Source organism: Nicotiana tomentosiformis, chromosome 1 (genome assembly GCF_000390325.3).
Source record: "Nicotiana tomentosiformis chromosome 1, ASM39032v3, whole genome shotgun sequence".
NCBI classification, from domain to species: Eukaryota; Viridiplantae; Streptophyta; class Magnoliopsida; order Solanales; family Solanaceae; genus Nicotiana; species Nicotiana tomentosiformis.
This window is the reverse complement of record NC_090812.1, coordinates 52,986,649-53,058,006: the sequence shown is the minus strand read 5'-3', so window position 1 is coordinate 53,058,006 and position 71,358 is coordinate 52,986,649. Positions and strand designations below refer to the sequence as shown.

The window sequence follows — 71,358 nt, the reverse complement described above, 5'->3', positions numbered from 1 at the left end:
GGAGGCTATCAAAGTAGAGGGTGTTCCTTCGCGATGTTAACAGGGGATACCAACGAGAAACAACCGAAGATCATTGTTAAACTTGCCAAATAGTTACAAACAGAGCTGCAGAACAAAATGCTTATTGAAGTTAGATACTACTAACTGTATACTATTATATTGCTCCCTCGGATCGATGATGAGTTGAAATATTCTTCACTTAGGGATTAAATTAAAGAACATCTAATCTAATCAAAACATATGACCAAGTTCACAGTCGTATGATCATATGAGACTCACCCTTGATCAACTCCTAAGAGATAAGTGGTGAAAAGGCCAACGTTAACAGAAGCCCCAAAGGAACAGGCACTTGTCATCAAGAATAACATCCTCTTCTTCTGCATTCATAGGTAGAAGACTCTTGATATTAATTAAAGGCTAAGGAGAAACTTCAAAATAATAGGAGTAATTATTTATATGTAAATCTAGTCATGGCCGTCGTACATACCACGCCCTGCGGCGGTGTGAGTAAAAAACAGAGTATACTTGCAGCACAAGTAAGGATTGTGAACAAGCCCCCTACTTCCCAGATCAAATGCAACAAGGATCCAACAGTAGCGCTCAATGAGATAGACCTATTATTATCATCAAAATTAAGCTGATCAGGATTCTAATAAGTATGTAAGTTTCATTAAACTATTCGAATTCTAACACTTTGATATTTATTTTCTTCCATTTACATAATACTGTGCAAGTTAAATTAACACTATATCTCATCAGTCAAATTCAATCTGTTCATTCATAGATGACCGAGAGCGAATCAAAGACTTCAACGGCTTACGTACAAGAAGCAATTCAACAACTAATATCAAAAGAATCAAAGATTATGTACCTTTCTCAAGCAATTGTAAGCTTGATTGGGATATTGAGCAGGATTATGTTCAAAATCTCATTGTCTCAAAAAGTAATTGTTAAAAGCATTCTTGCAATCAGTGAATGTGATCATTTTTTCAGAGAAAAAAAATGAGGAAGTAGCTGTGTAGAAATGAGGAGGGAACGTTTAATTTGTTGTAACTGCCATTTTAAACGTATATAATAATAAGAGAAAGTCTTGGGTAAGGGCATTTCAGTAATTGTAACTTATTTGGGATTAAAACGCATTACGCGTGTTCTGAAGTTGCCCCGGAGAAATTTTATTTTGTTTCTAATATGCCACGTCATTGTTGTATGAGGCCCCTCAATATATGACAGTTGGACTACTGGGGCCCACCGTCACCACCTTTTTGAAACACCCTCTCTACATCCTCTCCTCCCTCCCTCTCTCTTACTCGCTCAGAAAGCAGAAAACTTAAACTTTCGCCTCCAAACTAGCAGTTGCAGGGTACAACAGTGATGGTTTTATATCAGATTTCCCCCCCTGTTTAATAGAGTATAAGATTTGAAAATTCTGTCCACAAAATTGATATCGTTTAATTGTTTTCAAAAAGAATAAAAAGCTAGAAGCTGGGATATCGTCTATGAATAACAGGAAAAAGATTGATTATAACTCCAAACAGATTTCACACCCCTTATTCAACGATTAGTTCGTCGTATTGTTGCTTCATCTTCAATTTTTCCGACGATTTCTCCGGCGATTGCAAAAACCCTAAAAGAGTAATCTACAGACCTAGAAGCCGAACATTTACAAATAGTGGAATAAAATTTTTTAAATGGATTTGAAAAAGAGAAGAAATAAAGAGGTAAAACAGGAGTAAGATTTACATAAAGCTCCACAAACCAGCACATGAGCTAAAGGGCGGCGAAGAAAAGAGATAACGAATCAAAATGGTGGTGACAGTGGCCTCACTAGTCCAAATGTCATATATTAAGGGGCCTCATACAACTATGACGTGGCAGTGTTAGACACAAAGTAAAATTTCTCAAAATTCATATATTCCAGCGAGTTCGACAATTTTTCTCATTCTCCCACTCCATTTGTCATTCGGTTTTGGGTATCAATTCCCCACATTTCTCCCTTTTTGGTTTCTAAAGTTCTAGCCTAGAGCCTTGTTTCATTTGTTAGTTCTGATAAGTTTTCGCCTACTCTTTTCTTTATTGCACTGATTTTTGCCCATCGCTTCTGGATTCTCTTTGAAGGTTTGTCTATTTTTGCTTTTCATGTCAATAATTCTATCTGATTTGCATATGCATCTATGAAAATAGATACCTGATAATTGTATACTCCCGGTCTTTGATGCCGTTCATTTCTTATTATCTCTCTCCTTTCTTCCGCTCCGGCTTCTTTCTTCTGGTGAGTTAATTGTTCCTTTATGTACTGCCATGTTTTCTCACTTTGTCTTTAATCTATATGCTTTTTCTGCTTTTAATTTCTGTAATTTCTTCTTTTTAATTTTGTTATTTATTGATTGTTAACTGCTTTTCCTTTTGGATTTCCTTGTGATTTTTTATTTCCTGACTACTAAGAGGCAGAAAAGAGAAAGTACTTTTGGTTTGTTGAGATCACTTTTACATATGCCTCGCTCTCGTAAGCCCCGAAACACGGGCGTAAGCACATAGGTATTTGATTTTTAATATTTTATAAAATAATATAATTATAATAAATATTTATAAACAGGTAAAATTGCATAAAAATAAAAAAAATATATATATATAGTGTTCAATCCCTACAAAAAATTAGTCAAAACAATCTATTATACGCTACTTAGAAGCACAAGTAACTTGAGTCGAAAAGAATAAAGTTTTCTACATGGAGGAACAAAAAGGATGACTTACCTAAACTTTGAACTTGCTGCTATGAAGGAGAATGAAGTTCTCTTTGTAGTTGTAAAAAAATTGAATATTCATTGCCTTTGGGAGATATTAGTAGACTAGCGGATAAGATAAAGAATTGGGAAAAACCATAAATTAGGGCTTCAATCAATAAAAAAGATCTTAACTTTTAAATTTAATATAATTCAGTTGCTTTTTAAAACTTTTGAGTAATTACCAAGTTAACTTTATTAGTATTATATGAAGGACTTCAATAATTTTTGTTTTAATTTGAACAAGTCTTTGGGGCTTACGCCTCACTAAAAAAATGCGCCTCAAACGCCCGGGCGTACGCCCCGAATTGCTGGGAGTATGTCTCTTGAGACTTTCGTCCCAAATCATCGCCTCTTGACACTTTCGCCTCACACTTATGCCCCGAATTGCTGGGCGTGCGCCTCGCCCCAGGGCTCGTCCCTAAAACGCCTTTTAAACACTGGTTGAGATTTGAAAGAAGAATTTGAGAAAATCACTCGATTTTAAAAGATTTGATTATATGTAATCTCCGCCTAAATTTTCTTTGAATCTATAGATTTTGTTGGATATTTTATTTGCATGCCAGTAAGTTTATCCAATTAATACACTGATGCACCGAGGTGTTTGATAATATGCCTCAAATAACTGAATTGTTTTTCCTTTTCTCTCGTATCGGGTGTTCTACTAAAAACTCATTTATCATTCAGCAATTTGAAGGCTGTTTCTCCACTGTAAATTGAGCCAACAATCCAGAAAGTGCTTTTCAGTTGTGAATTGAGTTGTCGTTGGCTGCTATAAACTGAGTCTTTTTGTTTGCTTGTGTTCACTCTCAATGTCTTCTTTTCGTAGGGATTATTATGAAACTTCGTAAGGTAGTGACATTATGTCATTTTCTATATGGATAGGATAAAGCCAACGAGCCTTTGGAGGGACTGAGAAAACTTTTACCGTACTCAAGGAATATTTATGTTTCCTTGAAAAGGTACATTTTACTCATAAGAGGCGCAGGTTCTCCTTTATCTTTCTATATCCTTATAGCTTAATGGTCCATCTCTGTCATAACCTTTGTTTTACTGTTGATGCTGCTAACAATTAGGAAGTTATATGCAACTAAATCTTTCTTGCAGGGAAACATAAGCACTTATTGGTGGAAGCGATCTGCAGCAATTTTTTCAGTTAAAAGTTTCTTATGATATCTATTCTTCTTAGTACATAACCTTGGTAGAATCTTTTTTTAGTGTTGTGACTTGTGACCCTGTCAAGGTCGAGGGTACTTAAATATAGAAACCAAACTGATTTAATTTCTCGCTTTATCGTGCTATTACTTACTGCTGAAATTTTGCTATAGGCATCTGCTCAGTTGAAAAAAAAATTGTGCGAGATATTGTTGTCCGTTTGCCTACAATTAACTAGGCATTTTGTAGTTATCATGACTCATAAGCATTTTGTAGTTATCATGACTCATAAGCATACATGGGACTAATCAATTTGAATCTTTTGATGTTCAAAATCTGAAGATATCTTAAGTCTTAAAGATTTATGGAGAAATATAATTTGAAGATACTATAATCAAAAGCATTGCATCTGAAACTGTTTCAGAATCTTTGCTATCCTGGTAATTGAGTAGTGAGATGAAAGCTTATTAAGGAGATTGAGACTTAGGAATACATCCTGAGCATTGCGCCCGATATCTCCTTTGAGAGGATTAGAAAGATCTTGAAATGACAATACTTAATTCCTTGAGTTGCTTTCAAGAAGATATTTAGCTACCTTAGTTTTCAAACTGAACGGGAAATAGACCTTCATTCGTAGGTTTCCTTTAAATACAATAATTTTCAAAAATATTTAAACTAATCTGCTGGCTACTTGGAACTGGTTGATCTCCTCTTGCATTATGCTCAAGGCATATGCGTTTTAATTTTGTTGCTTTCAAAGTTATAAGTACTTCTGAAAATTTTTATATTGATTTTTAGAAAACTATTTTCTTGACAATCTTGGGCGTTTAGCTATTTTTGATATGGAAACGTAATAAAATCGCTCGGTCTAATGCCAACTAAGTTCCAAAATTTGTTAAAACCATCTGTCACTGTTATTTAGAATTTAGAGAATTTGAATCTTTATGCAGATGAGATATTTCTGACACTTGTGAATTAGTGGAGTTGAAGATGGTTTTATTTTGTGAATTGGTTAATATTGGTAAAATATTTGGAGTTGAAGATGGTTTTATTTTGTGAATTGGTTAATATTGGTAAAATATTAGAACTATGTATTGTTTTCTAGACCTGGATAACTGAGAGCTGCTATTTGTTTTCAGGCCAGCTTACTCTTCCCTTCAATAATTGATATTATTTAATTCTTTCACTACCTACACAAGGTTTAACTGTGTTCTACAGAGGCATGGTGAGTTTCATTTTACGAAGTTTTTTATGTTTCCTTTTTAATATTATTTTTTGACAAAATATGTTTTCATCACATGCTTCTTTCTTTTCCCCTGCTTTCTACGTAATATAATATTACGTTTGTTTCTATTTCTTCAAGATCATTGTTGTTGTTATTTATGCTATAATTTGTGTTGTCCTCCCTAAATTCTTGAGTTCCTTACGTCTGTCCATAGTATCGAAATACAAGTTAATTGTAGTCCTACTAAGGAAAGAAAAAATGTAGGAGATGTAATAGGAATTACTATGAACTCGACTTATCCTTTGATAATATATGCTGACCAGTTGCATATTCATTGTTTGGGAAGTAGTTAAATGTGTTTCCATGGTTTCATGCTTAACTTAGATATTCAAGATTCATGAATGTTTTTACTATATTTGTGTCGTTTGACAGGAAAATATCTATGAAAAGATTGTAACTTCAAGAAAGAGACCTTACTGTTAAGGCTAAAGCCCTTCTTTCATAATTTAATGAAACAGCCTAAGGTGAGGATCCAAGACTTATGGTACAGAAATACCTTTAGATTTTAGAGAGACAAAAATGTTTCGATCTTGATGATCATATCTATCAGCAAATATCAGAGAGGTAGTATTTCTACTATATATAAGTGAATAAGGTGTACGAACACAACTTCAAAAAGTTGTACAAAAAACACCCTAAATTGTACGATAACTTGGGCCAAACACTACTGTAACATGGCTCTTTCATGCTGACACATGTTAACAAGTGAGACATCTGGCTTGGAACGCTATTGGAACTTGCGATGATACCCATTTTCTCTTCGTTTCTCTCATTCTTATTTCTCACTCTGTCATTCTTATTTCTTGTCATTCTTATTTCTCACTCTGTCATTCTTCTCTCTTTTCTCCTCTTTCTCATTATCATTTCTGTAATTTTCTGTTTGTGGGTCTCAAATTTCATTGCCTTTTTCCTCTGGTGTTCATCTTAGCTCTTCAATTTCTTCTGCTCCTCTCTCGGAGAAGCTTACTGTGCAGTCTAAAATTTCTGCTGCCTTTGATTTTTTCCAATTTTCCACAAATTTGGCCAGCATTATAGAAATTTTTGTGGCTTTGGTTCTTTTGTGAACCGTCTGCACATGCATATGAAGTTGAGCAAGAGAGGAAGTAAGTTGAGCAAGAGAGGAAGTAAGTCTCCATCTTGAACGACTCCTTTCTCTTTGTCTTATAAATCTTATGCATTTGTTTTGGTTACTCCTACTTTTGGCTTTGAATTCTGAATGAGGAATTCACCCTCAGGAAGAGAAAATAGTATAATACTTAATAAAAAGGGAAGAACTTTGATGCATCAAAGATGTTTGGCGATAGTATTGAGTAATTCTGTTCCTTTTTCCGTAGGTGTTCTATGGTGTAAAGATCTATCATCCAACAACCCCAATAGTAGATTACTTACTTCTACTGGACAGAACTACTGAATAATATAATATGCATTATATTTGAAAAAGGATTGAAAAAGGTAATTTGTTTTTTCGTCGGGCAATAAATATGTACAGACTCTTACATTTACTGTAAGTTTGTGCTACTCTCTTTCTAAGCTTCCACTTTGCACTTTGGATTTCTCATTCTTCTTATTTGTTAGGAAGAAACATGCAATGTTTTCATTTCATTTGGACAATTTTTTATTTGATTGAAATTGAAAGAAGTTGTCTTGGCTAGCTTCTTTTCATATGTTTGGTGGTGAAAATAATAAGTGCAAAAGGTTGCACAGTACTCTACTGTGAGCTATAAGGGCATTGTTGAGAAAATAATATTCTTTCAATTAATTTATTGCAACAGTTTTCCAGTAAGAAAATGAATCAGAAATTACCCCCATCCATGAACTATGACCGCACATTTTTTTCCCAGCTTCAATGCGCTTCCATTTACTTAGTTAAACAATACCTTTCTACAAATATTTAAGAAACTTAAACAGAGTAACTTGAGCTCTGCCGCCAACACCCCATAATTGAACCTAATAAATACAATCCCGCAGTCGAAACAAGGTAAATACTACTTTAAGCTGATACTGCCAAATCCAAACAAGTTTCTCCCTTCTTTCATATGTTGATTTTTGTAGTATTTTATAAGATATGAAAATTGATCCAGGAGTCCCATGTCACATCTTATGATGATTCGGTACATTAGACGTCTTATAATTTTTTTGCATTTGGAGTATTGTACTCGCAAAGAAACTGAATACAACTTGGAAATATTTTTTGGTGTATGTGCTTTTTGGAATGAAAACAATCAGAGATGTTTCGACGGGGAGTTCTATGGTTGTATGTTCTTGATGTTCAAGTAGTTTATCATGTTTTTGCTTTAAACTACACTTTGTACTTGATGAGTATATATGGTAGAATTCATTCATCTTATGAAAGGATATTGTGAAGGGGGTGGACTGTTTCTTTATAAGACTACTTAGGATTCCTGTTCTTTTTTTAAAACTTTAAATGCTACTTCATTACTTATGATTCCCTCTTTTTCCCACTCTAATTTTGCTACTTCTTTACTACAGGTGAATGCCGTGAAGATTCGAATACTTTATTTTTTATACAAATCAGCCCTTCTTATAAAGACTAATGTAGAACTCTTAGGAACTTAACAAAAAGAATTAGTGAGAGAAATTGAGATTTCGACTTCGCCGGTCTGCCTTGTTCCATCAAGGTAATCACATCGTATGAATTGACTGCGCTTATCTGTACTACAAAGTTTCATCTCCGGTCTTGATTTGGTAGGCTTTTGTATTTTAGAGAAAAAAATTATTTGACTTTATCCTATTTAGAATTTACAGAGTTGCTTGAAGAAAACTTTTGGATTTTTTTTTACATATTGCAGAACCTCTGAATCTAGTTTTGAACATTGAAGCTCTACAATGCACTTATTTCCAAGAGTGAATGGGAAAATTGGATTTGCTGTGCCGATTTTGTAATGCATAAGTTGTTCGACTTCTTCAGTAGTATATATTTTGCTTTATATAATGCATTGGTATATTGCCATGGTTTTGGCTATTTTAATGTGAACATGTTTGACTGGTGATATACTAGACTGGTGGTAGTTCTTACGGTAGGGAAATGTCACCGGAAAATAACGATAATAATACTGCAATAATATTATTTGTAAGCAGATACACGAATTGGCTTGAGTCGTGATGGGCACTGTCCTAAGAAACTATTTCAGCAATGTGAAATATTTTTTCGGGATTAAACAAGCCCATCTCTATTTATTTAGAGGATACAGGAATTAGCAAAATTAAATAATACCAGCAAGTTTGGAATGAGGAAATAATTACAGGTTATAAAAGAAATTGGAACACACAAAAGGCTACGCGTAATTGAAAAAGAGAAGACTTGTACTGATGATTACTAATTATTAGCAATCATGAGAGAACAAAATATTTGTTGGTGTATTCAGATGGCATAGGAAGTGGGTATTTATAGTTGTAAGAATTGTGTAAAAAAATGACAAGTGTTCATCTATTTGTCAAAAACTTTCCATGCAAAGAGACAAGTATTATGTCTCCTATGCCACTTGGTACTTGCTTATGCCACTTACCCAAAACCAAGAGAAAGGATGCCACATGCTGTTGGAATAGACCAAAGATACTTGGCTATTTAAATTTTGAAAATACTCCCACAATTCTCACATATTTTCAAAATTTATAGGATAAGAATAAAGGAATGGAAGAATTGACTTGCTGGATTTGCATGGTCCAAAATGTAATAGGTTTGGTGTCTTCTAGACTATGAACCAAACTTAGACTAATAAAATTCAACTCACAGAATTACTAGTGAAATATAATATTTCTATGAACCAATAATTTTTATTGTAAGTCAGAGATTTTATCAATCATATTTTGACCTCCGGTAATTTTGCTGTTCAACGCGGTTTTGCGCCTAATAGGCCATGCGCGTGCCTAGTTATTCATGAGAGCTCTAGAGACTAGGCCAAAATCTCATAGGAGCGGCCCACTCCACTCTCATATAGGTGAATTCATCAAGTATATGCTGCTTTTAAATACACCATCCATAAGGACTATGAATTTCATTAAGAGTTATAACTCAGCCTCTCAATTAGTGGCAGTCAAGCACTCTTTTAGTGCTTCAGTGCCAATATCGACTTGTTATTACCCATATGAACCTATTTCATGGGATCTCCAATCACATAGGTTGGGTTACTATCTCTATTGATAACATGTCGGCCTTAACCCCATCTCTTTTGAGGTTTGAAGAATTAATTTTCTTCCCACAAGTTTAGTCAGAGGATCGGCCAAATTTATCTCTGACTTCACTAGTCAATGGAAATTGTTCCATCTCTCAACAGCTGTTTTATGACATCATGTCTCAATTTCATGTGTCTACTTTTACAATTATAAGAGTTATTCTTTGCAATAGCTATTGTCGCTTGGCAATCAAGGTGTATAGACACATGAGGCAATACGTCATTTATTAACGGGATATTAGCTAAGAAGTTTCTTAGCCACTCAGCCTCAGAACCAGCTAACTCCAGAGCTACAAACTCTGATTCCATAGTAGATATAGCAATGATCGTCTGTTTAGCTAATTTTCACGATATTGCACCACCACTATGATGACCCAAAAGGCCATCTTTAAATTTAATAATTAATTATGTGTTCTAAGGCCTCGAAAAGTACTATTTATCATTCCTCGACTTGTGTGCGTAGTCCGTATAATTTTTCAGAAAATTTTTATGTGAAAAATTGATTAAAATGTGAAATATAGCCTTAAAACTTAATTAAGTTGACTTTGATCAATATTTTAAGCAAACGGACCCGGATCAGTATTTGACAGTTCCGGTAGGTCTGTCTTGTGATTTGGGACTTGAGAGTATGCCGGAATCTAATTTGGAGATCCCTAACTCAAGTTATGGCCATTTAACGGAAACTAGAAATTTAAAGGCTAAAGATTTCCAAAGTTTGACCACGAATTTGACTTTTTGATATCGGTGCCGGAATCCGATTCTGAAAATTGAAATAGTTTCGTTATATCATTTATGACTTGTGTGCCAAATTTGAAGTCATTCTGGATTCATTTAACATGTTTCGTATCACGACCCAAAACAATGGGAGACGACGGGCACTTGGTACCTTACTCAACCGAGTACCAACGCAACGTATCTTTCGTATCATACTATCGTAGGTAAATGAGTCGTAGAGGCTTTCGCGAGATAAGTAGAATAAAACATGAGGAAATACTCAATATAGGATGACCCAACTTGATATACCGACTTATACATATGACGTACTGGCCTATAAGGCCTTACCAGTATCCGTATACATGGCATCTGTCTACAAGCCTCTAAGAGTAGATAAATGTTATAAAGGTTGGGACAGGGCCCCGCCATACCAATCAGTATATGTCCTAATCATACCGACCACATAAGCAACTCTGGAGCAAATGGAGCGCACCAACACTTTCCGCTGAGCTGATAGCCTACTTGGAGGATTCTCGACCTGTCTATCAGGACCTGCGAGCATGAAGCACAGCGTCCCCAGGCAAAAGGGACGTCAGTACGAATAATGTACCGAGTATGTAAGGCACATAAATAAGTACATAACAGACCTAGAAGAAATATAGAGTAAATGACTCAACCTGTAAGTCTGGATAACTCTGTAAATCATAAAATACTCATAGTGTCATGCATATGCGTATGAATGTCATGTCATGCATAGGTACATATTTTATAACATCATCAGGCCTCTGAGGGCATCCCATCATATCATCTCGGCCACTGTGGGCAAAATCATCAACGTATACCAGCTGATCAGGTGGTGGTGCGTATATAACGCCTTAACCTTTTTCCATATCCCATATACATATAATATACACGTATATAACGCCTTCTGGTCATGGGTCAATGTATATGTATAAATGCATGAAATGCATAAGAAATACGTTAATAAGATTTTTCAAATATCATAAAATTAATATTCCTTTCGGACAAACTTTATCAAATACATATTTTTCTGGGACCCATGAATAGAGGATATAATAATAATTCACATGGAGAATCAAAACTATAGACACCCCTAGTATTTCTATGAATAGAGTCATTTATGAAAGTTGCGTATTTTGCTCGTTTTGTTTGTATCATTTGGATCATGCCAAAAGAAAGAAGGGATAGCCTTAACATATCTGGATTAGGGAAAAGTCCGTATGATGTTCTTGGAAAAGGTTGCACCGTACTCCTTTAGAACCGCAAAATTTTACGTTGCTATGATTGCAATAATTCTCGCTGGATTTTTTGTGTGTAGGAATTTGAAGAATCACGTTGCTAGTGTAAGGTTTAGAATCTGATTTGAAATACATATGAGAATGAAATTTGTTGAAAACTTGCTAAGTGTAGCGTCTGTTTGAAATGCTTAAATTAGGAAAAATGTTATAAGATCTCTTACTTTGTTTCTGTAAGTCCAATGAAGCCAAATACTAAATGACTTACACGTACTCACTTATGATGCCACCTTTCAATTAAGAAATCATTATCAGATTACTACTTGAATATCTAATGTCCTAAGAAGCCAAAATTCCCATTTCTTTATTTAATGAGTATGACTCATGCTCTTTAAGTCTTTCCACATAATCATAGTGACTTATGAGTCACAATCCTTAGATAGGTTTGCTGCCACGTTATGGAGTTCAAACTTTATCCAAAATTATTATTAATCAATCATTAATCCTTTCCTTAATTAATTGGGTAATATCTCATTACCCAATAATTAACCAATTATCTACATAATTAAAAATTATCTCAAATTACTTAAAATACTACTTACTTTTAACACACTTTATACACCTTACTATCATGGCCATGTGGTACCTTGTATGGTACTAGTCCATAAATACCGGGTATTTTAGTTCGGGCCATATTTTATCCCAAAATGTCAAACTTCGACGAAATTCATTTTCTTCGATTTGCTTATCCTCTCACCTTCACCAATTTACTCATCACTTGTTTAAAATATCATAATGCTTATAATCACAAAATAAATTTCATTCCCGAACTTGCGTTGATTAACCTACGATGAAACTTTAACGTTCGAAAATGCGGGATGTAACATCTCATTTCCGATCTTCCATTAATTTATTTATGGCATACTTTAATGTACGAAAACATGAGGTGTAACATAATTTCCCCCTTTGGAACATTCGTCCTCGAATGTTGACTGATGCACTTATCATTCTCAAAACCCCTAGCTCTTGCGAACACTTTAATATTGTTCTTGCCATTTAGGCAACTGTTCTGCAAATAATTCCAAAGGTCAGGGCATTCCCCCCTTAGGCCTCTTTCTCACACCATGACTTGTGGTCGGAATCCTTCCAATCTCGTAACTGTTTCTACCTTTTATCACGTAACCTGTATGACTTTTTCCTTGTATGCGCGCCTATGCGACTCTTCTCTCCTCTTTCCTCCAGTTTTTAGTCAATCTCTAGGCCTCATTTCGCAAACGTATACAGAGCTTAATAAGATGTCCCTCTGGGCATCTATAGGTATACTGAAGTTCTTCGCTCGGTACTTTGTCGAACTTACGATTATTGTTATATCTTATTTCATAGACCTGGTTATCCATCCGTATGACTTTACTGCATCAAGGTCGGACATATTATACTATAACTCTTACTTTGTTTTATCGTTACTGAGGTCTGCTACCAAACTCCAAGCTACTTTCGTTACTTATCCCATATGTATAAATCTAAGTCCTTTAATGTTTCCTCATTACTTGATCGTCTTAAGAATGACGGTCTAATCTCACCTCATACTTTGTGACTTTTGTCCATCCACTGTTGATTCACCTTAATGTTGATCTATCATCTACCACTCATAACTTGATCTCTTATGTAACATTGCCGCTAGGCTCACGTCTCATCAGAAACATTTGGAGTAATTAGATTGATCCACCTAGAGGCGATATTATACTTCCATAACCTATATTTTATAGCATCCCAATATGACCCACCTTACATGAGTATTTTAATCTTGTACAATTCATGAAATCCTCTTCAAGTCATTACTCCATCGAAGACCCAAACGTCATCCTTTATCTATCATAATCACACCCTCATTCCACTCTAGATGCTATTAGTCTTAGACTCCTTTGAGTTCATTCAGGCTATACTGAGCTTTCTATAACTTAGAGAAACCACCAGCTCTCTTATTTTTGTGAGCTTAATCTCGAGAACTTATCCATTCTCATCATCTTCTTACTTGTCCTTTCTCATCCTTACTCCTGTCATAAAACTTCATCGCTTTACTATATTTTAGCTTGCGACCTCTACATATCTATTTATCCTATCATAAAACTTCGTCGTTTTACTATACTTTAGCTTGCAACCTCTACGTATCTATTTATACTATTCTCAACCTTCTTTCAACTTGCTTGCACCATAGATTTCTTTATGTTATTCCGGAACATCAAGTGAGACATTAAATTGTCTCAAACTCTTTTTTTTTACTCTTTTAGCTAGACCTCTCGATATTTAAAAATCACAGGTTGGAAGATATGCCACTAACGATGCCGCTATCATTCCCAGATACTGAATCCTAGTGCGTCTAGTCTTCTATCAGAAACATGGACTATTCTCAACCTTTTACTTTTGAGTATCTCGTAAGTTGTTCACATTTACCTTACTTACCTTAAAATCATACATCACATATTCTATCTCTTTCATGACCTCCCTTCCACAGAGGTATGATTCACATCCACAACTTGAACCTCTATTATAATACTTACACCTCTTTACATGATTCGGTGAGAGCTTCATACTGACTTCTTATAAGGATGATACTCTTCTAACTAGCTTTATCATAGAGTCATTATAGAATGTGGTTGTTGTACTATCTCTCTTGTACTTGTGATATTACGGGTGATCCTGTAATGTTCTCACTCACGATTTCTATAATTTTCTGGGTCCAATAATCAGACTCCTGATTTACTTAGTTGATGTAACTTTTTAGTTTCCTCTTCATTCTGATCAGCCTTTATGGAGGCTTAAGCTATCTTCCGATCTACAGCTCCTGGTATTAGTTATTACTTTAGCCTTTCATGGGCTGTAATGACTCAACCGGTCATTTTAACTTTTAGAACCCCGTTTCCTAAAATAAAATTTCTTGTATGTGCTTTTAATGATTATTGACGTGGGGGGATGGTTGGTTCAGGATTTGAAAGCGTTTGGGTTGAAATCGGAACACTTGATTCCTTAAGTTAGCCTTAAAAGACCAAGTTTGACTTCGGACAACATTTTAAGAAAATGACCCCGAAATTGGGATTTGACGGTTCCAATAGGTTCGTATGATGATTTCAGACTTGGGCGTATGTCCGAATCGGGTTTTGGATAACTCTGGAGCGTTTTGACGCTTAATAGTAAAAATTAACTATTTGAAGGTTTAAACTTCTTTAACTTTGGTTTAGAGTAGAATTTTGAGTAATTGAAGTCCGATTGGAATTCCAAGTTTATGAATAGTTCCGTATAGTGATTTAAGACTTGCACGCAAAATTTCGTGTCATTCCGGGTAGTTTAAGTACGTTTCGGCGTATCAGAAGTAAATTGAAGAACTTGAAGTTCTTAAGTTTGATTCAATTTGGTTTGGGGTATGATTCTTAGATTTGATGTCGTTTTACGCATTCCGAGAATTCGAGCGAGTCCGTTTTATGATTTCAAACCTGTTGGTATATTCAGGCGGGACCCCGGGGGTCCCGAGTGTTAATCGGATGAGGCTCGGATCAATTTCGAACTTGGGAAAAATGCTGAAGCTTTCTACTTCTGGTACGTTCGCACCTGCGCTTGGACAGTCGCATGTGCGACCCTCGCATATGCGAGCTTCAATCGCAAAAGCGAAAGGGGGAATGAAGGCCTGCCATCGCAGGTGCGGAACATTGGGCGCACCTGCGAACGCGCAGGTGCGAGAATTGTTGCGCAGATGCGACCGTGGCCCAGGCGAGTGGAACTCGCACCTGCGAGGAATTTCCGCAGGTGCGAAAGTCGCAGGTGCGGTACCCCTTCCGCAGGTGCGAAATCACTCCATTTTCGGACGATTTCAGAGCTTTTGAGAAGGGAGTTCAACTAGCAATTTGGAGGTAAGTTAATTCTATACCCCTTGAGTTAAATACATAGATTATAAGTAGATTATAACTAGTAACTCTTAGAAATCAAAGGTTTAGGTAAAAAAAACCTAGATTTTTATAAAAATGAGATTTTAACCACGAAAATAGTATTGGAATTGGGTAAAAATTATATATTTGAGTTCTTGAGATTATGAGTAACGTTTTCATCCGAAAATTTCCAGAATCCGGGCACGTGGGCCCGGGGTGAATTTTAGGAATTTTATCATTTTGGATAGGGTAATTTATTAATAGATAAATTTCGAATTATTGAACATATATTAATTATTCTATATAACTTTTGGATAGTTTTGGATTTCTCGGCATTGAATAGAGAATTTTACGCGACGCGATAATCGGAAAGTGGACTTTGAGACGAGGTAAGTCTCTTGTCTAATCTTGTGAGGGTAAAATTACCCCATAGGGATTAAATTGAATAATTATGGATAATTACGGGGGCTACGTACACACAAGGTGACGAGAGTCCGTGCGTAGCTACTATTAATGCTAAAGTTCGGGTAGTTTAGGACTCAAAACATGAATTACTTGTGTAAATTGTATTCCTTGTTTAATTAATATTATTTGATATATATATATATATATATATATATATATATATATATATATATATATATATATATATATATATATATTGTGAATTGTTAGATAAAGATATTAAAGGATGGAAATTTCATATGCTTGATTTTATGTTTAAATAATTAATTATTAAAACAAATTATTCTTCCTCCCGAATTTATCTCATAATAAATATACTCTCCTTCCGGAGGTACATAAGAAAATGTCCTCCTTTTTTATGGAGCGGGCCGAATGTCTCGGCAGGATAGATGAATCTATGGATAGAGCCGCACGTCCCTCGGCAGTGTACACGACACTCTGGATCGGGCCGTACTTCCTCAGCAGAAATCGTGCTTAATAATAGTAATAATTACACGATATTTTAATAGCTTATTTCAGCTTGCGAAGTTAATTGATAAATTGGAAAATTCTTGGAATTTAATGAATTATTATTCTTGCTTGTTAAAGAATTAATTGTTATTCCTGTAAATGATATTTAATTGATAAATTAAAAATTATTTAAATTGAAGGAATTTAATTAATATATTGAGAATTGTTGCATTTGAAAAAAATTGATTATTTCCGCTGATTAAATAAATTATTTTTAAATTCTGTAAATTATGCTGATTTAAAATATCCTAGTTGTATTTCAATTATTATTATTGACCCATAGTGAGTGTCAAAGTCGGCCATCTCGTCTCTACCACTTCGAGATTAGGCCTGATACTTACTGGGTACACGTTGTTTACTTACTCATACTACACTTGCTGCACTTTTTGTGCAGGAACTGAGGCAAGTACTAGTGGGGGACCTATCGTCTTACACCCACGTTATCCAGGGGCATAGTGGTGAGTTGTTTCTCTGATCCGTTCTGCAGCTACTAGTGTCTCTCTTTGTATTTTCATTCTGTCTATTTTTATTTCAGACAACATTTGAGGTTTTGTATAATCTACTAGATGCTCATACACTTGTGACACCAGGTCTTGGCACACACATTGGTAGAGTTTGGGTTTTATTATATTTTTCTTGGTTTTAAATTTTATCAATGTATGCTTAATTTAATAGTTGGCTTGCCTAGCTGTAGTGTTGGGCGTCATCACGACTTATAGGTGAAATTGGGTCGTGACATGGGTGCTGAGGGATATCCATGATACAATCCTCTAACAATTCAATCCTTCGTCTATGACCTGTGCTCAATTCATTCTTTTAACGTATACCAGAATCTTATACTGCTGTATATGTTGCAAGTATAAAACTCCAAACTCTTAAGTACGTTCATAACGTCACCAACTCGGGATCATTGATCGAATAATTCCTATCGTTCCTTCTTAGCCTTCTTTAACGTAAGCTATTACTTTTCCTGGTCTTTCTGCCCTCTTATTGCGTGCATACTTAGCTTATCTTAGTTCCTACGCATGCCAGAGTTTTCGTGCAACTCATATGATCTCGAATATTACTTTTAATTTTACTTCCCGTTCAATAGCCATGGTAGGTGTCGTTTTCCTTTGGAGTTCTTACAATGTTGTTGTGAGACTGTTGTTACACAACCATTTCCTCTTTAGGTCGTTGTACTTCGGTTGGAGCCTTTTTCCTTATTTCCTCAGCTAGTCTTTCGTTGTAGTACTTAGGGAGGATCCTCTGACTCTTGTAAAACTATGAGCTTATTACATTGTATGCTTGACGGAATTTTTGATGTTCTTCCCCTCCTATTTAATGGCCGTAGTTACTTATCTCCACGCTTTTGTGCTTGTAGGGTTGCTTCTGAACTTGATATTTTTACTGTCTTCCCAGCGGCATTCTCTTTTATTTTTGTAATACTCAACATACGGTACTTTTAACTACCCCGACTCCTATCTGAGTATTTCTCAAGGTTACTATATCATATCTGCGAGACTGAATGCTTTATGTTGGGGTTCACTATTTTTATCTTGCACGATCTGTTGATTTGTCTGTATCTTCTTGTCTAGCTATAACTAGGCTTCTCCTGAATCAACTACTGACTACTCGTTGGCCCATTCTCATATCAATATTCCGCATAATCTTTCTTGGGTTATTTCCTTTGTTTTAAACTTACGTCTCGCACTGACTCCTCATCTATCAATAACATCTTGGGAAGGGACCCTTACTTCCTTTCCTTAACGTCGTGTTTGTATAATGTTCTGGAATCATAGCATATATGTAGGCTTTGAATTAGTGCACTCTCGTCCCTTTTTCATTCTTATCACATTCTTCCTTTACCATTTCCATAGTTACTAGAACCACTTAATTCTGACCTAATGCCACATCACACCATATTTCCCCTTTAGGGGAGCACTAAGTTTTAGTGCTACGATGATCTACGTATATATGTTTTACCCTCTTATCTTTGGCATCTTTTCACATCATCGATGATCCTTACTCGCCTCATGGTAATCTTTCAGTACCAAGGATAACAAAATTCCTTACTCACAAGGGTGACACTTAGTGTAATTGGAACACACAGCCCCTTAAGCTTAACCTTACTCACCTTGCTTGCTTTAGGGAAGCGTCTTCTTGAATGACCTTTCTTTGAATTTCTTATGAATAATCTTCTATTGTCCATTCTATTATCGCTGGAACGCAAATCTGAAATTCTCATGATGCCGACCATTATCAAATCACTCAATCCTTAATTCATGTTTAGTTTATCTTGTTTACCAGTCCATATTGATTTCTATTACTTAGAGGTCTAATTTATTTTTTCTTCTGGTAATCACGTTAGCATCACAAACGTATTTCTCGAAATGAGGATACGACTTTATGGCCTATACTCTTTTGTCGTCTCAAGGCTTGTCATCTCTCGTCCTTTCCTTCACTTGACTATAGACTCTGTAATACTGTCATCTTTTTGATCTACCGTTGTCATCCATGTATCACAACTTACTCATAATGCTTCATTAACTCTCTTATTATTTCCCGCTTATATTTATGTCTACCACTTTATTCCGAAAACTTCAACAAGACATTCTTTTGCTTTTAGCTCCTCTTGCTCCATCTATTGGCTCTTCGGGTTGCCTAACATTCTCTCTCTATTAGGGACGGGAGTCACACTAAGACAATATTTATCCCTTCCGGGCTTCCATTGCTTATCTTTATAGTATTGATATCTAGCTGTACTATTCATCGAGGTGTCTCACAAGGAGATCCATTACCACATTTGCACCATCCTTCAGAAAATTGCCAACTAACTCTACCAATCCATCCACTATTATGGGTTACTCTATCTCCAGTCGGATCCTGATAACCCGTCCTTCTCTTAAACTATGTCTGTTAGCTCCTATAGGGCATAACTGAGATCGGTGTGGCCAATTGTACATAGATCTGTCACTGTTGAAGGTAACTCAAAATGCTTATATCTTCCTTCCTGAATAATGATAATCTTTATTAACTGGGTACCTCATACCTTTCTTCATCTTGCTTCTTTTACTCTTTGAAACTTGTATTTATCTTCTGAATCTCTCATTGTCTTTCGCCATAAAGGTGGATAAATATTCTTGCCTTAAGGCTCCTTATCAAGAGGCTTACATGTCTTAGTACAGATAGGATATGTTGAATATCTCATGTTTATCCATCATAAGCATGATGCAAAAATCAAGTCCCTCTGACTCAACTCTTCCACAACTATATCTCTTACCAACCGTCTTTCTGAATATAGGCACCGTTGTATTATGACTAGGATAGAGTTTAGGAAATTGAGTTCTTACAACTGAGCTCTACCACACGATCTAGAGTAAGAAGAAAGAGTGACAGTCCTAAATGCCCTGTAGCCTCCTGCTTATAAGTGTGGTGCACGACACACCCATAAACAAGACTCTACTAGACACGGCTTGTAGACTCCCTAGGACAAAGCTGCTCTGATACCACTTTTGTCATGACCCAAAACGATGGGAGGCAACGGGCACCCGGTACCTTACTCAACTGAGTATCAATGCAACATATCTTTCGTATTATACTATCGTAGGTAAATGAGCCGAAGAGGTTGTCGCGAGACAAGTAGAATAAAACATGAGAAAATACTCAATATAGGTGACCCAACTTGTTATACCGACTTATACATATGATGTACTAGCCTATAAGGCCATACCAGTATCCGTATATATGGCATCTGTCTACAAGCCTCTAAGAGTACATAAATGTTATAAAGGTCGGGACAGGGCCCCGCCATACCAATCAGTACATGTCCTAATCATACCGACCACATAAGCAACTTCGGAGCAAATGGAGCGCACCAACACCTTCCGCTGAGCTGATAGCCTACTTGGAGGATTCTCGACCTGTCTATCAGGACCTGCGGGCATGAAACACAGCATCCCCAGGCAAAAGGGACGTCAGTACGAATAATGTACCAAGTATGTAAGGCACATAAATAAGTACATAACAGACCTAGAAGAAATATAGAATAAATGACTCAACTTATAAGTCTGGATAACTCTGTAAATCATAAAATACTGACTCAACATGTAAGTCTGGATAACTCTGTAAATCATAAAATACTCATAGTGTCATGCATATGCGTATGAATGTCATGTCGTGCATAGGTACATATTTTATAACAGCATCAGGCCTCTGAGGGCATCCCATCATATCATCTCGGCCACTATGGGCAAAATCATCAATGTATATCAGCTGATCAGGTGGTGGTGCGTATATAACGCCTTAACCTTTTCCCATATCCCATATACATATAATATACGCGTATATAACGCCTTCTGGTCACGGGTCAATGTACATGTATAAATGCATGAAATGCATAAGAAATACGTTAATAAGATTTCTCGAATATCATAAAATTAATATTCCTTTCGGACAAACTTTATCAAATACATATTTTTCTGGAACCCATGAACAGAGGATATAATAATAATTCACATGGGGAATCAAGACTATATACACCCCTAGTATTTCTATGAATAGAGTCATTTATGAAAGTTGCGTATTTTGCTCGTTTCGTTTATATCATTTGGATTATGCCAAAAGAAAGAAGGGATAGCCTTAACATACCTGGATTAGGGAAAGTCCGTATGATGTTCTTAGAAAAGGTTTCACCGTACTCCTTTAGAACAGCAAAATTTTACGTTGCTATGATTTCAATAATTCTTGTCGGATTTTTTGTGTGTAGGAATTTGAAGAATCACGTTGCTAGTGTAAGGTTTAGAATCTGATTTGAAGTGTTTTTGAGAATGAAATTTGTTGAAAACTTGCTAAGTATAGCGTCCGTTTGAAATGCTTAAATTAGGAAAAATGTTATAAGATCTCTTACTTTATTTCTGTAAGTCCAATGAAGCCAAATACTAAATGACTTACAAGTACTCACTTATGATGTCACTTTTCAATTAAGAAATCATTATCAGATTACTACTTGAATATCTAATGTCCAAAGAAGCCAAAATGCCCATTTCTTTATATAATGAGTATGACTCATGCTCTTTAAGTCTTTCCACATAATCATAGTGACTTATGAGTCACAATCCTTAGATGGGTTTGCAGCCACGTTATGGAGTTCAAACTTTATCCAAAATTATTATTAATCAACCATTAATCCTTAATTAATTAGGTAATATCCCATTACCCACATAATTAAGAATTATCTTAAATTACTTAAAATACTACTCACTTTTAACACACTTTATACACTTTACTATCATGGCATATGGTACCTTGTATGGTACTATTTTAGCTCGGGCCATATTTTATCCTAAAATATCAAACTTCGACGAAATTTATTTTCTTCGATTTGCTTATCCTCTCACCTTCACCAATTTGCTCATCATTTGTTTAAAATAGTATAATGCTTATAATCACAAAATATATTTTATTCCCGAACTTGCGTCGATTAACCTACGACGAAACTTTAACATTCATAAATGCGGGATGTAACATCTCATTTACGAGCTTCCATTAATTTATTTATGGCATACTTTAATGTACGAAAACATGGGGTGTAACATTTCGGCACAAGATTTGTAAATGGAAAAGTTTGAAACTCAAAAGTTCGAATCGAGGTGTGAATTATAATTTTAACGATGTTTGATGTGATTTGAGGTCTCGACTAAGTTCGTATGATGTTTTAGAACATGTTGGTATATTTGGTTGAGGTCCCGGGGTCCTCGGGTGGATTCCGAATGGTTTTAACTGATCAAAATTTGGACTTAAGGAAAAATCTGAAATTTTGGCCTTCTGGTGTAATCGCACCTGCAGATTTTAGATCGCAGATGCGGTCAAGTTTTCGCAGAAGCAGAAAACGCAGATGCGGTCAAATTTCCGCAGAAGCGGAAATGAAGCGGAAATGCTGGACAAAACACGTAAAAATCGGGAGTTAGCCATTTTTACTCATTTTTGAGTTTTGAGTCTCGGATTTAGGCGATTCCAAAGCGATTTTTCACGATTTTGAATTGGGTAAGCGTTCTATAACCAAAAGTGATTATATTTCATAAATCCATGTCTATATTCATCATTTATTTCGGATTTAGATGGAAGAAATTAGAATTTTTGTAAAACTTTTCAAAAATAAAAATTTAAGATTTGAAGGTCCATTTGACATCGGAATTTGATAATTTTTGTATGGTTGGACTCGTATCGGAATGGGTGTTGGATTTTGTAAGTTTTTATGAGATTCGAAACGTGGGCCCCACTATCGATTATTTAGATGAATTTTGGATTTTAATCCGAAAAATTAGTAAATTCATATGGAATTAATTCTACGATTTGTGTTGAGTATATTGAATTATTTATGACTAGATTTGAGAATTTCGGACACGAATTCGCTAGGCAAAGGTTTATTGGATTCTTGAATTTGGTTGCAAAGCGAGGTAAGTATCGTGGTTAACCTTGACTTGAGGGAATAGAACCCCTGAATTATTTGCTATGTGAATTTCATGTGCAACGATTTATAGGCAAGGTGACGAGTGCCTATACTTTATCAATTTAATTGATTGCTTAATTATTTAAACATCTTAAATTGTTTTAAGACACAAATTAATTGTTATAATAATTGTTTCTCCTATTCCTTGTCAAATATTAATTTTTGAATTCTTATAATAATTGTCACATGCTTATTTGATTTATGTGTCTTAATTTCTACTTAACATTTAGCATATTAAATATTATACTGCCTATTTTCTCCCTGATTTCCATAATTAATTGCTACTTGTCATTGTTTGTTTCATAAATGAATTATAATTATTGTATGCCTTGATGCTTAATAGTTTCTCATTGAACGTGATATTTATTGGAGTATTTTTATTACATTTAAGAGTTGTTAAAATATATGGGGGGACCGGATTGCGCGCCGCAACGGAAATAAAAATAAATATATTGGGAGATCGGGTTGCACGCCGCAACAAAATTATTTAAAGTTTATATTGGGGGATCGAGTTGCACGCCACAACAGATTTGTTTAAAATTTATATTGTTATAGCGGGTTGCACGTCGCAACAGAAATTTATTGAGGAGTTATATTGTTGGGGCGGGTTGCACGCCGCAACAGAATTGATTGAAATAAATATATTGGAGGATCGGGTTGCACGCCGCAACAGAATTGAATGTGAATATATTGTGGGATCGGGTTGCACGCCGCAACAGAAACTGATTGAAATAATAATTGGTTATGACTGCCGAGTTGGCTTCAATTGTTGAAAAGAGATACCTGTTTTATTTTTATTATTGTTGTTATTATTATTACTATATACATGTTAATGTAAGTGACTTGCCTTAGCCTCGTCACTATTGCGTCGAGGTTAGGCTCGGCACTTACCAGTACATGGGGTCGGTTGTACTGATACTATACTCTGCACTTCTTGTGCAAATTTCGAAGTTTGTCCCAGCGGCGTATTGTAGATTTGCCCGGATACAGCTACCAGTGAAGACTTGAGGTATAACTGCACAGTGTTCGCAGTTCTGAAGTCCCCTTCTATCTTATCTCAGTTGTGTATTATATTTCAAATAGCGTAAATTTTATTCAGACCTTTATTTGTATTATTCTAAAAGCTCATGCACTTGTGACTCCAGTTCTGGGATGGTATTTGGATATCGCGATTATTATGGAATACTCACTTTATTTCAGACTTTATATCCGCATTGTTTCTTTGTTATTAAATAAATTTAAAATTTTGTTAAAATGGTTAGTTATATTCTAACATTGGCTTGCCTAGCAAGTGAAATGTTAGGCGTCATCACGGTCCCGAAGGTGGAAATTTTGGGTCGTGACAGTTGGTATCAGAGCACTAGGTTAAATAGGTCTCACAAGTCACGAGCAAACTCAGTAGAGTCTGAAGGATCGATACGGAGACGTCTGTACTTATCTTTCAGAGGCTATGAAGTTTAAGAACAATATCACTTCTTTTTTATCCTGTCGTGAGATTTTATTGTATCATCAATGATTGAACCATTCTATTCCTATTCTCTCTCAGATGGAGAAGACACGTAATACATCTACCGACGGACAAGGACTAGAGCCCCCGGTGGCAACTATGGCCAGGGGTAGAGGTCGAGGCCGAGGTCGTGCTAGAGGCCGAGGAAGAGGTAGAGCTCATTCTAGAGCTCGAGAAGCAGCTCCTATTGTAGAACCTCAGGTGGATCTTCAGGAGGAGGTTCCATTTCAGAATGTACCAGTTGAACCAGTTCAGGTCCCGGAAGGATTCATAGCTACTCTAGTGCTTCAGGATGCTCTAGTCCGTTTGATGAGTCTTATGGAGGGCGTGGCCCAGAATGGTGCATTTCTAGTGGTACCAGCCGTCTCACAGGCTGGGGGAGGAGCACAAACTCCCACTACTCCCGCTCCGGAGCAGATGGCTCCCCAAAATCAGGCTCCAGCAGTCCCACCAGTTGGGGTAGTTCAGCCAGTTGTTGCGGCACAGGCCGGTGATAGGCCCGCCATGTCTTCTGAGGCCTTATTGAGACTAGATAAGTTTACTAAGATCTTTCCAGTTCACTTCAGTAGTACACCTTCTGAGGACCCACAAGATTATCTTGACTGCTGCCATGAGGTGCTGCGGAACATGGGTATAGCTGAGACCAATGGGGTCGATTTTGCTGTATTTCAGATGAAGGGTTCCGCCAAGAGGTGGTGGAGAGATTATACATTGACCAGACCAGTTGGATCGCCTGCATTGACCTGGGAGCAGTTTTCACGGCTATTTCTAGAGAAATTCCTCCCTATCACATTGAGAGAGGATTACCGTTGGCAATTTGAGCGTCTATAGCAGAGCAGTATGACTGTTACTCAGTATGAGTTCCATTTTATGGATTTAGCCTATCATGCTCTCCTTTTACTACCTACTGAGGGAGAGAGAGTGAGGAGGTTTATTGAGGGACTCACGCACCCTATCAGGATTCAGATGGCCAAGGAAACCGGAAGTGAGATTTCCTTTCAGGTGGCTGCTAATGTCGCAAGGAGGATCGAGATGGTTCTTGCACAGGAAAGAGGGCATAGGTCCGATAAGAGGCCTCATCAGTTTGTTGGTTTCAGTGGTGCCTCGTCTGGAGGCAGGGATAATTTTGGTAGGGGTCATCCTCCTAGACCATTTCATTCAGCACTTCAGGAATCTCCTAGTGCTTTAGAGAGTCACAGTCCTATTATGCCTTACTCTAGGCAGCCAACATTTAGTGCACATTCATCTCCTATCAGTGCACCATCACTCCAGAGTCACTACATCGGTTATCCAGCCCGTTCGAGTTAGCTTCAGCTTCAGTAGCCACGACATCAGGATGGGTGTTATTAGTGTGGGAACATTGGTCATATCAGGAGGTATTGTCCTAAGTTGTCGAGTAACAGATCTCGGCAGGATTTTTGTGCCATCATACCGGCACCGGTTACTTCACCGCCTACTCAGCCAGCTAGAGGTAGGGGTCAGACATCTAGAGGTAGAGGTCAGGCCATTAGAGGTGGAGGTCAGACCGTTAGAGATGGAGGCCAGCCAGTTAGAGGCCGTCCCAAAGACGCAGTTCAGAGTGGTGGGGCCCAACCCCGATTTTATGCTTTTCCAGCTAGGCCTGAGGCCGAGTCATCCGATGTCATGATCACAGGTATTATTCCAATTTGCCATATAGATGCTTCAATTCTATTTGATCCAGGGTCTACTTATTCCTATGTGTCCTCCTATTTTGCTTCGTATTTAGTTGTGCCTCATGATTCTCTGAGTGCTTCTGTGTGTGTATCTATACCGGTGGGAGACTCTATTGTAATAGACCATGTCTATCGTTCGTATGTGATTACTATTGTTAGTCTTGAGACTAGTGTGGATTTTCTACTTCTTGATATGGTAGATTTTGATGTCATCTTGGGTGTGGATTGGATGTCACCTTATCATGCTATATTGGATTTTCATGCCAAGATGGTGACCCTAGCCATGCCGGGGTTACCTCAGTTAGAGTGGAAAGAAACTCCTGGTCATTCTACCAGCAGGGTTATTTCTTATATGAAGGCTCGGCGTATGGTCGAGAAAGGGTGTCTAGCCTATTTGGCTTATATTCGCGATCCCAGTGCGAATGTTCCTTCTATGGACTCAGTACCAGTTGTTCGTAAATTTCCAGAAGTATTTCCTGCAGATTTGTCGGGGATGCCACTCGACAGAGATATTTACTTCTGTATTGATTTAGCTCCGGGCACTCAACCCATTTCTATCCCACCATACCGTATGGCCCCGCCGGAGTTGAAAGAATTGAAGGAGCAGTTACAAGACTTGCTTGATCAGGGATTCATTAGACCTAGTGTCTCGCCCTGGGGTGCACCAGTGTTATTTTTAAAGAAGAAAGATGGTTCAATGCAAATGTGTATAGATTATCGGCAGTTGAACAAGGCTACTATCAAGAACAAGTATCCACTGCCAAGAATTGATGACTTATTCGATCAGCTTCAGGGTGCCAAGGTGTTTTCAAAGATCAACTTGATGTCTGGTTACCATCAGTTAAAGATTAGGGCATTTGATGTCCCTAAGATAACTTTTCAGACTCTGTATGGGCATTACGAATTCCTAGTGATGTCATTTGGGTTGACAAATGCCCCAGCAACATTTATGGATTTGATGAATCGTGTGTTCAAGCCTTATTTGGACTCTTTTGTGGTTGTATTCATTGATGATATCATGATTTACTCCAGCAGTCAAGGGGAGCATGAGCAGCATCTTTGGAGTGTGCTTCAGACTTTGAAGAATAATCAGTTATATGCTAAATTTTCAAAATGCGAGTTTTGGTTAAACTCGGTTGCCTTTTTGGGGCATGTTGTATCGGCAGAAGGCATGAAGGTGGATCCTAAGAAGATTCAGGTTGTTCAGAATTGGCCTAGACCTACTTCAGTTACAGAGATCCGGAGTTTCCTGGGTTTGGAAGAATATTATCGTCGGTTCGTGGAGAGGTTTTTATCTATAGCAAGCCCATTGACCAGACTGACCCAGAAAGGTGTTCCATTCAGATGGTCAGACGAGTGTGAGTTGAGCTTTCAGAAGCTCAAGACTACTCTGACTACGGTGCCAGTATTAGTATTACCCACAGGTTCAGGATCTTATACGGTATATTGTGATGCATCTCGCATTGGGCTTGGTGCAATATTAATGCAAGATGGCTGGGTGATTGCATACACGTCGCGACAATTGAAAGTTCATGAGAAGAATTATCCTGTTCATGACTTAGAATTGGCAGCCATTGTTTATGCGTTGAAGATTTGGAGGCATTACCTCTACGGTGTCTCTCGTGTGAGGTGTTTACTGATCATCGTAGCCTTCAATATCTGTTCAAATAAAAAGATCTTAATTTGAGGCAGAGAAGATGGTTGGAGTTGTTGAAAAACTATGATATCACCATTTTATATCACCCCGGAAAGGCTAATGTGGTGGCCGATGCTTTGAGTAGAAAGGCTATGAGTATGGGCAGCCTTGCTTATATTCTGGTTGGTGAGAGACTGTTAGATGTAGATGTCTAGACTTTGGCTAATCAGTTCGTGAGGTTAGATGTTTCAGAACCTAGTCGAGTTCTAGCTTGCACAGTTGCTCGGTCTTCTTTATATGAGTACATCAGAGAGCGGGAGTATGATGATCCTCATTTACTTGTCCTTAAGGATACGGTGCGGCACGGTGATGCCAAACAGGTTGTTGTGGGGAAGATGGAGTTTTGCAAATGAAGGGTCGTATTTGTGTGCCTAATGTGGATGGGCTTCGTGAATTAATTCTAGAAGAGGCCTACAGTTCCAAGTATTCTATTCATCCAGGTACCGCCAAAATGTATCAAGATTTGCGGCAACATTATTGGTGGAGGAGAATGAAGAAGGATATATTTGCATATGTAACTCGGTGCCTGAATTGTCAGCAAGTTAAGTACGAGCATCAGAGACCTAGTGGTTTGCTTCAGAAGTTAGAAATTCCTGAGTGAAAGTGGGAGCGTATCACTATAGATTTTGTTGTTGGGCTTCCACAGACTCAGAGAAAATTTGACGCAGTTTGGGTCATTGTGGATAGGTTGACCAAGTCAGCACATTTCATTCCAGTGGCAGTTACCTATTCTTCAGAGCGGTTACCTGAAATTTACATTCGTGAGATTGTCCGCCTTCACGGTGTGCCCGTGTCTATTATTTCAGATCGAGGTACGCAATTTACCTCACACTTCTGAAGGGTTGTACAATGTGAGTTAGGCACGCGGGTTGAGTTGAGCACAGCATTTCATCCACAGACAGTCGGACATTCAGAGCGCATAATTCAGATATTGGAAGATATGCTTCGCGCTTGTGTTATAGACTTTGGAGTTTCTTGGGATCAGTTCTTGCCACTTGCGGAGTTTGCTTATAATAATAGCTACCAGTCGAGCATTAAGATTACTCCATATGAGGCATTATACGGATCGCCAGTTGGCTGGTTTGATCCGGGAGAGGCTCGGTTATTGGGTACCGATTTTGTACAAGATGCCTTGGATAAGGTCAAGGTTATTGAATTGTTTATGACTAGATTTGAGGATTTCGGACACGAATTCGCAAGGCAAAGGTTTATTGGATTCTTGAACTTGGTTGCAAAGCGAGGTAAGTGTCGTGGTTAACCTTGACTTGAGAGAATAGAATCTCTGAATTATATGCTATGTGAATTTCATGTGCAACGATGTTTAGGCAATGTGACGAGTGCCTATACTTTTTCAATTTAATTGTTTGCTTAATTATTTAAACATCTTAAATTATTTTAAGACACAAATTAATTGTTATAATAATTATTTCTCTTTTATTCCTTGTCAAATATTAATTCTTGAATTCCTTTAATAATTGTCACATGCTTATTTGATTTATGTATCTTAATTGCTACTTGACATTTAACATATTAAATATTATACTGCTTATTTTCTCCCTGATTTCCACAATTAATTGCTACTTATTATTGTTTGTTTCATAAATGAATTATAATTATTGTATGCCTTGATGCTTAATAGTTTCTCATTGAACGTGGTATTTATTGGTGTATTTTTATTACATTTAAGAGTTGTTAAAATATATGGGGGGATCGGGTTGCACGTCGCAACGGAAATGAAAATAAATATATTGGGGGATCGGGTTGCACGCCGCAACAGAGTTGTTTAAAGTTTATATTGGGGGATCGGGTTGCACGTCGCAACAAATTTATTTAAAATTTATATTGTTGGAGCGGGTTGCACGCCGCAACAGAAATTTATTGAGGAATTATATTGTTGGGGCGGGTTGCACGCCGCAACAGAATTGATTGAAATGAATATATTGGAGGAACGGGTTGCAAGCCGCAACAGAATTAATTAAAATGAATATATTGGAGGATTGGGTTACACGCCGCAACAGAATTGAATGTGAATATATTGTGGGATCGGGTTGCACGCCGCAACGGAAACTGATTGAAATAATAATTGGTTATGACTGCCGAGTTGGCTTCAATTGTTGAAAAGAGATACCTGTTTTATTTCTATTATTGTTGTTATTATTATTATTGCGTACATGTTAATGTAAGTGACCTGCCTTAGCCTCGTCACTATTTCGTCGAGGTTAGGCTCGGCACTTACCAGTACATGAGGTCGGTTGTACTGATACTACACTCTGTACTTCTTGTGCAGATTTCGGAGTTGGTCCCAGCGGCGTACTGTAGATTTGCCTGGATACAGCTACCAGTGGAGACTTGAGGTATAACTGCACAGCGTTCGCAGTTATGAAATCCCCTTCTATCTTATCTCAGCTGTGTATTATATTTCAAACAACGTGAATTTTATTCAGACCTTTATTTATATTATTCTAGAAGCTCGTGCACTTGTGACTCCAGTTCTGGGATGGTATTTAGATATCGCAATTATTATGTAATACTCACTTTATTTCAGACTTTATATCTGCGTTGTTTCCTTGTTATTAAATAAATTTAAATATTTTTTAAAATGGTTAGTTATATTCTAACGTTGGTTTGCCTGGTAAGTGAAATGTTAGGCGCCATCACGGTCCCGAAGGTGGAAATTTCGGGTCGTGACAACCACCAAGGGTGAATACATAACCACTAGTGAATTTTATCTCATCTGAATCAGAGATCCAATTTGCATCACCGTACCCTTCTAAGGTAGAAGGAAATCCACTATATAGGATACCATAATTCATGGTTCTTCTCAAATATTTCATTAGTCTATCTAATGCAGGCCAATGATCCCTGTTGGGATTATGAGTATATCTACTCAGTCTACACACATCATAGGCTATATCAGGCCTTATAAAATTTATTAAATGCATCAGACTCCCAATAATCTGCACATATTTAGACTGAGCAACTGGGTCATAATTATTCTTTTTCAACTAAGAGTTAGCATCAAAAGGAGTGCTCACAGATGTGACATTAAAATATTCAAACTTCTTAAGAAGTCTCTCAACATAATGTTCTTGTGACAACATTATTCCATCTTTACTCCTTATAACTTTAACTCCCAATATTGTATTTACTTCACCCAGATTTTTCATATCAAAATTAGCATACAAAAATAATTTAGTACTTTGCACAATATTTAAACTTGTACCAAATATAAGTATGTTATCAACATATAGACATATTATTACATAATCATTGTCTACCACTTTAGTATAAATACATTTATCCACCTTCACTGGAAAAAAACTGTCTCTTAGTAAGACTTGTTCAAATTTCTCATACCACTGCTTAGGAGCTTGTTTAAGGCCATAAAGAGATTTAATTAATTTACAAACTTTATTTTCTTGTCCAGGAATGACACAGCCTTCAGATTGAACCATATAAATTTCTTCTTCTAAATCACCATTTAAAAACACTGTTTTGACATCCATTTGGTGGATAAAAAGCTTACGGATTGAAGCTAAGGTAATTAAAACTCGAATAGAAGAAATTCTAGTCATTGGTGCAAATGTATCAAAATAATCTATATTTTGTTTTTGAGTAAATCCTTTTGCTACTAACCGAGCTTTATATTTATCTAAAGATCCATCGGGATTAAATTTCTTTTTGAAAATTCATTTATAACCAATAGGCTTTGCACCAGGAGATAAATCAGTTAAAATCCATGTGTTATTTTTTAAAATAGAATCTATTTCAACTTTTATTGCCTCTTTCCAATATTTAGCATCTGAAGAAGATATAGTTTCAAAATAATTTGATGATTCATTATCGACAAGAAAAATTTAAAAATCATTTCCATAAGAAAAATATTCTTTCCTAGGCCTTTTGCTCCTTCTCAGTTCCTCATTAGAGGTAATTTCACTATTTGTTTCAATAGGTGTATGAAAATTTTTATCAGATAATGGATAAATATATTCAAAGAACTCAGCATTCTTTGTCTCAATTATAGTATTGCAATCAAACACATCACTTTATAAAACAAGAAATCTATATGCATCACTATGTTCAGCATATCCAATAAGCATGCAATCCGCAGTTTTAGAACCTATTTTTTTCTTTTTAGGTTCAGGCAAAAGAACTTTAGCAAGGCACCCCCCACACTTTTAAATATTTCAAGTTAGGTTTATAACCCCTCCACAATTCATACGGAGTTTTGCCAGTTCTTCTATGTGGTATTCTATTTTGTAAGTGACATGAAGATAAAATAGTTTCACTCCACAAATTATGAGGAGCATTAGAACTAACTAATATAGAGTTTATCATCTTTTTCAATGTTCTATTTTTCCTTTCAGCTACTCCATTTGACTCATGTGAATAAGGCGGAGTTACTTCATGAATTATTCCATTCTTTTCACAAAATTCATTCAAAGATAAATATTCTCCACCTCGGTTAGATTTAATTCTCTTGATTTTTCTACTAAGTTGATTTTTAACCTCAGTTTTATAAGAAATAAAAGCATCATCTTTATTTTCAAGTAAATATAACTTAGCATATCTAGAAAAATCATCAATAAAAATCACATAATATCTTTTACCACATCTAGTCATAGTCTGCTTCAAATCACCTAAATCAGTATGAATTAAAGATAACAATTCAGTTTCTCTATTTACAGAAAAACAAGTCTTTCTAGTACTTTTAGTTTCAGTACATGTTTCACACTTGTCAATATTATTTGAGTCTAAACCAGATATTAATCCTAGTGACTGCATTTTCTTTATATATGCGACATTAACATGTCCTAGTCTAGCATGCCATAAAGAAATAAACTCAACCATATAAGTAGAAGAAGATGCATTTTCGTTGCTAGTATCAGAAATATTAAGCATAAATAAACCATGGTTAGAATATCCATTGCCCACAAAAATATTATTTTTTGTCAATACGACCTCATCATTCTCGAAAGAAACCTTCACTCCAACTTTTTCTAATAATCCCATAGAAATCAAATTGGTTTGTATATTAGAAACATGCAATACATCACTCAATGCTAGAGTTTTACCAGATGTGAGTTTGAGAAGAATTTTTTCTTTCCCAAGAACGCGAGTTGTTCTTGAGTCACCAAGATAAATAGTTTCTTCTCTTTCCTCAACTTGGGTGTAAGACAAAAATGTGCCTAGTAGCACCAGAGTCTATCACTCAATTTCTCACATTGGCCACATTATTTATTTGGGAAATGACCGCAATAATTATATTATCTTCTTTAGTCAAATTTAATTTTGACTTAGCGAGATTGTCATTTATCTCAACTCTTCTCTTGCATTAAGGTGCATTTTTCTTGGAGGTTTTAATATTAGCATTGGATATATAACCATGTCTATTTACATACCTGTATTTTGATATCAGTGACTTCTCAAGTTGTGGATGCAATAACATATTTGCAACACCGTGGATATATGGTGATGTCTGGCTATAATTCCATATTTTTAGTGCATTACTTACCTTACATTTTGGGGCTTTAATGCTAAACTATACTATATTTGTACTTAATTGAGTTTATTTTATGTTTAGGTCCGTTGAAGACGAAATTAGGACCAAAGTAGAGATTTTATGTGTATTTTATATACTACAAAAATGGTTCATGAGTATTTAATTATTGGACATGATTGAAGTTTAGTATTATATAAGAAGACAAAAGAAAGAAACAATTTCAAAGGAAAAAGAAAGAAAACAAGAACGAAAGAGTTAGGCAAAAGTGTGAAATCAAAATTGAATTGAAGTAGAGGAGCAGGCGGCGCGAGACTCATTCCTCGCGTTTAACCTCGCGAGGCAAGGTCTGTTGCGAGAGGTTCCGCACAGTGAAGCTGGCAACACACAGTGTACAGCGAGGTGAAGTTCACATTTTGCCTCGCGCCGCGAGACCTGTAGCGAGCGTGTTTCGGATTTTAAAAGCCTATTTTGTCTCCTTTTTGATTTTGGACTTGGTTATTTCGTCTAGGCTTTTTTCTTACACATATAAATAGTCATTAAACGCTATTTTTAGTGGGAGTTTTGCGACCGGAGGCAAGAACATCACGTGAAAAAACCTTTGGAGGAGAAAATCATAGAGTTCTTCATTCTTTTATCTTTTCTTTGTAATTTGTTTATGCAAAATACTTGAAAAATTGTTACTACGAACATGAGTGACTAAGCACTCTAGTTCTAGGGTTGTGGTTGACATGAATATTAACGTTTATTAATTACATCTTTGTTAATTCTGATTATCATCTTGTGGTTGTTTCTTTAATTCTATTTTTAACTTGTGAATTGTTGTAGCTACCAATTCACCTTACTATCTATGCTATGCTTGGGAAAGCCATGTTTAGATTAGAGTAGAATTAGAGAGAGCTTATTTCTGAACCCGTGGCTCGGGGGAACAATTTCGCGGTTAGGATAAGAATATACCTAACAGTCTTGCTTAATTGAATACCGTATTATATTCGTTCATGATAGACTCAATACCATAGGAATATAGAATTGATATATTGTAGACATGCGAGTAGTATTGTGGGAACATGCTATTCATATAAACAATCCGATTAATTAGCAACCATAGATAATCTGGATTAACGAGTGTGATTATTGAACTTAATAGGATTGATAAACCAACCACAACCCTGGAATTTTCATCTCCTCTGAAGTAAAATCTCATCGTACACATTTGCATTCTTGATAATTTAGTTGTTATGATAGCATCAAGGACAAGGATAGGGTTTTGGAAACTCCAAGGCCATTTACAAGATCTCAAGCTAAAGAGTTGCAGACTAAGGTTGCTGGACTTCAATGGCAAATAAAAAAGCTTTTAACTGTAGAGGAAGAGCTCAAGCCCAAAGTAGATGAATTATCCAAGTTTTACAATTATTTAGTGATCCAAATTGAAGTCCAAGAGGAGGAAGATTGGGCTACCAAATTAGCCCTTGAAGTCCACCAAAGGGGCTCAAAATGAGCTTAAAAGAGGTCCAAAGGGGGGTGTTTCAAAAGGATCCCAATTGGAGTCCAAACCAATGGCTCAAACTAGTAGTTTTAAGGTCTAAATCTGCCCAAAGGGATTTGGCCTCCCCCCACCTAATTTTAATGACTTTTCTTACTCCTTAGCAACTACCCTACCTAATTGTAATGACTTTTTATGCCTTAGCAGCCACCATACCTAATTTTAAGGACTTTTTATGCCTTAGTACTCCTATAAATAAGGAGTTCTTCTCATTCATTGAGACACTTTATTATTGATTAAGTATATCATACTTTGAGAGTTCTTTTGAACCTTTGTTATTTGTGCTTTGAGATTTATCTTTTAACCTTTACTAGTTCATAGTTCAAGGGAGTAAGATTACTTTTCTATTATGATATCTTTGATTCCTTTGTGGTATTCTTAGAAGGCGATTAATACTAGTTATTAATTGTTGTCTCAAGTTACTCGTAAAGTGGTCAAGATTCGAATCTATTGTTTTGATTTACTTTTAAGTAAAGGCGTTTGATTTCTTCAATAAATCAAGACGTTATTGCTTTGATCTTGTCAAGGCTATAGAACTTGCGTTCTTGGAAGTTCTTGGAATTCTTTCCTTGAATTTTCCCATATCCTTTATTTTCTGCACTTTAGTTGTAGTTGTTCAATTCCTTATTGTTATTGCTTCCGCATTTACTTTTCAAACTCTTACTCTAGTTTGGATTCCCGACCTAGTCGTTATCATGTTACTTATTTAATTTCCGCAACAGTAGATTAATAGAAAAATATCACTCGTAAATATCTTGGACAATTAACTGATTTTAGTTTGCTTAGTTGACAATTGATCTAAGTCTCTGTGGGTTTGACATCCAACTTTCGAGTCACTTTATTACTTGACGACCATATATACTTGCGTGTACTTAGGGAACCAACAAGTTTTTTGGCGCCGTTGCCGGGGACTTAGTTATTGATTGTTTATTTGAGTTAAGCTTTTATTCGTTATTTTTTCAAGTTTTAATTTTTAGTTTGCTTTATTTGTGATAACGCGGGCTCTTCTCTTGAATGCGGAGGAGTAGAAGTGCAAATAATCTCCTTCCTCTTGATCCTGAAATCGAACGAACACTTCATAGAGTGAGGAGGGAAGTCGAAGCTAGAACTAGAAGTGAAAGAGAGTTGGACATCGTAGTTCAACCACATCCAATAGAGATGGCAGGTAATGAAGAGCGTCTGGTGATAGAGGCTGCAAGGCTTAATCTGGCTCTTATGACTCAGGTGATTGTGAAGCCTGATATCATGGGTCACTTTGAACTCAAACAGTACATGGTACAACTGATTCAATCCATGAGGCAATATATGGGTCTATCTCATGAAGACCCGCATAGGCACATTCAGAACTTCCTGGAAATTACAGACACTTACAATTATCCGAACATTTCCAAGGACTATGTCAGACTGAAATTCTTTCCCTTTTCACTGATGGGGGACGCTAAGGAATGGTTACAAAAAGAGCCCGCGAACTCAATCCACAATTGGGATGATCTAGCAAGGAAATTCTTAATCAAGTTTTTTCCCACGAAGAAGACAAAGTCGCTAAGGAGCCAGATTCTTGGGTTTCAACAACAAGATGGTGAGACTCTTTGACAAGCTTGGGAAAGATACAAGAAGCTACTCATAGACTGCCCACACCATTGTCAGACTGATGAGGTGTTGGTTCATACTTTCGTTGATGGGTTGGACGAGGCATCAAAGATGAATCTTGACTCAATATTTGGGGGTAGTTGCATGGCAAGACCGTATAGTGAGATCCAGATCCTGCTAAACAATTTCACTGTTAATGATAATAATTGGCAAGGAGATGGGGAACCACGAAGAGCACTTAAACAAAAGGCAGCAGGTATGATCGAGCTTGATGATTTCTCAGCAATGATGGAAGATATAGCGAGATTAGCGAATCAGATGAATAAAATGACAACGCACCACGCACAGTAGATGCAACATGTGCAACAGATGTCTACTTGCTGCGAGTTATGTGGTGAAGGCCACACAAGTGACATATGTCCCGTGAATCCTGAATCAATCTACTATGTGGGGCAACAAGCTAGAGGGCCGATGAATCAACATGCTCAATATGGTAACACATACAATCCAAACTGGAGGAATCATCCTAACTTCTTTTCGGGTGGAAATCAGAATACCAGACCTCAAGCAAATTACAATTATCCACCTCAACCTCCACAACAAGCAGATGAGAGTTTGACTGACATGATGAAAAAGCTCTTGATAGACAATCAGAAAGTTATGGCTGAGAATCAACAAGTCAAGGCTGAGAATCAATAATTGCTCACATAATTCAGAAATATAGAGAGGCAGTTTGGGCAAATGGCTAACAATCAGAATACTAGACCTACTAGAGCTCTTCCAAGCAATACAGAGAAAAATACTCAAGTTAATGCAGTGACACTGAGAAATGGGAGAGAGTTAGTAGAAGTGCCTAAGAAGAAAAAGGAGCAGTCTGGGCTTTAAGAAGAAAGAGTGCCAAAACCTGTAGAGGTAGATGAGAGAAACAAAACAGAGCCTGAGCAAATATCACAGAGGGTGCCACCACCCTTTTCCTCAAAGATTGAGAAAGAAGAATTAAGACCACATGTTTCACAAATTCCTAGATATGCTGAAGCAGATACACTTGAACATCCCTTTGGTGGACATGCTCCGTGAGGTCCCAAACTATGCAAAATATATTAAGGACACAGTGGCAAATAAAAGGAGGTTAACTGAGTTTGAGACCGTAGAACTTACTAAGGAGTGCACTTCCAGGATTCAACATAAGCTTCCACAAAAGCTTAAGGATCCGGGTAGTTTTACCATCCCCGTGAGGATTGGTGAATTTGATGTGGGTAGAGCCTTGTGTGATTTGGGTGCAAGTATCAATCTGATGCCGTTGTCAGTATTCAAACAATTGGGCTTAGGAGCCCCGAGACCCACCACGGTGATGCTACAGTTAGTTGATAGATCTTATGTTTATCTTGAGGGGGTAATTGAGGACGTCTTGCTGCAGATTGGGAAGTTTATTTTTCCTGCAGATTTTATCATCCTAGATTACGTGGCTGATGAGTTAGTTCCTATCATCTTGGGATGACCTCTTTTGGCCACTGGAGATGCAATTATCAAAGTCCGAGAAAGAAAGATGATCCTGAGGGTGGACAATGAAGAAGCAGTCTTCAATGTATATCGAGCCATTCAGTTGCCTCTTCATTACGAGGACCTGGCCATGATTTCGGTGGTGGAGATAAATGAACTAGCCGTAGAGCCAAGTGCGTTTAAAGAAGATGCACTAGAAAATGCATTGATGTTGTTCAATCACTTGGAACTTGAAGAAGAGGTTGAGGAGATATTGCAAATTATGGATGCATCGTGTGAATACATACGAGAAAGAATCCAATTTGAGCCTCTGGATAGGCCAATCGGCCCGCCTCCTAAACCCTTAGTTGAGGAGGCCCCAAAATTGAAACTTAAACCCTTACCATCTCATCTTTATTATGCATATTTGGGAAATTCTAACACTTTACATGTGATTGTTTCTTCTCATTTGTCTAATTTGCAGGAAGAAAAGCTCTTAAGGGTGATGAGGGAGCACAATCATGCCATTGGTTGGATAGTGTCTGACATAAAAGGTATTAGCCCTGCATTCTGCATGCACAAAATACTCATGGAGGAGGGACACAAGCCTAGCATAGAGCATCAATACCGCCTAAATCCAATCATGAAAGAGGTGGTAAGAAAAGAAGTAATTAAGTGGCTCGAGGTAGGTATAGTATTTTCTATCTCCGATAGCAAGTGGGTAAGCCCTGTTCAATGTGTACCTAAAAAGGAGGGTATGACTATTGTAGTAAATGAATAAAATGAATTAGTCCCAACTAGGACTGTGACTGGTTGGCGAATATGCATAAACTATAGGAAGTTGAACAATGCTACACGAAAAGATCACATCCCGCTCCCCTTCATTGATCAAATGCTTGACAGGTTAGCCGGACATGAATACTATTGTTTCCTTGACGGCTATTCGGGATATAATCAGATTGCTATTGCCCCGGAAGATCAAGAAAAGACCACTTTTACGTGCACTCATGGCATTTATGCATTTAAGAGAATGCCATTCGGGTTGTGTAATGCACCTGCGACTTTTTAAAGGTGTATGATCGTTATTTTCACCGATATGGTGGAACGATTTGTGGAGGTTTTTATGGATGATTTTTCTGTGTTTGGTCCTTCTTTTGATGAATGCTTGACCAATCTTGCTAAAGTGCTTGCGAGGTGTGAGGAGACTAATCTGGTACTGAATTGGGAAAAGTGTCATTTTATGGTACGTGAAGGTATAGTGCTGGGACACAAGGTGTCCGAAAATGGACTGGAAGTTGACAAGGCTAAGGTGGAAGCAATTGAAAAGTTGCCACCACCGATTACAGTGAAAGGAGTTAGGTGTTTTCTGGGACATGCAGGTTTTTATCGCCGATTTATAAAGGATTTCTCAAAAATTTCTTCTCCTTTGTGTAGGTTGTTAGAGAAGGATGTGTCGTTCAGGTTTGATGATGCTTGTCTGAAAGCATTCGAGGAGCTAAAAAAGAAGTTAGTGAGTGCACCAATCATAGTGGCTTCTGACTGGAACGAGCCATTTGAGCTGATTTGTGACGCCAGTGACGGTGCAATAAGGGCCATATTGGGCCAGAGGAGGAGCAAAATATTTCACTCCATTTACTACGCAAGCAAGACTCTCACTCCCGCTCAAATAATTATACTATGACAGAAAAGGAGTTGCTTGTTGTAGTGTGGGCGTTCGATAAATTTCGGGCCTATTTGGTTGGCACCAAAGTCATCGTCTACACAGATCATGCAGCCATCAGGTATTTGTTTGAAAAGAAAGATGCCAAACCAAGGCTAATCCGTTGGGTTTTACTCTTGCAGGAATTTGATTTGGAGATCCGAGACCGTAAAGGAATAGAGAATCAAGTGGCTGATCACTTATCCAGGTTAGAAACTCAGAATTATGTAGTTGAGGGAGATGTCATCAAGGAAATATTATCGGATGAGCAATTGTTGGCCATTACTGCTGGGAAGGTGCCATGGTATATAGATTTTGTGAACTATCTGGCAAGTGGAGAGATGCCACCTGATCTTGAACCTTATGCTAAAAAGAAGTTCTTGCGAGATATGAGGTCATATGTGTGGGATGAGCCATTTCTGTTCAAATCTTATATTGATCAGTTAATGAGAAGATGTGTGCCCGAATCTGAAATAAATGCTATCTTACATGAATGCCATGCATCGCCTTATGGTGGTCATTATGAGGGTGACAAAACAGCAGCTAAGGTGTTGCAATCGGGTTTTTATTAGCCTAAGGTGTTTAAAGATGCCCATGAGTTCGTGAGGAGATGTGATAGGTGCCAGAGAACCGGAACAATTACGAAAAGGCATGAGATCCCATTGCACGGTATTATAGAGGTTGAAATTTTTGATGTTTGGGGAATTGATTTTATGGGTCCGTTTCCCTCATCCAGTGGGTGTAAGTACATTTTGGTAGCCGTTGACTATGTGTCGAAGTGGGTGGAGGCCATAGCTCTTCCTACCAATGATGCCAAGGTTGTGGTCAAGTTTCTGAAAAAGCATATCTTTACAAGGTTCGGCACTCCGAGAGTGATGATTAGTGATGAGGGCACCCATTTCTGTAACAAGCTATTGGACAATATCTTAGCGAAATACGGGGTCAAACATAAGGTTGCGACCGCTTACCATCCTCAGACTAGTGGACAAATTGAAGTGTCAAATAGAGAGATAAAGCAGATTCTGGAGAAGACGGTTAGTGCAAGTAGGAAAGATTAGGCTGCAAAGCTTGATGATGCTCTATGGTCATACCGGACAGCATACAAAACTCCAATCGAAACCTCCCCTTACAAGCGAGTTTATGGGAAAGCATGCCATTTATCGGTGGAACTTGAGCACAAGGCCTATTGGGCAATAAAGAAGCTGAACTTTGATGCAGACTTAGCGGGTAGAAAGCGGGTGATGCAATTGAACAAGCTTGATGAGTTTCGCTTGCATGCGTATGAGAATGCCAAGTTATATAAAGAAAAGACGAAGCGCTGGCATGATAAGCATATCCACCATCGCGAGTTCGAACCGGGCCAATTGGTTATCTTGTTCAATTCAAGGTTAAGACTCTTTTCGGGGAAGCTCAAATTTAGATGGTCGGTCTCGTTTGAGGTAGTGAGAGTCACTCCACATGGTGCAATTGAGCTGCGCGTCTTAGGTGGTGAGAGAACGTTCTTAGTGAACGGACAAAGAGTAAAGCACTATTATGGAGGTGACTTTGATCGTCAGAAGTTGAAGGTGTTACTTGCCAATGATTAGACGAGAGTCTATGTCGTGCCGTGATGTTAAATCAGGCGCTTGTTGGGAGGCAACCCATCTTTACTGCTTTCTTTTATGTTTGTTTTTGTTTTGCAAGATTATAAGCATAGGAGGCAAAGCCAGTGGAAGTGTGCAAAAGCGAGTTAGATGGTGAGAACTAAGTGTGGGGTGACCACATAAAGGACCATGCCTGGGGGAAGTCTGAGTATCCGGTGAGCCGCTATTGCTTCGGCCTTTGGCCTCTCAGGGAGTTTCTTGTCCACCCTCATTATTATTTTTCTTTAGTTGTGCATTGGGGACACTGCACTCTTTTAAGTGTGGGGTGGAAGAATTCTCTAGATAATTAGTAGTAGGATGTTAGAAAAATGTTAACTCTTTTTTTTCCGTAGTTGTGTAGTGTTTTCGTAATTTAGTAGCTATGAAAGAAGAAAAAAGTAGTAAAATTGGGTTATTCCCGATGATGGAACTCCTAGACAGTTTTCTTGAGGGATTTAAATCTAAAGAAAAAGGACAAAAATATTTTCTTTGTAGGTAGTATAGTAATTCCCCCTTGGTTTTTCTTTGTGCCGCGGTTCTTTTCCAAGGGTTTTGTTTGAACCGTGTGTAGTTAGTTTTATTTTTTTAGGAGTAGGAGCCATTGTGAGATGAATTGAATTGAAGCAATATCTCTTGACTTTGTTATGCCTTGAGAATAGTGAGTACTTTGGTTGTGACGCTTAGGCTCAGTTTTTGACTCTTGTATAAGTACCTTAAACTGTATAATCTTAAATTTACTTAACTGCTTTGACTAGAGTGTCTTGATGAATCCAATCCTGAGTGAGTTATGTGCCATGTATGTGGGAGGTTTGTGTGTTATTTTGTGCATTGCATTTGATGTCTAGAACTTACCCCGTGTGTTTGGGCTTGTGCATTGCATAGTAGTTTTGTTCAGTCTTGGAAGTGATATAGGGGTTTCTTTGTTGAGCCAAATATATATATAGTTTACCCGCCTAATTGTTATGGATCATAGTTAACCCCTTTGAGCCTGTAATCCTGTTTCTTTGGCAACCACATTACAAGCCTTACCCATTTGTTTGAATTAACCATCTATTTGAACCTTTTAACCTCTCATGAGCACTTGAATTGTAATGAACTTTGTAAAAGTTAAAGTGTGGGGTGCTGGTTTGGCTTTTGAGTAGAACTAATGAAATAAGGAGAAAGGTGCACTGTTTTGAAAAAGCGAGAGGTTCCGCGTAGTGAAGCTGGCGACGCACAGTGTATAGCGAGGTGAAGCTCGCATTTTGCCTCGCGCCGCGAGGCCTGTAGCGAGCGTGTTCCGGATTTTAGAAGCCTATTTTGTCTCCTGTTTGGTTTTAGACTTGATTATTTCGTCTAGGCTTTTTCCCTACACATATAAATAGTCATTAAATATCATTTTTAGGGAGGTTTTGTGACCGGAGGCAAGAACGTCACATGGAATAATTTTTGAAGGAGAAAATCATAGAGTTTTTCATTCCTTTATCTTTTCTTTGTAATTTATTTTTGCAAAATACTTAGAAAATTATTACTACGAACATGAGTGGCTAAGCACTCTAGTTCTAGGGTTGTGGTTGATATGAATATTAACGTTTATTAATTATATCTTCGTTAATTCGGATTATCATCTTGTGGTTGTTTCTTTAATTCTAGTTTTAACTTGTGAATTGTTGTAGCTACAAATTCACCTTACTATCTATGCTATGCTTGGGAAAGCCATGTTTAGATTAGAATAGAATTAGAGAGAGCTTGTTTCTGAACCCGTGGCTCGGAGGAACGATTTCGCGGTTAGGATAGGAATATACCTAACAGTCTTGCTTAATTAAATACCGTATTATATTCTTTCATGATAGACTCAATACCATAGGAATATATGATTGATATATTGTGGACAAGCAAGTAGTATTGTGGGAACATGCTATTCATAGATCCGGTTAATAAGCAACCATAGATAATCTGGATTAATAAGTGTGATTATTGAACTTAATAGGATTGATAAACCAACCACAACCCTGGAATTTTCATCTCCTCTGAAGTAAAATGTCATCGTACATATTTGCATTCTTGATAATTTAGTTGTTACTTGTTTAATTTCCGCAACAGTAGATTAATAGAAAAAATTCACTCGTAAATATCTTGGACAATTAACTGATTTTAGTTTGCTTAGTTGACAATTGATCTAAGTCTTTGTGGGTTCGACATCTGACTTTCGAGTCACTTTATTACTTGACGACCACGTATATTTGCGTGTACTTGGGGAACCAACAAGTTTTTGGCGCATATATCACACAACTCATCATTAAATTATTGGTCATTGAACGCATCAACCTTTGCACTCAAATCTGCATCCAAGTTTTGCAAAACCAAGCCAAACTTGTCAATTTCTTGTGCAAGATCAACTCTCTCCTTCGACCAGTCATTCACCAACTTTGTTAGAAGATAACGCCGTTCCTCATATTCCCTTAATCGTGAATATTCGTCCCAATACCAACCCTTACTCCCATATTCAAATTCAGACCTCCCAGAGTTCAAGTCATGACAAGCCCAAAAAGACGGGCCATAAAAGTCTTCCGTCAACCAAGCGTCTTCATCAATAACCTTACCTCCGGATATTTCATCCCTAGATGTCATGTTGAGAGAACTATGAACACACTAAGAGAAAGATCAAATTGTTATAAAAATAAAAAAAATTACAAAAAGAAAAAAATAAACAAAACCTATAAAGATAAAAGTAAAAGTCTAATCTAGAAAAATAACTAAATAGAAAAATTTAAAACTTGAACAGAAATCAATTAAAAGCTTAACTTAGATAAACAATTAATAACTAAGTCCCCGGCAACGGCGCCAAAAGCTTGTTGGTTCCCCAAGTACATGCAAGTATACGTGACCGTCAAGTAATAAAGTGACTCGAAAGTCGGATATTGAACCCACAGAGACTTAGACTAATCGTTAACTAAGCAAACTAAAATCAATTAACTGTCCAAGATAATCAAAAATTTGGTTTTTCTATTACAACTACTATTGTGAAATTCAAACACGTAACCAAGGGAGATATAGATTCCAGGGTTGTTGTCGGTTTATCAATCCTATTGAGTTCGTAATTACACATGTTAATCCAAATTATCTATGATTGCTAGTTGACCGGATCGTTTATATAAATAGCATGTTCCCACAATACTATCCGTCTATCCATAATATATCAACCTTATATTCCTATGGTCTTGAATCTATCATGAATGAATATAATACGGTATTCAACTAAGCAAGACTGTTAAGTATATGCCTATCCTAACAGCGAAATCTTTTCCCGAGCCACGGGTTCAGATACAATCTCTCTCCAATTCTACTCTAATTTAAGCGCGACTTTCCCAAGCATAGCATAGGTAGTAAATAGAACTCAACTGTTGGCCAAACAATTAAGCAATTATGCACAGAATTAGAGAAACAACCAAAGATGATAACTCGAATTAACAATAATATAATTAATAAACTTCAATATTCATGACAACCACAACCCTAAAATATGAAGTTTAGCTCCACATAGACATGGTAGCAAAATAACAAATCATCAAGAAAAAGTAAAGATTACTAAGTTTGATGAAAGAAAGATGGAATTTGATGAATTCCGGCCTCCAAGGCGGCTCCGTGCTCTCCCTTCGTCTAAAGTTCATCAAAAGTTTTTCCTAAGAATGATATTTAATGACTATTTATATGTGTATGGAAAAGGCCTAGACGAAATAACACTGTCCAAAACAAAAAAGAAACAAAAATAATTTCAAAACTGGACCCGCGTAACGCCCCAGCTTTTCTCGCGCTGGGCTGCGCGACGCGATGCTTGTCGCGAGAAAACAATCACGCGCCGCTTGGCTGCTTCAAACGCATATGCTGTAACGTGACTTTGTCCCAGGTAATCTCCTTAAGTTTACTTTCATTATTCTTCCATTTTTATGTCTCCCATAATTATGTCACCATAATATTATGTCATAATGAGCACATCATTACTGCCCACTATATTGTAATCAATTAGGAGAACTTCCCATGAGCCAAACACAATGAGCTCTTCTGTCAATTACTTCAACTAATCACGTCATCTCTTGGTCAAAATAGTCTATCTGCTTCGCAATTTCATCTTCAAAGTATCTGCACATAAAATATACTTAATTAAACAAATATAATATAATTTAGCATTAAAGTATCAAAATGTAAGGTATGTAAGGCACAAAAAATATATAATTATAACCAAACATCATGGCAGGACAGCTGGAACAGTAGCAACGGAGACAATACCAAAATTGGTGGCACCATCAAAAATTTCCGTAGTAATATTACTTGCCATAGTTTCTTAGATTGTAGGGAAATGACACCGCAAAATAACGATAATAATACTGCAATAATATTATTTGTAAGCAGATACACGAATTGGCTTGAGTCGTGCTGGACACTGTCCTAATAAACTATTTCAGCAATGTAAAATGTTTCCCCGAGATTAAACAAGCCAATCTCTATTTATTTAGAGGATACAGGAATCAGCAAAATTAAATAATACCAGCAAGTTTGGAATGAGGAAATAAACACAGGTTATAAAATAAATTGGAACACACAAAAGGTTAGGCGTAATTGAAAAAAGAGAAGGCTTGTAGTGATGATTACTAATCATGAGAGAACAAAATATTTGTTGGTATATTGGGATGATATAGGAAGTGGGTATTTATAGTTATAAGAATTATGTAAGAAAATGACAAATGTTCTTCTACTTGTCAAAAACTTTCCATAGCAAAGAGACAAGTGTTATGTATCCTATGACACTTGGTACTTGACTTATGCCACTTACCCAAAATCAAGAGAGTGGAAATTGGAATAGACCAAAGACACTCGGCTATTTAAATTTTGAAAATGCTCCCACACTTACTTCCTTCAACAAGAGTAGGACTATAAAGCGAACACCACTGAGAATGAACTTAAGAGTAAATGATTTTTTAAATAATCATGGGTGCTTACGAATATTTTTTGCCGGGATCCCTGGAACTAACCAAATTTATTCTGCTGTAGTGCTTTGCAGATCATACTAATTAGAAGAGCCCTTCCCTTTAACGATAAACTTGAAAGATTTGGTATCTTGTAGATAATGGACATTTGTTTTCCTCATTTGTTAAATTTTGCAAAACAAAAATAGAAGGATAGGCAAAAATCTAACTAAATTTCAATTGGAAGAAGAAGTTAAGTAAAAAAACAGCACGTCGTAAGGACTGGCTGTGGCTATGTGTCTGTTATAGTTTATGGAGAATGATAGAAGCCAACACTTGTTGAGAACTTATCCAAATTTAGCTCTAAATTGCAGGTGAGTAGTTTGTGCTCTTAAGTTCCATATCTTCTATTTTCAGGATTGTATTCATGTGCTTTGGCGGTCGTTCATATATCATTATGGTTTGTTTGTTGATTTTTTTAAACTTTTAGCATTTCGAGTTTGTATGCTTGAGTTTGTCTTTGCTTCATTATGTCTGTTTTCATGTATGGTTTAATGTTGTTGATGAACTCCTAACAGAAATATTTTTTTGTGGCTCCTCCTTATATTTCTCCGTGTAGTGGGTAAACACTTTGACCAGTTTAATATAGAGAGAACAGACTTATCACTTCATACATTCTAAGGATGCATACTGAGTTTATCCTTGTACAATGACATTTTAATTTCTATTTCTCCATTATGAGTATTGATTTCATTTACAGTTTGCTTTAAAATTTTCCATACATTATCTTTTTCTTTTGGTACTAAAGCTTTAACCAATGTTCTTCCACTCAAAGTAGGAAAACAGGACTTCCTAAATCAGGGGGTGTCTAATCACACTGTTCAATTATAATAATATATTTGATTCTAAGTATCGTGTTATTCAGCAGATTAATTAATAAAACACGTATTTTCCTTAAAGGCATTCAGATTAACAAATTAACATACTAATTTTTAAATGATCTATACCTAATTTTTTACATCTTTCTTCTAGATTTCATGGTGTTCCTATTTTTCTTATGACTGTTATGGTGATACTAATATTTACTAATATTGTCTCCCTTTCTTTGCATCTTTCTTCTGGATTTCATGGTGTTCCTATTTATCCTATGATTGTAATTGTGATACTAATATTGTCTCTTTTTGTCCTTTTTTTTTTTTTTTTTGAGCCGAGGGTCTTTCGGAAACAGTCTCTCTACTTCTTCGGGGTAGGGGTAAGGTCTGCATACACACTACCCTCCTCAGACCCCATTAGTAAGATTTTACTGTTGTTTGTTATACCTATTTGGCACTTTGTATTTCACTAATGACAAATTAGGTGCACTATTTAATAGCAATAAAGTTCTGGTCAGCTGGATGATTTTCACTGCAGAGAACTAATTGGTTCTTTTCAAACAATATAAAAGTTGTAGTCGCTATCACTGAACAACATACTAACTTAGTTGTTGGTAGAATAGAACTATCTGTTCTAAGTTTATTAATTGCTCATGTCCTGCTGTTATCTGATTTTTTACTCTCTCTACTGGTAACACAGTTTTATCATTTATGTTCTTCTGATGTTCAAACCCAATGTACGCTGAAATTCCCCTTGTGCCTCAGTGTTGCCCCCACATTCAAGAACAATCCCACAAGGCAGTAAGAACTGTAAGGGTCTTTTGAGTTGCCGCTGTTATAGTTTCCACTCCTAAAATTCACTATGCCAATCACATTGACTCTTACGTTTATTCTTTCTTTTCTGCGGCACTGTAGGTTGCAAGCATTGATGCTCTTCTGACAAATAACTTGTTATCTTTACACATCGTGGTGAGTAACTATCTATGATTTATTTCTTCTGCAAATTGTTAACTTATTGTTCTGCCTCGCCAAAAATTTTATGGCTGATACAAATAGGTTAGAGGAACCGACATATATTTGACCACTTCAGATAGTATCATTTGTTCACGATGTACCATTTTCTTCTTTCTTGATATAATCATTTGTTGTGTTTCTTGTTATCTTAAGTTCTCCAGTTGAAGTATTTGTGGAAGGCAAAAAAGTGAACAAGTGGAAAAAGAGTTATTCTAGTACTGTTTGAAGGGATTTTAGGACTTCATGTTAATTGGAAAAAGAGCCATCTTTACCCAATAAATGAAGTACCTGATATGGAACAATTGGCACTAATCTTGGGAGGTGAAGTAGAAACTCTACCTACTATCTATTTTGGCATGCCTTTGGGTGCTAAATCTAAATCCAAAGAGATATGGAACAATATTATTGAAAAGTATAAGAAGAAGCTGTCCAGATGGAAATCTCAGTACCTATCAATGGGAGGAAGACTAACCCTCATCAACTCAGTTTTAAATGCACTCCCATCATATATGATGTCGCTCTTCCCTATTCCTGCAGGAGTCATACGGAGATTGGACAAACTAAGACTAACTTTTTGTGGCAAGGGAACAGAGAAAAAAGGGTTTTTCACTTAGTCAAGTGGAAATCTCTTATAGTTGGCAGAGCTCATGGTGGACTAGACATCAGGAATTTGAAGGATCATAGCAAGGCTCTCAAGATGAAATGGCTATGGAGGTATTCTCAAGAACCCCAAACCTTATGGGGTAATCTGATCAAAGCCAAATATGGTGAAGACAAGTGGACACCAAAGGAAGTAAATACAACATATGGAGTTAGCTTATGGAGATCTATCATGTCACTCTGGCCTATTCTAAAAAACCACTCATCCATCAAAGTGCAAGATGTCAATAAAACCTCCCTCTGGAAAGATAACTGGTTGGGAGATGGATGCTTAAAGGACTTCTACCATGATATGTATGTTCTGGCATAACATCAACACAACACAGTAGCTGAAATGTGGTCCTCCAAGGATGGACACTTGTTTTTAGAAGAAGTTTGAATGATTGGGAGGTGACCAGAAAGACTGACTTCTACAAACATCTAGAAAGATTCATAGGATTACAGAGTGGGGTGGACACAATAAGGTGACGGGGACATAACAGTGGCATCTATAAGGTGAATGCAGCATATAAGATCCTGAATCAAGCTAACCAGCAGATTAACAATTGGCCTTGGAAGCATATATGAAAAATAAAGATTCCCTATAAGGTAGCATGTTTTTCTTGCTTACTAGCAAAGGAGGCTGTTCTGACACGACAATCTTATAAAGAGAGGGATTCAATTGTGCTCAAGATGTCACTTATGTAGAGAAGATGTTGAGACAGTTAGCCATCTATTCTTACATTGCAAGATAACTGACAAGTTATGGAAGATATTTATTAATCTTAGGGGCATAGCTTGGATAATGCCTAGTAAGATTACTGAAGTTCTTTTCAGTTGGGATGAAGTTGGAACTGGAGCAAGAGACAGAAATAGATGAAGAACTATCCCGGCATGTATTTGGTGGACAATCTGGAAAGAAAGGAATACCAGATATTTTGAGGATAGAAGAAACTCTTTGCAGAAGATTAAGTTTAATTATGTTTTGCTTTTTTACTTTTGGTGTAAACAGATCTACGCAGAAGATACTGTTTCAATCCTAAATGTCCTAGAATCTTTTTAGGCCTTAGGACCAAGTTTTTTTCTTTTGGCTACTCACTTGTAAATATGGTTTCAGTACAACCTATGTACTGCTTTTATTATAATATACAATATGATAACGTCTCAAAAAAAAAAAAAAAAAAGTAAACAAGTGGCTCTTTCAAGTACAAATGTTGGTATAATGTTCAGATCGATTTGGTTATTTAAAATACATGCTTTAAAAGTTCTTGGAAAAAAACAAGAAAGCGCCACTGCACCCCTCCTTCGACTAGCTAACAATTCCATACTAAGAGATCCTTTGTCTTTAAATCTGCTTGTTTGCGTTTGTAAGTTCCTGTTTTGTTCTTTGGCCAATAAACTTAAGTATTTACTCTCATCGGAACTAAGTTTTAAACTTTCAATATAACTCCACTAGCATTTTATAACTTAAAAATGACTGAGCATTTGCACCAGAGTGATGAATTGCTATTTTTCGCGTTTCATGTGCATGATTTCTTTTTGTTATATTAATTAGTCTCTTTCCCCTCCCCCTCCCCTCCCCTCTCCTGACCTGTGCAATGACGAAGAAACAGAACTTGTCAAATCTTTTCATGAACGATGGTAAAGATAATAAAGGATATGATGGGTAGTGTCTTTTGAATCTGTTCATGGCCTATCAATAAGTTGCATTTCAAATCCTTCTTTTTGATTTTGGCAAATTTATATTGCTTCTTGTGATGTAGCTAGGAGACTTCTGTGGTATAAAATGTATGACACTAATAGCTGCACCCATACCAGCCAAGGTTTAATCTTGGTGGAAGTATACTGTAAAAATAATTTCATCAAGTTTAATTTAACCCTACAACTTTGTTTGTTTGACATGATGATCCTGCATCTCTTATTCCTTGAAATTTACTCTTCAATCTTCATTACAAAAGGAATATTGATAACTATAAAGTGGTTTTTATTACTATTACATGCACGGGATAATCATGATTGTATAGATAAAAGCCTTATACCAAAATCCTCTAGCATTTCCTTAATAGTACTATCCCTACCACTTCAAGATCCGTTCTTGCAATTTGCAAAGGTGCTTGACAAAAAAACTGTTACTGCATATCAGGTTGGTGTGCGTATAGAGCAAAGCTCTTTCACTAATTAACTCAATGGTATGCTCCTTCGAAAAGAATGATAAGCCTAAGCTAGGATGAAGAAATGTTTGTGCTTCTCTCTATCTCTCTGTTCTTGCTCTTTCTGAGTTTTATTCTCATCAGAGAAAAGAGTTTAAATTTTTTATTACTTCAGATACATGACTTGCTAAGCTAACATGGACGATAGAGGAGCGTCCTCCAAATTGAGTACAATGACAACTCATAATAAAGCAGAGGTAGAAGAATGAAGGAGCCAAGCTTTGCTTATACAGTATGTAAATATAGAGCGAAAATAGTGAGTGAGAGCTCTGATGAGATAGTGTAAAGTAAGAGTTCTGTTTCCAGATCTAGAACTGAAGTGCAATTATGATTTCTGTTGTGATACTTTTTCTGATGAAAGTTTGTTGTTTAACTTGTTATTTGTTTCGTGCACGCTGTGGTGATTAGCGAAGTCAATAATTTTTTTCCTGGCCTCATCTGGGATTGCGAGCCAAGTATCATGCTGTATGTCAAAACTTTATTGCTATCTTTTGTGCATGCCAAGCTGGATACTGTTAGTACCGTTAATATTGCTATATTTGTAAATAATAATTCTGAGAAATATAAGTTATAATAAAACAGTAATTAACAGAAAATCGTATGGAAATGTTGAGAGGAAGGAGTGCAATGTATAACCAAAGTTGAGCATTTTCAGTTTTGTTGGTGTGTCTCTTCACTAGCTTGTTTGTGGAGCAAGCACTTGGCCATCCGAAGCTGAAGCCGAGCAGAGCAAGCGACGACGACGACGGCGCGAGACTTGCTTTTTTCTTAACTTTTTAAGAGCTACAAGAAGAGCAATTATATATATACCCACCAAAAATCTTTTCCTCTTCCAATATGGGACAATGTCTCATTGTCAAGAGGGGAAAACTTAAAATTTTACTCAAAATTTTATTTTTCCTCTATTTCTCATTCACCCTCATTTTGAGACTATTTCATCTTAAATAACAAAAACCTCAACAGATACTTCGTGGTTGTATTTGCTATTGCGTATACCTTTCGTCCCCTTCAAGTTCTTTTTGTTGTGATATGATAATTTTTGTTAGATTCTTCGTGTCATTGAGAAGTATAAATTTTTTTGAGAAATAAGACTATAGCTGTAAATGTTATTTTTTGATAAAGTGACTAGGTCTGTTTGGTTTGTATTATGAGAACTGTTACTATATAATAAGTGATTATAACATAATCAATCAAAACAATCTGCTTTTGAAGTAATAGCTCCAAAGGTTGATGTCTGTGATTAATAAAATTGATAATCAGAAAACCTGATTCCTTAAGATAAATCAAACCAATAGAAGCTAATTTTAAATATCATTGGGTTAGTTCATATGCAGGAGTTTTTTCCTGCTTGCTTGTTTTCAGTAAACACATTGATGTGATTAAGGAAGGGAGTTTGGTTACTAAAGTTCTATTCTACCTTGGATACTTTACTGTTCATACAGTCTATTAGGTTCATTAAACCTGCTGCTTTGCCCTTTCTTTTTTAGTAAGTGTGACGTACAGTTTTTAACATCGTGGAAGTCCTTACTGATACACCTTTTTTAGTTTTTTGTTCTCTTGTGTGCGATAATGATTCCCCTTGCTCTGCCGTAGATATAGTGGCTGTGGTCTGGGATGGTCAAGTGAGGTCATGTCCTCGGGGGGAACGGGGGTGGGGCGGGAGGTAGGGCAGGGTTTAGGGGGTGGGGCGGGAGGCAAGGGAGGTAAAGGGAACAAGGGTGTGTGTGGGTTGAGAATTGGGTCATGGAACATAGGTACATTGACGGGTAAATCTATAGAGTTGGCGAAGATCCTCCAAAAGAGGAGGGTCAATATAGCGTGTGTCCAGGAGACAAGGTGGGTAGGGTCGAGGGTGAGGGATGCAGACGGGTATAAACTTTGGTACTCAGGAGTCTAGAAAAGTAAGAATGGAGTGGGCATCTTGGTGGATAGGGAACTTACAGAGTCTGTGGTTGAAGTTAGACGAGTGAATGATAGATTGATGATTATTAAGTTGGTGGTTGGAGAGTGCACCCTAAACGTCGTTAACGCCTATGCGCCGCATGTGGGCCTAGATGAGAAGGTTAAACGGCTCTTCTGGGAAGGGTTAGATGAGATTGTGCGCCAGGTTCCGCCTGTTGAGAAGTTATTCATATGAGGGAATTTCAATGGGCATATTGGGTCGACCGCAGGTGGTTATGGTGAGGTGCACGGAGGCTTCGGTTTTGGGGAGAGGAACGGAGGAGGTACATCGTTGTTGGACTTCGCTAAAGCTTTTGGGTTGGTGATTGCGAACTCTAGCTTTCGGAAGAGGGAGGGGCATTTGGTTACTTTTCAAAATGCGGTGGCGAAGACTCAGATTGACTATCTCCTCCTCATGAGGTGTGACAGAGGGTTGTGCAAGAATTGCAAAGTGATTACGGGTGAGATACTCGCGACGCAGCATAGGCTCTTGGTGATGGACATTGATATTATGTTAAAGAGGAGGAAAAGGTCTACTCGAGGAAGACCGAGAATCAGGTGGGGAGCCTTAACTAAGGATAAAGCCCAAACGTTGGAGGGGCGGTTGTCAGCTATGGGAGCTTGGAGGAGCAGTGGTGACGCAAGCAATATGTGGTCAGCGACAACAAACTGTATTAGGGAGGCTGCGAGAGAGGTGTTAGGGATCTCGACCGGGGTTTCTGGTGGGCACAAAGGAGATTGGTGGTGGAATGAAGTGGTCCAAAGTAAAGTGAAAGCAAAGAAGGCGGCGTACCTGAAGTTAGTGGGGAGCATAGGTGAGGAGGAGAGGCGAGCGTGCATGGAGAGGTATAAGGTAGCTAGGAAGGAGGCTAAGCTGGCGGTCACGGAGGCTAAGACTGTGGCTTATAGTCGTATGTACGAGGAATTGGGGAAAAGGGTGGGGAGAAGAAATTATTCCGGCTGGCCAAGTTGAGAGAGAGGAAGGCTCGGGATTTAGACCAACTGAGATGCATCAAGAACGAAGATGGTAGAGTATTGATGAAAGATGCCCAGACTAAGAGGAGATGGCAAACTTACTTTCATAAACTTCTGAATGAAGAAGGGGATCGGGATATTGTGCTAGGCGAATTGGAGCATTCTGAGAGTCAACGTGACTTTGGGTACTACAGGCGTATCGAGGTTGAGGAGGTCGTGGGAGCTATGCGTAAGATAAGTAGGGGCAGAGTGACCGGGCCAGACGAGATTCCGGTGGAATTTTGGAAGTGTGTGGGGAGAGCAGGTTTGCAGTGGTTGACTAGGTTGTTTAATATTAATTTTAAGGCGAAGAGGATGCCGGATGAGTGGAGGTGGAGTACGGTGGTTCCATTATATAAGGACAAAGGTGATATTCAGAGTTGTAACAATTATAGGGGTATCAAATTACTGAGTCATACCATGAAAGTGTGGGAGAGGATGGTTGAAGTGAGGGTAAGGATGACAGTATCTGTATCTGACAAATAGTTCGAGGTTCATGTCGGGTCGTTCGACTACAGAAGCTATACACCTTGTTAGAAGGTTGGTGAAACTGTACAGAGAGAGGAAGAAAGATCTACACATTGTGTTTATTGACCTAGAGAAAGTGTATGACAAGGTTCCTAGAGAAGTTCTTTGGAGATGCCTGGAGGCAAAAGGTATGTCGGTTCCCTACATTATGGTGATTAAGGACATGTATGATGGGGCTAAGACTCGGGTTAGGACAGTATGAGGCGACTCCGAGCATTTTTCGATTGTAATAGGGTTACACCAAGGTTCTGCGCTCAGTCCGTTCTTATTCGCCCTGGTGATGGACGCGTTAACATACCATATTCAAGGGGATGTGCCATGGTGCATGCTATTCGCCGATGATATAGTTCTAATTGATGAGTCGCGAGCCGGTGTTAACGAAAGGCTGGAGGTTTGGAGACATGCTCTTGAGTCTAAGGGTTTCAAGCTGAGCAGGACGAAGACGGAATACCTGGAGTGTAAGTTCAGCGCTGAGCCAGGGAAAGTGACCGTGGATGTGAGGCTTGATTCGCAGGTCATCCCGAGTAGAGGCAGCTTCAAGTACCTTGGTTCGGTTATCCAGGGGGGAGGGGAGATCGACGAGGATGTCACACACAGTATTGGGGTAGGATGGATGAAGTGGATGTTAGCATCTGGAGTCCTGTGTGACAAGAGAGTTCCACCGATACTCAAAGGTAAGTTCTATAAAGCGGTGGTTAGACCGACCATGATGTATGGGGCTGAGTGTTGGCCCGTGAAGAACTCGCATATCCAGAAGATGAAAGTAGCAAAAATGAGGATGTTGCGGTGGATGTGCGGGCACACTAGGATAGATAAGATTAGAAATGATGATATTCGGGAGAAGGTGCACATGGCTCCCATTGATGACAAGATGCGGGAAGCGAGGCTTAGATGGTTCAGACATATTCAGAGGAGAAGCCCAGATGATCCGGTACGGAGGTGTGAGCGGCTGGTTGTGGAGGACACGAAAAGAGGTAGAGCCGCCTAAGAAGTATTGGGGAGAGGTGATTAGGCAGGATATGGCGAGACTCCAGATTTTCGAGGACATGACACTTGATAGGAAGATGTGGAGGTCGAGTATTAGGGTTATAAGTTAGGAGCTAGTTAAGTCGTGACTTACTTCGTACCATTGTGGGACTAGCCATGTAGAGTTTTTGTCTAAGATAGCTAGTGGCAATGTTGTGTCTTACTATTTCGTTTTTCAGTGCATGTTCTATTTACTAGCTATCGCTTTTGCTTTGCATCTTTCTTCTAGATTTCATGGTATTCTTATTTTTCTTATGATTGTTGTGGCGATACTAATATTGTCTCTCTTTGCTTTGCATCTTTCTTCTGTATTTCATGATGTTCCTATTTTTCCTATGATTGCTGTTGTGATACTAATATTGTCTCCTTTTTGTCCTTTTGTCTTTTTGTTTTTTTGAGCCGATGGTCTTTCGGAAACAACCTATCTACTCTTTCGGGGTAGGGGTAAGGTCTGCGTACGCACTACCCTCCCCAGACCCCATTAGTGGGATTTTACTGGGTTGTCGTTGTTGTTGTTCTCTTTTTTGTATCGTTGTGTTTCTCACCAAATCGGTCTGCTGCTATTTATTTGACGCAAACTAATTCAATCTGCAATTTGTTACGGTGGACCAGCAAAACTGCTGATGATCTTGCTTATCATGGTTGGAGTAGATGAGCTCATATTGAGTTTTGTTGCTAGCTCCTGTACATTAATCACTCCGTCATCTTTTTGAGGGACTTATTGCTTGTTCCAATCTAAAACTTAGTAAGTATTTATGTATTTGGTGGTTTTCACACTTTTGGGTATTCTGCTGGAACATATTGTTGTTGTTTATGTTTATTACCACAATATAGCTTTTAACATCGTGGTACACATTGATGTGCAGAGAATTCCAGTTGGATTTATGTGCTGAACTATGGTTGTATTGGTACTGATTGATATGAGTCTCTAACTGTACTATATTTGGTGATCCTTCTTCCTAGACAGTCTATTTCTTTAGGTTTACTTAAACAGTAAGTCTTTGCTTTCTTGTCTTCATCATGGACCAAGACTTGTGAAAGCATTAGCGGTAAGCTGCATTTTGGAACAACAGAATCAGATACAATATGTTATATGTATTATGTTGCTATCATGGTACAACATACATGTCCTTCAGTTGTAGTATTTATATTTGTATGCTGACAAACAGTATTTGTCGAAATGAACTACACTATAATGCAAAAGTGTGGGGCCCGTGCAAACCTCTAATTTCTCATTTTCTTCTGCAAATCCTGTCTTCAATTGTATCTTCAAAAGAAAGGACTGCATTATAATTAATTCAACAAACAGCCTTTACTAACTCTTGTTCTGGTCTGCTTGTTCCATCTTTCTTCCACTAATGCTATGTATTGCATCTGTAATCTAAGGTATTGTTTCTGGAAATTTTGATCGTATATGAATTTGTGTGCGAGAAAGAAGACAATGAAAGAGGCATAATTAATAGTAATATTTTTAATGGGAAGAAGAGGAAGTCAATTTTTTTTTTTTTTTGGCTTTCTTAGGCAAAGCAAACGGAAGTGGGTGCCGTTTCAATGAAACGTTCGACTAGATGTGCCACATAAGCATTCTTTGTCTCTCCTTTATATATATATATATATTCATCATATTCATATTCGTTCCTCATCGTAGTAAATGTTAAAGAAAAATTAAAAGAGATACATTGAATATCCAACTAAAAGAGACTCATTAATAAAAATTTTAACATGGTCCGGAACGCTCCTTGTAATTCTTCGTCCTCGAATGCCTCATCTCCTTCATCCGGAAATTTGTTTAAATCAAATTCATAATCAGCCGCATTCAAATCAAAATTGTGATAGACACTTTTAATTGAATCTTTTAACATTCAAATCAAATTATCTTCAAATTTATACAAACATTAGCAGATTTTAGTAAATTACCTTCAAATTTTATCTTTGCGGTGGATTGCCGCATATTGGCACGATAACTTTGGCGAAACTTTTCTTCTATTTATAGAGATAGGCAAAGCTGTGTGAGTTTAATGAGGAAAAAGTGGGTAGATATGGATTAGTTGGGTCATAATAACAGAAATTGAGCTTTTTTATAAAATACAAAAGTTTAGGGTAATTTTTAAAAAAATTTACAAACCAAACGGTAATATTTTGAGCCAAACAAGAGCTGGTTTTGGGATTTGAAAATTAGCCAAAATATGGATAAAAATCTATAAACAAACACGTATTTGCCCAATAAAAATTAGAAAAAATTTGACAAAATCTATAGCCAAACGGGGACTAAAAAGTCAACTATAAGTATTTATAAAAAAATCATGATTATTGTAATAATATATATATATAAAAATAACTTATTGTAATTGGCTAATCTTCACCTATAGGGTAAATAATTGTTATAGCAAAATTGTTATAGAAGGACAAATCTTTTTTTCTCCTTTCGATTACATTGAATATTTTCACGAGAATTAATAACATAAATTATTTTTATTAAAAATGTTACAGCCTACATAAATTACATTTAATTGTGAAAATCTTTACATTAACCTCTAAAATTATGTTACTTAATTTATGCCTCAAAGACTGTGGGGGACGAGGCGGCCAGATCCCTTACCTCTGTCTCAAACAAACAATCAAGCATAAATTTTCTCTCCCTAGTCTTCTGGGTTTTGTACAAGTCTCCACAATAACTAGGTAGAGGAAAACAAAAATACCAAAATCCAAGTCTGCCTATATTTATGGATTCCAATAATAATAATAATCAAGATTTACCAGAAGCCACAGTGCAAAACGTGCTAGAGCAAGATACACTGAAGTGGGTATTTGTAGGGGGTAAAGGTGGGGTTGGCAAAACTACATGTAGTTCAATTCTTGGTATCCTTCTTTCTCAGGTCAGATCCTCAGTTCTCCTTATATCTACTGACCCTGCTCACAATCTCAGTGATGCCTTCCAACAACGCTTTACCAAGTCTCCTACCCTTGTCAATGGCTTCTCCAATTTGTATGCCATGGTATTTTCTTTTTTGACACCCCTTTTCCTTTAAAGCTCAAATTTTTATTTGGATCTTGTTTGCTTCTTCTTGGAATTAATTAATTGTATCACTTGTGAGTTTGGTGCTCTTGGTATTGTGGGTTAATAGTTGTTACAGAAAAAAATGACACCCTTATTGTTTAGGGAATGAAACAGGTACTACACTTTTGTTATACTTATGCTTAATAACAAAAACTGTGTCTTTCCTTCATGTATGAATTGAGAAATTTAAGGAATTCATTATGAACTGAGACAAAAACAAAGGTTAGAACTTTAATACTCCGAACTATTTTTTTTGTTTTTGTGTGTGTGTGTGTGGGTGGGGGGTTTGGGGGGGGGGGGGGTAATTTAGTGGGTGTGGAGGAGTGGCTTTTTGGATATGATTTTCGGCCCTTTTGTATTAAGTAGTACTCAGCGTTACCAAGTTTAAGTCTCGTGTTTATATTGGTGTGTATTGAATTCAAAGAGTGGCCTTTATTGAATAATTTGTGACAACTTTATGACAGTTTGAATGTATGGTCAATTTCTGTTTTTACCTGATATGCTGTTGCTGTCATGATTTTTTGATTAAAGTTGTGCTCTTTAGGAAATTGATCCAACTGTGGAGAAAGAAGACTCAGTCAGTTCAGATGGGATGGATGACTTTTTGTCTGACTTGACAAATGCAATTCCAGGGATTGATGAAGCTATGAGCTTTGCGGAGATGCTAAAGTAATTGGTATTCCTTTGTAATAAATACCATGATTGTTAACTTTCTTGAGGATAAATGTTTTATGAACCCCCAATTTATTTGAAAGTGATAAAGATTTATTCTTGCACTAAGCCTCATTTGATTCTACGCATTTATGGTAGCATGGAATGCTGAGGATAATGATGTAAAATTAGTCTACTGCACTGTATGAAAGGCTCTTTGGATATATCGTATCCCCTAAACACTGGATGAAAAGATTGAACCAATTTACAGTATCTTATCTAGTCGATGGCCTTGAATGTACATTGAGCAGTAATTTAGTTGCCACAATAGGGATCACTTGTAGCTCTTCCGGCACTTTATATAGTTTTAATATAATATATCTCCCATAAACAAAAAGTCTAGGTTTTGGAAGATTCTGTGCACGAATACACAAAGAACGTATTTTGTTGTTCATGGTTACGTCATACTTGGTCTATGGTTGGAGCTCCTCGGATCAAATTACCCTTCACTTGCTTATCAGGAGAATAAGATATTAAACCAACCTTCAATAGTTGTTTATACATCCATGGATCAAGATCTGCTTTGTTATGTGGTATATAGAGGACTCAATACTGGTCTAGTTTAGGAGATCCTAGAAAAAGCTTCCTACTCTGGATGAAATAAAAAAAACTGTCTTTTAGTATTTAGGCCTAGTCGCTTATCAAAAAAGTATATAGACCTAGTTGGCCTGATCCATTTAATCCAAGAGACCCTATCCTATATTAAAAGAGCCCCTAACTTCACCGTACTAGACCCCACTAGAAGAGGGATTGGGGACAGCTATCTCAATGCACTTCATAATTTAGGGGTAACCCTGGGGGAGACCGGGAAGGCAACCCGATAGGGTGTCTGTGGATCTGGATCCATAACTTGTGCCCTCCATCACATATGTAAGAGCCCGTCTTGAATTTGAAAGAAGGAAAAGAGTGGTTCCACTAGACGATGCATAAGCGTCAGCTTAAGGAGGTACCAAATTGCACTAATTAACGACCCCTCTAATTGACACATCACTAGATATAAACGAAATTGGATAAGGGATGTTATTTCAACTGAAAGTGATCATCATGACTATTCTTTTTCCTGAACATCTGATTCATTAATTTGTTGAGATCCTTCTAATATTTTTGGTTCGAAGTTCATTTTCTTATGGTACATCCGTAGTGCTTAAATGTGACTACTTTCTTACATTTGTCTAGAGGCCGATATATTTGTTTGTCAGTCGGTTAACACTGCTGGCTTGTTAATCAAATCGGGCTATAACTTTTTTCCATTTGTTTCTTTCCAGATTGGTGCAAACCATGGACTACTCGGTAATAGTGTTTGATACAGCCCCAACAGGGCATACTCTTAGGCTATTACAATTCCCATCGACTCTAGAGAAAGGGCTTGCCAAAGTGATGAGTTTGAAGAGTAGATTCGGAGGTGTGCTGAGTCAGGTAATCACCCCTCGAAAGAAAATCACCCACCTAACCCCAGACACACCCCAAAGGTCCATTTTCCATATTCTTCCCCCCCCCCCCCCCCCCCCCCCAAAAAAAAGTCCCCTGCTAAGCTGCTAATTTGAAGTTCAAGGTTGATGCTGTTTGCAAGAAAGGAAAACAGAGAAATTTACTAAAGTTTGTCTATTGCAGATGACTCGCCTATTGGGTGTTGATGAAGAATTTGGGGAGGCTGCCATCCTTGGCAAGCTTGAAGGCATGAAAGAAATTATTGAAGAAGTGAACAAACAGTTTAAGGATCCGGTAAGATTCTTACCTCAAGATCATCATTCCTTTTTTTCTTTCCTTTTCTTTTGGGTTGATAACTGAGAAAACTGTTGTGAGGTAGCTAGCCCAACCCTATTTGCCCACAAGTTCGAAACATAGGGAGTATGGACCCGTCCCTCTAATCGGCTCCCGCATAAATTCGAGGTTTCATTTCAATGGTAGGATTCAAAATTGTAACGTGCGCTCCAATCCACACATCCCCTTGTTGTGAATCCTTACCATTGGATCAAATCCCCGGGAGCAATAAATTACCATTCTTATGAAGACATTTTCATGTGCTCCCTCTGTCCCAATTCATTGGCCCTCTTCCCTTTCTTTGGCTCCCAAAAAAATTGGCACCTTCCTCTATTTAGAAACTTCATGATCTTTATGTTACCATTTTGCTTTCAATGCTATGCTTTTGTAGGAATTGACATGATATATGGACATACTGGAAAGGTACTTTTGGTACTGGATGTGTATTTAGCTTATGTGTCGAAAGTCTTCATTTCTTTCTTTAAATATGTGTCCAGTCAAATGCTACCAAACAAATTGGGAGGGAGGGTGTAATTGTTGCTAGGTCCAAGACTAGTGGCACAAATTAGTTTTAATGTCAGATTCATTTGCCTTTGGACCTAAGAAAACAGGTGAAGTTTAAGTTAGCAATCAACAAATTCAGGGAAAGTGGTGGCAGAATATCCTTTTGCAGGATCTCGTCTACTAGAATCTCGTGTTATAGCGGAAGATACAGCTCCTTTGCTCTTTGACCAGAGACAAATACAAGCTGTATAATTGGATTTGAACCTTTTCTGTTGGTATTACTCCGTGTTTCACTCTATTTTAGGGGTGGTTTTATAGTGTCTTTTGGGGGTGGGGATAAGTTTGCTTGGACTAGAAACAGAGTACCATGGGTGAGAAAGAAATTTGCTAAAACCAAGACTGAAGTAACGGACTCATTAAATTTTCTAAGTTGTGCATTTCTTATATCTGCTGGATGTTACTGTTTCGAATATCTGTTGCTTCTTTGAACCATCATTAAAATTGGTTGCACGGTAAAGAGTTCATGCAGCCTTATATTGTTGGTTAGATAACTATTTATCGTACTGTTTCAGTTGTACATAGTTCTCACTTCTCTAGTTATTTGTGTAGTTCTTCATTATTAAGGTCTGAACTTTGACACTTAACTGGTTCCTGTGTTTTTTAAGTTTGAAACAATGAGTTATTTTGAAGTCGGGAGCAATGCATATAGATATATTCAATACATGTGTACTGCTTCTTTTATTTTGATTGTGGAGGAATCTGCTGTTGTTTCCTGTTGATTCAAATTCTGTAGCTTTTGTGCGTGTATATGATTGCTGGAGCATATATCACCTTCCCCTTCAAAAAAGGAAAGAGAAAAAAAGGTTACAGATGTGTCTCACCAGATGCTGAATGCTAAATATTCTTTTGTTCTTTGTTCACTTAAACTTCCACTATGTAATCAAGTTCAACTGATACATTAACACCATTTTTCTTTTTTCTTTTTTAATAGGACTTGACAACATTTGTTTGTGTTTGCATTCCGGAATTCCTCTCTCTATATGAGACTGAAAGACTAGTTCAGGAACTTGCTAAATTTGAGATTGATACACACAACATTATAATTAACCAAGTGATTTTCGACGAAGAAGGTACAGTTCCCATCTTTAACTAGTCCAGATTCTTCTTTCCTTTTTTTCGTTAATTTTCTTTTGGCTTGAACATTTCATTGCATTAATATTCCCTGTGCCTTGACCCCTGCTATAGTTCCAAAACTACGACACCCTTTTATCAGTAATTTTATTCATACAACTTACATGTTCCAAGAACTCAAACTGATGTACCTAATCGAATTCAAACTTTTAAAACTACTCAATTAATATGTTAATATGTTCTTCCACTACTGTTGTTGTACTGTATGTAGTAAACTAATATTTTAAGTTCCCAATCGATCTCATAAAATAGGTCAGAAGGAGTTCTAATTTCTTCTGCTTGATGTGATAAACTAATTTGTAGGAGTTGTAATCCTTTTCAGTTGTTGAATCCAAGTTGCTGAAGGCTAGAATGCGGATGCAACAGAAGTACTTGGATCAGTTCTACATGTTATATGATGACTTTAACATTACAAAGTTACCTTTGCTGCCACAAGAGGTATGAAGATGCTCTTGCACATAGATATCTGCTTCTTCCTTTTTTTACTGATTTATATTCTCGTTGTACTGAAAGAAGAAAAAATTATTGATCATGAATCTTCTCTAGTAGCCATAACATGAAAAATACTGCAGCATACCACCAATGTGAGAACCTTTTGTAGTTTGTACCAGTCTGCTCACTGGTAAGTTGTTTTTTGATAGGTTTGTGGGGTTGAAGCCCTAAAAGGATTTTCACATCATTTTATAACACCATACAAGCCTTCTCTTGCTCGAGGCTCGGTGGAAGAGCTGGAGAACAGAGTAGCTTCATTGAAAGAACAGTTGAAAGATGCTGAAACAGAATTAGAGCAAGTTAGAAAAGGCAAACAGAAGGTATAACCAATCTCAGACAACCTGGGCGATGGAGCGTGTTGTTTCGGCTTCTTCGCTTTTGTATTTTTATTAAGGGAAGTATCATTGAATGAATACTTGTGTATTTTTCAAGAGGATTTTCATGTACGATTGTTTCATTTATTGTTTGGGAGGTTCATTTGTACCTTTGATAAGTCAATAAGTCGGGTTATTTAGGCTTACAATGTACTTGTAGAGGAAAGGGGGCCAATGGTCTCATTAAATGTAAACCATATGATAACGCCAGTATTTATGTAGTGAACCTAAAAGGCAGTGGAAGTTTCTTGGAGATGATGAGCAAATTTTTATTCCAATCGTGAACTGTGGTGAGAAGGTTTGTGTTACCTTATTTTGATTTGTTCTTTTTTTGAGAATTAGGTGTAATTGTCTTCGATCAATTACTAAATCCTTAAAAGGTAAGACAAATGTTTAATCTTATAACCGTGCAACAAGAAAACTGTTAGAGCCCGTTTGGACATAAGAAATTTTTCCCTTTTTCCAAAAAATTCTCTTTTTTTCGAAATAATGTTTGTTCATAAAATTTTCAATTTTCACTTGAGGATGCATTTTGGAAATTTTCGAAAATTTGAAAAACTCCAAAAAACTGTTTTTCAAAATTTTCACTCAAATCACTCACAAAACTTCAAAAACAACCCAAAATTATATTATGTCCAAACACAACTTTAAATTTCAAATACCATTTTCAATTGAAATTTTTTTCCCCCTATTTTGGAATTTTACAATCCTTATGTCCAAACGCCAACTTAATTTCATCTACATAAACTGAGAGTTAACGTTCTTGCGGTTTATAACATAGCTTATACTAAGTTTCTAACTACCTCTCAGGCATCGATGTTGAGATGGCGGAGCTGATCTAAGGCGCCAGATTCCGAAAGGGTGTGGGTTCAAATACCACACTCTCAACATTCTGGTATTTTTTTAGATCTTTTTTCCCACATTTTCCTCTTCTTCTCTAGAATAATATAAAATTTAAGCTTCATATTCACCATTTTGGGGCTTTGAGTAATTTTCAGAAACCACTATTGTTTAGTGGCTATTAACTTTCTATAGCTACCATATACGTAATTACTTTTTATAGCTACTATTCAATTGTTACAGTAGTGTATTCGTTGTATTCACGTTGTTGTATTCATGAATACAGCAGCAAAAAGCGCCTAAAAATTCAGGGCAGTCCAGCTGTACGCGCATGTATTCACATGTATTCGCGTCATGTATTCATGAATACAACAGCAAAAAGCGTCTAAAATCAGGGTATACCAGTTATACGCACATGTATTCGTGCTGCTGTATTCATGAATACAGCAGTAAAAAGCGCCTAAAATCAGGGCAGTCTAGTTGTACGCGCATGTATTCACGCCATGTATTCATGAATAAGTAACAATAATCACCTTAAAAATAGGTATCATCAGCTGTCTAATAACGAAAATAATATCAATTAGCGTGATACACTCCTAATATAACTCGACAAAATCAATTCTAACATGCCTCATTATCAACCCAATTAATTAGAATGATTTTTCAGTTGTATATAACTTTTGTATTTAGTGTATTTCAATATTATTATTTTTACTGCTGCATTTATTAGATTCAATGTTTGTATTTACCGTATTCGCTATTTTATATATACAGTGTATTCAAATGTATTTGTATTAACAATATTTTAGTTATTTCTAATATATGTTATTACTGTTGTATTCAGTATATTTCATTGGTTGTATTCACTGTATTTCTATTTGTATTCAGTGTATTTTACTGTTTTTAAAATTAAATGTATTCACTGTTTATATTTTGTTATATTTTAATGTTTGTATTCAGTGTTTCAATGTTTATATCCTGTATTCATGCATATTGTATGTACAGTATGCATGAATAAATACATGTATATTCGGCTGTATTAAAAAATTACAGACCTTCAAAATACATAAACACAGGCAAAAAAATATATTTATACAAAAATACAATGTGTTTGAGTGATTTTGTACATAATACAATGTATTTGTATCATTGTATGTGACTAAATAGCAAAGAAGAGAAGAAAGTTCGTCGAGATGGTGTTTTCCGACCAAGACTCCTTGTATCGCTTCACTACCTCTTCCATTACAATTTACAACGCTTCCAATTCGACCGCTTCTTCCTTTTTTCTCTCTTACTTACCGCGCTAAGAATCACTCTTTCTCTTCAATTTCTCAGTCGCCCAAGGTATCTCCACTTCCTTTTTTTTATTATAGGTTTACTTTCATGTTTCTGATTTTGAAATTTAGAGGCTTTCTTTCATGATTTGTTTCTCTTTCATGTATCTATGATTCGGCATATTTTGCTCAAAGAGAGGGAGAAGAAAGAGAGAGTGAAAGAAGAAAATTCTGAGAGAGAATCGTGTGTTAATTGAAAGAAAGAGAGAAAAAAAAACATAAATAGCGTATTTCATGGCTCAATGGTAGTATATACCATAAGTATTATTTTGCTATAAAATATAAAAGGTAACTATAAAAAATAATATTTTAAAATATTTTTGGTTTATAATAAATAGGGTGTATAGCTTTGCTATAGGAGGTAAAATTTCCTATTCTTTTCTCCTTGTGGGAAGGTAATTTAGTATTTCGTTTTACAATCATCTTCTCCACAATAAAACTATTTTGTGGCATTGAATGCAAATTTGGTATAAATATATACTTTTTGGAATCGCACAACTATATAGACATAGCCCTGATGAGAGCAGTGGATGCCACCTCTGAATTTATAACCGCCTCATTCCGAATAGATATTTCTTAGTTTTGCTAATATAAGCTCTAGGGTATATTCACTTGAATATAAGTTAATCTCCCATGTTTCTGAGGATATGTTCTTATTGGTGCTGAGCGACACTAGTAAAAAATTTATGCTTTTTTGTTATACCATTCCTATTGGTATTTCTCGAGTAAGACTAGTAAATCTTTGTTTGCTCAACTAAAAATTTCTTCGTAATAATTCAAGGTAAAGCATTTGTATCATTTTCCTTCTGCCAAGGTGCCAGGACAGAAAGGAATCAGTAATCAAAATGCGCTTATATTAGCATTCAAACATTCAATACACTTCATTGTTGACTAGTACATGACATGATTAATGACCAAAGTTGTATTAGAGTCTGAATTTTTAGAAGCTCCTGATGTATAATATCAACATCAACCGCCATGCAATGTTGAGATGAAAACAACGTTATCCTTCTCTTCCAGCACTGTTTCAAGCTGGCCACTTAGTTCCCAATCAGTGTCATTTACAAGGACTAGAACTCCAGGCCTCCTGCAACAAATACAAGTTATAAATAGCTCTCTTCTGTTACTTCTTGGCTTGTGTAAGTGTGCAAGTATGAACATGTTCAAACAAGATAAGGGACAAGGAGGTCTCAACAAGTATGGCACTGTATTTGATGGTGGCACCATTTCGCTCAGCATGCTCCGCTATGGAGTAAGGTAAGGTATGCATAACTGGAGGAGGAGGGAACAGGACTTTTAACAGGGGATGAGGTCGTCACTGTAACAGCATAAGGAACTTATGTATTTAAGTATTGCTGAGCTGGGTAAAAAGTTGATCCAACTTACACTGAGTCTCCTTTCATAAACATTTCAGGCCTCTCCTTGATCAAATTGGTGCGAACCCAAGTGAGCAAGTTTTTCATCGTCAACTGGTCAAGGAAAAGAATGAAAAAGGAATCATACAACTGCTCCCCTAGACAGATGAAAGAAAATACATGCTTAATTTGATCTACATACGAACAACAATTATTAGAGATGAAACTGCACCTGCTTCTCTCCATCTTGAGGGTCAACATTGATGTTATGGATCTTCACAGAATCACAAAGAAGTTCCAATCCTCCCCTGAGTTTAGGAAGTAAAAGCATAATTGAAAGATGTCAATACAGGTCAGATGTGTATACTGTATGGTAAGGCATTTTAAAAGGAAGTAGAAAAGAACACATAAGGAATGTACAAAGGCTAATCAATGAGTGTCGTGCTGACAAGAAAAGACAATTCCTGACTATACTATCAAGTACTTGATATATAAGGTCATGAAATTCTGTCCCACCATCACCAGATATATGAGTTTCAAAATATTATCCACATTTGCACAACACAGATGTTAAGATGTTATTCTTGAAACACTGCTAGGTCACTGAACAACTATACATAGAAGTTATCAAGTAGAATCATAGGCAATAGTCACTGCACTATCCCGTCATGTATAACAAGCATTTGCAGAAGATGGTAAATGATCCGCTCAGCTAACAATGATGTCTTTTTAAATTTTGGAGTCAAAACTCATTCATTCCTAGGTGTTGAACAAAATCATTACGCTGAAAAGCAACTTGCTACATCTCAAATCTGAAGAGTCAAGACCTCCAAGGGTTATTTATTAGAACAAATTCTTCTACATGTTACATGTTAGAACAAAGTGCAAATTATTCAGAAAAAAATGAACACAGTGCAGCTAACCAACCCGAGAAAAAAGGAAGAAGAGCTTGAACACTATGCAAATTCCATCTCTTAAGAGTTTCATGATTTGGACCAATTTTCACTTTTCCATCATTAATGTGCTCAGTTATTTGTCGAATTGCCATTACTAATGTTCTTCATGATTTTTATGAAATACTTACTGACTTCGATTGTAAGATCCCAATTTGCTCGGGCAAAGGAATAAGTTACCTTTGGAACACTGTAAAAAACTAACAACAATCTTCAGGCGACACAATAGGTGATTCTTCTCACGCAGATAGCAACTCATGGACTAAGGGCTCTAGTTTGCAATATTCATCTAGTAAAAGACCAGCTAAATGTTGTATATAGCATCAAATTTACAACATCAATTAACTAAAGCTTCATAAAAAAGGTAACTTTTTCTGACTTCTAAAAATAAAAAATGAAAAGATAATTCCTGTGTGAGACTAAATATTAAACTCAAATATCCCACTTTATGCACGAACAGCTGAAACTAATAGCTATAAGCTAATGAAATATTGCAAACATTATGCTGATACTCAAACACAGTCCTCTTTAGTATAGCACAAACAAGCACTCAATGATATTACAGCGGGAACAAAGATAGACTATATGAGTATCTCCTATTTTGCTCAATCAAGTGACTACAACTCCAAACTAGTCAGGTCAGCTATTAGAAACCTCTTCGTCCATGCATCCATACTAATATGGCTATGTCACGTACGGAGGACCTCAATCAGAAATTAGAATCATATTGGATCAACTTTTGGAGCAGTGACTGACTAATATCTAAGTGCTCTTGCTTGGGATTTTGTTAGCCCTCAAAAATAATCCAAAGACACTAAGTGTCACTTTCTCAGTAGCACGGCAAAACCAAAGTAGTAAGTTAAATACATAGGAAAGAGATTGATTGTGCCAAGAATTAGCAAGAAACAGAAAACTGGAACATATACTGCAAACAAGATTAAATCTTTCAACAGTTTGTTTAGTCCCAAATATCTTTAAAGCTTCTAAAATCCATAAACCGCCCATCCTAAAGCCTTATACTCAACTTTTCCTTTTTAGCAATCGTGGCTCTAGACTAACCTGGAGAGGGTTTCAACTAAAAATCTTATCTTTCAAAGATTACATCCCAGATTTGGAGCAACTTTAATCAAATATTTGAAAATTAGTTGAATTTGGATGTACCATTAAAAGGAGAAATATAGATTGAATACAACATATAAAAGGAAAATATAAAAGTTACCCGAATTCAAGTGTCAATTGCATCTCTATTTGAAGTATATGAAAAGCTCAAAACCTTAAGAGAGGAGATAGATGGACGACTTGATTTTGTAGGGTTTAGCGGGCGGGTTGAAAGTTGAAACGTTTATTCCCGTAATCTTTTTCTCTTTCCTCACTTTTAGTTTTCCAATTAATCAAAATATTCTCGTCCAGAGACAACCAATAAAACAGAATCAAAATATTCTCATTTCTTTATCGCTTTTTTTCACCCAAAATTTACACGTAAACCATGATATATATGTGTGTCAGTGTGTATATAAAATTTTCATCATTTAATCGTGATTTTTTTTTTATGTACTCTCATCATTTTTATCGCCTAATTTTAATAAATTATTATACTTTAATATAAATATTAAAGTATATTAAACTAGAGTATGAAACGCCTAAAATACAAGGTGAGTCTCCTATTGAATCTGAAGTAGAATACTGGAGCAATGTTGTTGTATGCTATGTTCTAGGTTGCTTACCCTCTATTTTCAGTGATTAAAGGGTTCATCCAAAGGCTTTGGGTAAAATATAAAGTAAACAAAATTGTTATGCTAAAAAATGGAATAATTCTAGTCAGATTTGACAGTGAATTGGGGGAAAATGAAGTAGTACAAGGTGGCATATACCATTTCGACAACAAGCCTTTCATTGTGAAAGCTTGGAGTCCGAATATGGAATTCACTCGTGAAGAGATGCACACTGTGCCAATTTGGGTCAAATTTTCAGGATTGAATTTCAAATATTGGAGTGCAAAGGGATTGAGTAAAATTGGCAGTTTAGTGGGAAAACCTCTCATGGTCGACCATAACACTGAGCAAAAGATTGGACTGAGTTTTGCTAGATTGCTAGTAGAAGTAAATATGGATATTGCCCTTCCTGAAGTGGTGATGTTCAGGAATGAAATGGGTAATGTTGTTGAACAAAAAGTCGCTTATGATTGGAAACTCACTGTGTGTAAGTTTTGCAACAAGTATGGGGATTCTAAAGAGGTGTGTAGGAAGAAGAATCCTTCAAACCCTGTACAAAATGCGAAGGAGAAACAAGGTGAGAAGGAGCAGGCAACAGTATTAAAAATCCAGAAAAATAGCCTTCAAATCCAATAGGTGATATAGATCTAGATGCGGGGAGATGAGCTAATGGTCCAAAGACGCAACAGAAAGAAAGTAGTAGTAATGGAGGGTAGATTACACCTTTGAAAACAGAAAAAAATTAGCAAGTCAAGGAACAACAAGTTGTGAAAGTGAATTCATTTCAAGTACTGGACAAGACTGGTATCAGTGATCTTGGTAATAACTTAGATGGAGAAAATGTGGGAGGCTCGACCATTCCTCACTCGGGGAATGGTTAATTGCCTAGCATGGAATGTTAGGGGCCTAAATGCCCCTAATAAGCAGAGGGAGGTGAAGCTCCTCTGCAATAAAGTAAGAGCAGGTCTAATATGTCTGCTAGTAACAAACTTGAAATAAGATAAGGTTCAAAAATTAATTGAGCAGTTTAGTGTGTGGAGGTATACCACAAATCTGAACTATCATTACAATGGTAGGATTGTAGTGGTCTGGAGACCTGACTTCTATAGAGTAACACCTTTAAGTATGAATGCACGGGTTTTGTCCTGTGAGGTGTATTATATTCCCATACATGCTACATTTGGAGTATCCTTTGTGTATGCATTTAACACTAAGGAGGAAAAGAAAGGTATGTGGGAGTATCTAAAAGAACATGTAGCAAGCTGCAAAAGCCCATGGTTGGTTATAGGTGATTTCAATTCTATTTTAAACATGGAGGATAGAATAAGAGGTAATACTGTCTCGTGGGCTAAAGTAATGGAGTTTAATAAGTGTATAGAAGCATGTGGATTGATTGAACTACCTAATCAAGGGTGCAAATATTCATGGAATGATAAACATAGTGATCAAGGAATATATTCTAAGATAGATTGGGCACTAATCAATAATGATTGGCTTGATTCAATGCCTGATTGTAAAGCAATATTTCTCCCTGAAGGCATAAGTGACCACTGTCCAGTGAATGAGAGACATAGAGGCAGGAAACCTTTTAAGTTCTGTAATGTATGGACTCAACATCCACAATACTTGGAGCAGGTTGAAAGAGGTTGGAATATAGAGATTGATGGCTGTAAAATGTTAAGGGCGGTTAGAAAATTGAAGTTATTAAAGAAAACTCTAAGAGTCTTGAACAAAAATTTCTTCAAGAATATTGAGGATGAAGTAAAAGAGGATAGGGAAGCTTTATTGCAA

General features: G+C 36.9%; 6 protein-coding genes, 2 long non-coding RNA genes and 1 other non-coding gene across 18 annotated transcripts in view; 6 read left to right on the top strand and 3 right to left on the bottom strand.

Moving 5' to 3' along the window:
- Positions 1-2,530, bottom strand: part of LOC104096578 (bax inhibitor 1-like) — a 3,128-nt gene extending 598 nt beyond the window's left edge. Inside the window, exons 1-4 of one of the 2 annotated variants that reach the window (XR_686376.3) lie at positions 872-1,275; positions 488-614; positions 280-377; positions 1-105 (exon numbers count right to left, since the gene is read on the bottom strand). The exon at positions 1-105 is cut by the window's left edge and continues 598 nt beyond it. Coding sequence is in view for 1 of the 2 variants with exons in the window: in XM_009602962.3 (XP_009601257.1) it covers positions 9-105; positions 280-377; positions 488-614; positions 2,186-2,223 (360 nt within the window). In the remaining variant the exon portion in view is untranslated. Of the gene's footprint in view, positions 106-279; positions 378-487; positions 615-871; positions 1,276-2,185 lie in introns of those variants that run through there. The other variant, XM_009602962.3, reaches the window with a different exon arrangement.
- On the top strand, positions 1,747-8,318 carry LOC104096579 (uncharacterized). 9 transcript variants are annotated; one of them, XR_686384.4, is made up of 3 exons: positions 1,747-2,115; positions 3,666-3,742; positions 3,888-8,318. It is a non-coding gene; the product is annotated as an uncharacterized lncRNA (long non-coding RNA). The 9 variants fall into 9 exon arrangements; XR_686383.4 differs by having other exon boundaries at positions 3,666-3,935; positions 5,075-8,318; XR_686379.4 differs by having other exon boundaries at positions 3,666-5,160; positions 5,593-8,318.
- Positions 8,319-36,244: 27,926 nt separating this feature from the next.
- LOC117276840 (small nucleolar RNA R71) lies at positions 36,245-36,351 on the bottom strand. Its single transcript, XR_004507098.1, has one exon. It is a non-coding gene; the product is annotated as a small nucleolar RNA R71 (small nucleolar RNA).
- Positions 36,352-37,322: 971 nt separating this feature from the next.
- LOC138906502 (uncharacterized) lies at positions 37,323-37,793 on the top strand. Its single transcript, XM_070195440.1, has one exon. The coding sequence runs from the start codon at positions 37,323-37,325 to the stop codon at positions 37,791-37,793; it is 471 nt and encodes a 156-aa protein (XP_070051541.1).
- Positions 37,794-46,486: 8,693 nt separating this feature from the next.
- LOC108945209 (uncharacterized) lies at positions 46,487-49,775 on the top strand. Its single transcript, XR_001969345.3, has 2 exons — positions 46,487-47,720; positions 47,826-49,775. It is a non-coding gene; the product is annotated as an uncharacterized lncRNA (long non-coding RNA).
- A 3,552-nt stretch (positions 49,776-53,327) lies between these two features.
- On the top strand, positions 53,328-53,687 carry LOC138906500 (uncharacterized). The gene has a single exon (XM_070195435.1). It carries the CDS (start codon positions 53,328-53,330, stop codon positions 53,685-53,687), a length of 360 nt encoding a protein of 119 aa, XP_070051536.1.
- A 4,151-nt stretch (positions 53,688-57,838) lies between these two features.
- Positions 57,839-63,651, top strand: LOC104091206 (ATPase GET3A-like). The gene is made up of 7 exons (XM_009596485.4): positions 57,839-58,278; positions 58,885-59,009; positions 60,317-60,467; positions 60,663-60,773; positions 62,308-62,446; positions 62,830-62,945; positions 63,149-63,651. The coding sequence occupies exons 1-7, from the start codon at positions 58,006-58,008 to the stop codon at positions 63,323-63,325; spliced, it is 1,092 nt and encodes a 363-aa protein (XP_009594780.1). The 5' UTR covers positions 57,839-58,005; the 3' UTR covers positions 63,326-63,651.
- Positions 63,652-66,380: 2,729 nt separating this feature from the next.
- Positions 66,381-69,311, bottom strand: LOC104091207 (ubiquitin-related modifier 1 homolog 1-like). Its single transcript, XM_009596486.4, has 4 exons — positions 69,075-69,311; positions 67,135-67,210; positions 66,934-67,016; positions 66,381-66,634 (listed from the first exon to the last, which is right to left on the bottom strand). The coding sequence occupies exons 1-4, from the start codon at positions 69,095-69,097 to the stop codon at positions 66,517-66,519; spliced, it is 300 nt and encodes a 99-aa protein (XP_009594781.1). The 5' UTR covers positions 69,098-69,311; the 3' UTR covers positions 66,381-66,516.
- Positions 69,312-69,486: 175 nt separating this feature from the next.
- Positions 69,487-70,566, top strand: LOC104091210 (uncharacterized). The gene is made up of 3 exons (XM_009596491.2): positions 69,487-69,507; positions 69,571-70,164; positions 70,399-70,566. Exons 1-3 carry the CDS (start codon positions 69,487-69,489, stop codon positions 70,564-70,566), a joined length of 783 nt encoding a protein of 260 aa, XP_009594786.2.
- The last annotated feature ends 792 nt before the right edge of the window (positions 70,567-71,358 follow it).

Bases quoted from the DNA above. Each gene is read 5' to 3' on its own strand.
- LOC138906502 (XM_070195440.1), top strand. From the start codon at position 37,323: ATGCTGAAGCAGATACACTTGAACATCCCTTTGGTGGACATGCTCCGT.
- LOC138906500 (XM_070195435.1), top strand. From the start codon at position 53,328: ATGGGAGCTTGGAGGAGCAGTGGTGACGCAAGCAATATGTGGTCAGCG.
- LOC104091206 (XM_009596485.4), top strand. From the start codon at position 58,006: ATGGATTCCAATAATAATAATAATCAAGATTTACCAGAAGCCACAGTG. The intron at 59,010-60,316 runs GTAATTGGTATT...GTTTCTTTCCAG, and splicing joins AGCTTTGCGGAGATGCTAAA to ATTGGTGCAAACCATGGACT. The intron at 62,447-62,829 runs GTACAGTTCCCA...AATCCTTTTCAG, and splicing joins AGTGATTTTCGACGAAGAAG to TTGTTGAATCCAAGTTGCTG.
- LOC104091207 (XM_009596486.4), bottom strand. From the start codon at position 69,097: ATGCAATTGACACTTGAATTCGG. The intron at 67,211-69,074 runs GTAACTTTTATA...TCCTAAACTCAG, and splicing joins CAATTGACACTTGAATTCGG to GGGAGGATTGGAACTTCTTT. The intron at 67,017-67,134 runs GTGCAGTTTCAT...TTCCTTGACCAG, and splicing joins CTCAAGATGGAGAGAAGCAG to TTGACGATGAAAAACTTGCT.
- LOC104091210 (XM_009596491.2), top strand. From the start codon at position 69,487: ATGAAACGCCTAAAATACAAG. The intron at 69,508-69,570 runs GTGAGTCTCCTA...GCTATGTTCTAG, and splicing joins TGAAACGCCTAAAATACAAG to GTTGCTTACCCTCTATTTTC. The intron at 70,165-70,398 runs GTATTAAAAATC...GTAATAACTTAG, and splicing joins GTGAGAAGGAGCAGGCAACA to ATGGAGAAAATGTGGGAGGC.